This window comes from Callithrix jacchus, chromosome 5 (genome assembly GCF_049354715.1).
Source record: "Callithrix jacchus isolate 240 chromosome 5, calJac240_pri, whole genome shotgun sequence".
Taxonomy (NCBI): domain Eukaryota; kingdom Metazoa; phylum Chordata; class Mammalia; order Primates; family Cebidae; genus Callithrix; species Callithrix jacchus.
Window position 1 is genome coordinate 6,175,364 of NC_133506.1, and position 69,010 is coordinate 6,244,373.

At 52.9% G+C, this 69,010-nt stretch overlaps 3 protein-coding genes and 1 pseudogene across 5 annotated transcripts in view; 1 reads left to right on the forward strand and 3 right to left on the reverse strand.

The window, feature by feature from the left end:
* Positions 1-4,312: 4,312 nt before the first annotated feature.
* On the reverse strand, positions 4,313-24,941 carry BPIFB3 (BPI fold containing family B member 3). 2 transcript variants are annotated; one of them, XM_002747279.4, is made up of 16 exons: positions 24,870-24,941; positions 23,318-23,443; positions 22,190-22,346; positions 19,716-19,820; positions 19,166-19,306; positions 17,578-17,641; positions 15,761-15,821; positions 13,677-13,768; positions 13,380-13,559; positions 11,349-11,402; positions 9,277-9,447; positions 8,314-8,381; positions 6,862-6,904; positions 5,975-6,038; positions 5,351-5,427; positions 4,313-4,584 (listed from the first exon to the last, which is right to left on the reverse strand). In XM_002747279.4, exons 2-16 carry the CDS (start codon positions 23,439-23,441, stop codon positions 4,555-4,557), a joined length of 1,431 nt encoding a protein of 476 aa, XP_002747325.2. In that variant the 5' UTR covers positions 23,442-23,443; positions 24,870-24,941; the 3' UTR covers positions 4,313-4,554. The 2 variants fall into 2 exon arrangements, with proteins under 2 accessions (XP_002747325.2, XP_078231587.1); XM_078375461.1 differs by lacking the exon at positions 24,870-24,941 and having other exon boundaries at positions 23,318-23,469.
* Positions 24,942-30,013: 5,072 nt separating this feature from the next.
* LOC118154040 (pseudouridine-5'-phosphatase pseudogene) lies at positions 30,014-30,941 on the forward strand (annotated as a pseudogene).
* A 2,613-nt stretch (positions 30,942-33,554) lies between these two features.
* On the reverse strand, positions 33,555-47,583 carry BPIFB6 (BPI fold containing family B member 6). 2 transcript variants are annotated; one of them, XM_078375462.1, is made up of 17 exons: positions 47,538-47,583; positions 46,782-46,876; positions 45,502-45,609; positions 44,156-44,255; positions 43,097-43,201; positions 42,456-42,605; positions 42,224-42,287; positions 41,711-41,771; positions 40,871-40,962; positions 39,850-40,026; positions 38,652-38,705; positions 38,105-38,278; positions 37,295-37,362; positions 35,744-35,789; positions 34,898-34,961; positions 34,430-34,506; positions 33,555-33,782 (listed from the first exon to the last, which is right to left on the reverse strand). In XM_078375462.1, the coding sequence occupies exons 3-17, from the start codon at positions 45,599-45,601 to the stop codon at positions 33,750-33,752; spliced, it is 1,365 nt and encodes a 454-aa protein (XP_078231588.1). In that variant the 5' UTR covers positions 45,602-45,609; positions 46,782-46,876; positions 47,538-47,583; the 3' UTR covers positions 33,555-33,749. The 2 variants fall into 2 exon arrangements, with proteins under 2 accessions (XP_078231588.1, XP_035153986.3); XM_035298095.3 differs by lacking the exon at positions 46,782-46,876.
* A 6,151-nt stretch (positions 47,584-53,734) lies between these two features.
* BPIFB2 (BPI fold containing family B member 2) overlaps positions 53,735-69,010 on the reverse strand; it is an 18,754-nt gene continuing 3,478 nt past the window's right edge. The window contains exons 4-16 of the mRNA XM_035298096.3: positions 67,636-67,740; positions 66,616-66,762; positions 65,149-65,209; positions 63,291-63,351; positions 59,409-59,500; positions 58,930-59,115; positions 58,651-58,704; positions 58,038-58,208; positions 57,386-57,453; positions 57,224-57,269; positions 56,464-56,527; positions 55,672-55,748; positions 53,735-54,093 (exon numbers count right to left, since the gene is read on the reverse strand). Of these exons, the coding sequence (XP_035153987.3) occupies positions 54,052-54,093; positions 55,672-55,748; positions 56,464-56,527; positions 57,224-57,269; positions 57,386-57,453; positions 58,038-58,208; positions 58,651-58,704; positions 58,930-59,115; positions 59,409-59,500; positions 63,291-63,351; positions 65,149-65,209; positions 66,616-66,762; positions 67,636-67,740 (1,174 nt within the window). The 3' untranslated portion in view covers positions 53,735-54,051. The remainder of the gene's footprint in view (positions 54,094-55,671; positions 55,749-56,463; positions 56,528-57,223; positions 57,270-57,385; positions 57,454-58,037; positions 58,209-58,650; positions 58,705-58,929; positions 59,116-59,408; positions 59,501-63,290; positions 63,352-65,148; positions 65,210-66,615; positions 66,763-67,635; positions 67,741-69,010) is intronic.

Consider the following 69,010-nt stretch of genomic DNA (forward strand, 5'->3'; position numbering starts at 1 on the left):
TGGACTGAGTGCTCCCTGAGGCCTCCTTGCTTCCCGTCCACCGTCCCAATCCAGGTCTACCTCTATGTTTAATCAATGCCACCTCCTCCCTACTCCAACCCTCCCTGTCTGCAAATTCTGAGAGACACGGGAACATTTCTCTCTCCACCAATGCCTGCTCTCAAGTCAAACTGGGAATAAATGTGTTTTGTCCACAACTCCCCAAGGAGATGCCCCCTCCTTCCTCCCTGGAGGCAATGGAGGCTCTGAAAGTAGGAATCATTAAGTCCTGCCAAGCTTAGCCGATGTCACCCCTCACTTCTTCTGTGCCACTGGGCCAGCCCCACCTAGGGACTCAGTTTCCCCGTCTACAGTGGGTGCGTTGATTGAATCGTTAAGAGCACAGGCTCTGGAGCTGGCTGCTGGGCTTGACCTCTGCCGGCAGCTCTCTGTTTCCTTGGTTGTACAATGGTGATTGGAACCATCCTGAACTGCAAAGCTCTGAGAACAGGCCTTGCGTGCAGTCGGGCTCAGTGGGTGGTGCCTGTAACCTTATCCTGGGTCCCACGAGACAGCAGGTCTGGGAGGGTCAGGAGGGGCATGAGGAAGTAGCTTCAGCCCAGACCACCTCATTGCCTCCTGTGGGGGCTGGAGGGGTTCCTAGAATAGGGAATGGGGACTCCAAGAGTTACACACTCCTGCCTTCCCACATCCATCTGCCCTTTCAGCATCCACAATCACTTCTTCCTGGCCTCCATCTGGCCACCTGCAAAATGGGCGTGCTCACACTTTCCCAGGAGGGTTTTGAGAATTACATAGGAAATGTGTTGACTGTCTCTGGAGCCTCAGACCTCTGTAAACAGTTAGTTTCCCTTGATGAAAGCAGACACTGAATAGCGGTAAGTTCTGCCCAGCCTGCTAGGAGCATAAACTTGCGGCAGTGACTTACTTTCTCTGTGCCCCAGCGTGTACCCCTGTATAATGGGAAACTAGAAAAGACATTTCAAAATGATGCCACTCATCTGAGAATCAGCTCCTGGGTCTTCCCTGTTTAAAGTCTGTGTGGTTCCCCATTGCCTGGCACTTAGTAAGTGTGATAAAAATGTTTGTGATACAAATAAATAACCTTTTTAAATGAAATGCCGCACCCAGAGTGCCTCTCCCCACCCGAGAGAGGAACCGATGCACACTGTAAACTGTAGAGGGCAGTGCACACATGAAGGTGGTGCCATTCACCCAAGGCTCTGTGCCTTTCCTCAGTCCTAAGGCCAGCCTGTCCCCTGGGTCCCTCCTGGCCACCCTGGGAGGATTAGGGCAGCCCTGGCACCGGGGAGATCCCCTAGGATTAGCGTCCAAAAGGCACCTTTGTCTGGAGCTGGAGGGCCCTGGCAGGGGATGGCTAGAAGGACATCCAGTTTCCTTGGGAGGTGACTCACCTCAAAGGTGACTCAGCCACACAGGGGGCCATGTGGGAGGGAGGGGGTCACACTGGGGCTGCTGAGATTAGAAAACAGATCCAGACCTACCACCAACCCTCCACTCTGCCCTTGCTCCCTGCCATAAACTGTCAGCCCTCTAGGGCTGCAGGGGGCTCCCTTCAGTCCTGCTTGATCCCTCACCCTGAGGGTGGAATTCAGAGCCTGGGCTCCAGAGGTGGGGTGGGTACTAGGCTCAAATCCCAACCTTGTCACTACCTAGCTGTGCGGCCTTGCACATACCACTTAACTTCTCTATGCCTCAGTTTCCTCAACTGAATAATGGAGGTGAAGACAGTTTCTAGAAAGTAGGGCTGATTCAGGAACTGATGACGTGACCTCGCTAAAGCACTCAGAACGGTGCCTGGCACTTAGTAAGCATACAATCAATGCAGCAAGTACTTTCTGACATAGCAGTGAAAGCCCAGACTTTGGAATTCGAGTCAGAGGGATCTGGTGCAAATCCTGCTTCTGCCACTTGGAAGCTGGCTGATTCCATTTCTCTGAGCTTCAGCTTTTCTATACGTAGAACAGGATGATCATACCCACCCATTAGGGGCTGTGACATTAAGTGCATTAAGTGGTGTTAAGCATCTGACGTAGCGTCCAGCACAAAGTAAGTGCTTAACAGAGGTTAACTCTCTCACCTCACTCTCTGCAGCTGCAGAACTTACTACGATGAAGCAGACACTGGCCTTGACCTTGAGGAGCTCCTCGGCAAGTGGGAGAGTGAGGCTGAGGCAGTGACTAGTGTGGGCTGTCCAATACGGGGCCTGCAGTAGTGCTGCAGGGCCAGAGGCCCCGTGTCTGAAGGACGGCATGGGATGGCAGACACACTTGGAGGAGGGGGAATGTTCCAGGAAGAGGAAGTAGCCATGCCAAGGCCTCTGGCTGCACATTATTACTGGTTTTCCAGGTGCCAGGCACTCTTCTCCGAACTCTACAAGGTTTTTCTGGTTTAACCCTCAGATGACCCATGAGTGAATACTCTAATATTCCCACTTCACAGATGAGGAACCCGAGGCACAGAGACAGCTCTACCCCCTCTGCATGCTCATGGAGGAATCAGCTGAGGCCAGGTCACAGGCAGCATTGAATGCCAAGCCTTGGAGCTTGGATGCTTTCCTGTTGGCACCGAGAATCCAGCCACTGTGGGGCTGTCAGTGACAGTGAGAGACAGTCAGAGGAGGTCAAGGATGGGCAAGAGGGGGATGGGATGGAAGAGAGAAGGGTGGAAGTCAAAGAAGGGTGCTCCTTGTGAGAACTGAGGAGGGACAGCTGAGGCTGTGGGTGGAGAGGAGATAGAATAATGTAACTATGGTATAATAATGTAACAAGAGCTAACTGGAACTGGGGGCTTCTTATGGATGGGTCACCAGCCTGAGTGCTGGTTTAACCCTCAAAGCCACAGTGGAACATCCTCAAGTTACTGATGAAGAAACTGAGGCTCAAAGAGATTAAATGACATGCATGAGGTTGCATGGCTAACCAGAAGCCAGGGTGGGATATGAACACAGGCAGCTAACTCAAGCCACTCATTTAACCATGATGGGAATCAGTAGCACTGGAAGTGTCTGGAAATTGGACACAGGAAGATAAACCTGAACATGTCACCAGGCACCGGACCTGGCATGTAGCAGGCACCAATAAATGTAGGGTGGATGAATGAAAAGAAAGGAGGAGAAAAATGACAGGAGGTGGGGAGGAGGAAGGGAAGGAAGGAAGGAGGGAAGATGGATGCATGAGTGGATGGATGGATGGATGGATGGATGGATGAGAGAATGGATGGATGTGTGGGTAGATAGAATAATGGATGGGTGGAAAGTTGGATGAAAGGGTGGATGATAAATGGACGGACAAGTAGATGGATGGATAGTGGAGCAGTTGGATTGAAAGGTAAATGGATGGATGGGATGCTGAATGAAAAGGGTTGGATGGATGGATGGATGGATGGATGGATGGATGGATGGATGGATGGGTGGATGGATGGATGGATGGATGGATGGATGGATGGATGGATGGGTGGATGGATGGATGGATGAATGGGTGGACTGATTAGAGGCTGGCTGGCTGGCTGGTTGGCTGAACGGTTGAGTGGGGGACAAAGCTTCAGATGAGCTCCAAGTCTTCCCTGCCTATTGCCTAGCCTCAAATCCTCTGAGACAGTTTTCCAAGTTTGGTTGGCACTTCTTCACCCAGGCCATCCATAAATGCCAACTTGGGGCCATTTTTCACCAAAGAGGCCCATCTTGAACAGTGGGGAGAAGCCCAGAACCTAGAGGCAGGACCCCCAGTCTCTCATCCCCACTCTGCCACTGTATGGCCTGGGGCCAGCCAAGCCCTGCTCTTGAGTCTCCGCATCTGCACCAAGAGCATCTGGCACAGCTCTATTCTGAGCTATGTCCACGTCTGATGGTCAGTCAACAGGGACCCCCCACACCACAGGGCAAGAATAAGTCTCACTCATCCTTGCTTCCGGGGGTGCTAGTGCCTTTTCTCCCTGGAAAGCTCCTATTCTCCCTTCAAAATTCAGCTCAGATGTCACTTCTGATAAGTATCCCAAAGTCAGAGACAGAGAAAAATGCAGAATCACAGAGACAGAGTGAAAAATAGAAGTATTTAGAGAAAGGGAGAGAGAGAGCATGCGCACTGGAGGGAATGGGGCAGGGACACAGAGAAAGGCAGAACAGGACACAGAGGCTGTTCAGGCCAACATGGTCAGTTTGGGACTCAAAGCTACAATGACGAAGCCCTAAGTCCCCTCATCTCCTAGAAGCTCCTGCCTGGAGCTAAGGAGGGCATTGGAGGCAAAAGCCAAGGCAGGTCCTCTGTGATTGCGGAATAAACCAGTCAGGAGGTACGGAGATAGAGGAGTCATTTATTGAAAGCTGAGGGCTTGCCACTGAGGACCCAGAGCTCTCTCGGAGGCAGTTCTATGATTAGCCAGGAAGTTCCCATCCCAAACTGGGAGTGGTGCTGCAGGGCCAGAGGGCATTTATACTGTCACCAACGCCGGCTAGAGACTGGGAGGGAAATTGAGGCAGAGTGGACAGGTGGTCTCTAGAAGTCAACAGGGAGAGCTGGTGGACATGTCTCAGCCTCAGGCTGCCACGGTCAGCACAACAGCATTCTGTAAGGAACAACCACTCTTGGTTAGGACTCTGAGCCTCTGCAATGCCTGATCCCTGCAGCCGTCCTTACCCCCTGCCCTGTACCTGGAACACAGAAGGCACTCATTAAAAGAATGAATGAATGATGAAGAAATGACATCCAGTATGAAACAGGCTCTGACTTGAGGACTTAAGAGACTCAAGTTCAAGTGCTATTCTGCTATTAATTTACTGTGTGACCGTGTGCCAGAAATCTGACCTACTTCAGCCTTAGTCCTCATCTGAGAAATGGGTACAGAACCCTCTGCTCTGCCCACCTCCCAGAGCTGTTCCACCACCCAAAGTTGTGCTGGTTTGAGAAGGATTGTGAGACCTTATCAATATTCCGCAAGAAAAGCTGTCATGATCTGTTGGTCATATCTTCTGCAGGCACGGGATAAGGGAGATATAGCATATGTATTTGTTGCTGTTGGACCAGGGAACTGTGAGTGAATCCTAGGTTCCATGCTAGAGGCCAGACATGTGTCTGAATCCAACAGGAAAGAACTCTGTGACTGATTGACAATGTCTGCTGTGGGCAAGTAATGGAGGAGTAGTAACACACATGTCATATATTTGCCATTCCTAAGTTATGTAATTTGCAATTCACTGAGAAATTTAGAAAGTGGGTCAGGGACAGAGCAGAGGATGAAGCAAAGCTTTCCCCTCACGCCTTCAAGTTTCAAGCAGGGCTTTCTAGAGACAAGCTTAAGGCCCATCTGGGCCACATCTGCATGGAAGACTCACCTCTATGATCACCAGAACTGAACTGGCAAAATTGACATTAAGAATCTTAGGCAGAGGAATTCCAACATCTAGGGCCACTGTGAAAAGAGAATCATTGGAAACAAAGGTATGTTGGTGGGGAGGTCTTGGACCCTAAGGACCACTGGACCCTGCTGACCCTATTCCACCACTTTCACTAGCCAGCCTGTTCTCTTCACAGGGAGTCAGCTTCTTATTGGCAAACTCCCATTCATCCTTCTACACCCAAACAAAAATGTTTCTATTCTGTATTGTGTCAGTGGTACTCCTGTGTCAGTCCTCCTAAAGGCTTCAACAATCCCTTACACACTCTGGGTCATCTACATTCTAATCATTTGTTTATACGATTATTTCCTACTAGACTGTGGGAGCTTAATGCAGGACTGAGGTCAGATCAGCTCTTGACGCCCACAGGCTGGCATGACGTAGGTGCTAATCAATGTTATTTAAATGGAAAAATTGGTGCCTCTATTTCTGCATCTTGCAAATGAGGATTGACCTCTCTCTGGCCTCAGTGTCCCCATCAGAACCATGGACAGAGGCAACAGACTAGACAATCTCAAATTCAGACACTCCATGTGTCCAAAAGAGCAAAGGCTGCCATACCGTTAAGCTTTGGTGCATACACTGCCCGGACCACATGGCTGAGCCATTCTTCTAAAGGCGATTCCTACAACAGAGCGCACGGGGTGGTGGGGGAGGTTCTCAGGGGTGCGGCTTTGCAGGCAGCAGCACCCCTTTCCCAGGGAGAGAAACCCCGGGCCCAGCTGCCTCAGCCTCCCACCAAGCCTTTAGAACACAGCTCCCAGCAGGCATAGGGCACTTGGCTGTCCACCAGTGACCCCAAAAGAGATTCTGTGATTTAGGCTGACTTTACCCCAGGCCCCACGGGTTTGGAAGAAATGCCTTCCTGTAAGAGTCTGTGAGGCCTGGAGGAGGGCAGTGCCTAAGAAAGAGGAAAGGAAATGCACCCAGCTCCAATCTGTGAGCTCTGACCTTAGATTCCTGTCAGTTTAGGGACCCTGAGAATGTTCTAGAACCTGAGCCCATGGTGGGATTCCAGAACCTCAGAACTCTCTGAGAAGCAGGATCCTCAGGGCTCTGTGAGCTCTGAAATGGAACTTTCTGAGTTTGGGAAACTTGTTACTTGGGTGAAGTTCCAGAATGATGAACCCTTGTGAGGGTCTAGATGTCCACAGCTTTGTGAGGTTCCAAGACCGTGGAAGATCATGCCATTCACTTTCCTAAGATGATCACTGTTTCTCTCTCTCTCTCAATCTCTCTCTCTCTCAATCTCTCTCTCTCTCTCTCTCTCACACACACACACACACACACACGTACGTGCCCTGATATTTGCCCACTCTGGCTTATTGGAGCAGAGTCTAATCCTGAGGTCAGCTCAGCCATATGGCCCATGACTCATGGCCACCCTCTTTCACCCCACATGTGAAGATTCTCATCACCGCTAAGCTCCTCACCCTCCAGGAACTTACGTCAAAGGCGTGAGTAAAAGAGGAGGCCACTTTGACACTGAGCCTGGTGGAGAGAAGAGACATGCTGGGGGCCCCAGCTACCCCCAACCTGTCCCACGCCCCAGCCTGCCCCACAATAGCCCTCAGGATCAGGAAACAGGGTTACAGGCCCGACTCTGCCTCCAGCCTTGACTCAGGGACTGCTTTCCTACCTGTAAAATGGACCCAAAGGGACCTTACTTCCCTTCTGAGGCATCATGACCACCACCACCTCTGACTCCATGGCCTTGGCACCTTCGCTGACTCCCAGCTATTTGACCCTGGGCAGGTGGCTGAAACATTCAGAGGAGTGACCCTCCCCCAGACTGAGCACTGGACACAGCGTGCCACACTGAGCATACAGCAGGTGCTCACTCAAGGCAGCAACCCACTGCTGGATCAAATCTGGCCCAAGGGCAGATTCAGGGCCAAAGCCTGGGCAAGCATCTCTACCTCCTGAAAGGCTGAGGTGTGACCTGCCATCAGGAAGTGGAGGTGCACCCAGGCAGCAGGCAAGCCCTCTGTTAAGATTAGCAATGGGGCAACAGTGGAAGGCAGGGGGGCAGGAGTAGCCTGAGGAGCTTGTGGGGGTGCCGAGATGGGGTCACAGGAGCACTGGGTGCCTGTGGTGCAGGACGGCAGGTCCCAGCCATCTCCAGTAAAGCCCTTGCTGCCAGGGGAGGGACAGCACTGTGCCTGGAGAGCCAAGTCCCAGACTACAGGCCTGCTCCAGGGTCAGCCCACCATGTGAGCCTGGGCCAGCACAGTGCTCTGCAAACTGTAAAGTGCTGTGCATGTAGATGGAAGGACTGTCATCAACACCTCATCTTAGTCATTATGATTATCATGATGGATGCCTAGTTAGCAGGGGGCTGGGGAGAGTGAAGTAACAAGTCTGCATGAGTAATAACACACTTGAGTGGGGCTCCCGCTCAAGGCCGGTTGTTTCTTGGTTAGCCTCTGGGGCTGCTAGCTCAGGAGTTTGGACTCCAAATCCTGGCGGCAGGTTTATCTCCCAGAGACAGGTTTTCAGCAGTAAAGGGGTGCTGTGGCGGAACCCCATTCTGGAGCCTGCTGCTCTGAGCCCCCGGCTCCTTGTCTAGAACATGGGCTAAGACTGTCTCCTCCCTCGCAGGTCCTGAAGGAAGAGGTTTCTGGGGAAACCCCTGGAACTTGGTATTTCCACCCACCCGCGAAACTGCCAAATCACACTTCTGGTCTCATGCATTCAGAATCCTCCCCAGGGCCACAGGCTCTGTGTCCCCCGTCCCCTGCCTGCCCTCCACTGCACTTCCTCCCCTCCCACTGCTGCTCTGCATTCTCCCTCCAGACTTTCTTGGTTGATGCTTAAGAAACAGGAGGCAGATCCTGTCAGCCCCTAATTCTTGTTCCTAAAGACATGAACAAGATCCTGTCCCCAGATTCCCAAGTTACCGTTCCAGGGACAGGGAGATATGCAACTTGGTAGCCGAGGGAGCCAGCTGGGCACGCAGAGTCATAACCTGCACGGGCAAAGCAGGCAGAGGTCACTCCCAGTCAGCAGAAGGAGCTTGAGGATGGGTTTGCCTCCTCTGACAGGTGAATCTCTTCCATCTGTTCCCTCCACTGACCCTTACTGAGGCCCTACTGTGTGTCAGGGTCTGTGCTGGGGTCTGGGGAGGTGATTTGAAGGTCAGCAGAGAATGACAGTATTAAAATTGAGAGCAATTGGCATTGAAGGAGAGGGAGCTCTAGGGCTGCAGGAGCTTGAAGAGCCCTCAAGCCAGCCTGCAGTGCGGTGAAGGAAGGCTTCCCCAGTGAGGTGACAGCTGAATCTTGAAAGCTGAGGAGTGAGTGGAGGGAAATGGCACTCCAGGTGGTGGACCCGGCACGGACAAACCTGGGAGGTAGGATCGGGTAGGCTTGAGTAGCTGAGGCTTAGGGGGCCAGGACAGGCGAGACAAGGATGGGGCAGGAGGGCAGTGAGTGTCAGGTCAGGTATTTGACCATAGGGAGCCAGGGCAGAGGGTCAGGGGAGGGGCCTGCTGCGGTCCAGATGTGTAAGAGGTAGGATGGAGGAAGCCGACTGGAGGAGGAGGGTCAGAGGAAGCTGGAGGGGCGTCAGGGAGAGAGCTAGGCAGATAGAAGCTGGCGAGTCAAGGAGCAATGCCTGAGGTCCCCAGGAAGCAACATGGGCAGGCCAGTCAGGAAGCAGACGTGACAGGAGGGGCCAGGCAGGAGCCAAGGCAGGGCTCGGGGCTCAGCCCAGATGATGACAATGGTTGAGGGTGCTTCCCATGCTGGGCTATGTGGGGTTCCCACCCTGCAATCAGGAGGAATGCACCTCCACGGTCCTGGAGCTGGTCAGCCCATCTGGAACTCCAATCCCGGGCCCTCACCCACCCCTTGACCACTCACCCCATCCAGCTCAAAGAGGGATTCAGGGGTCCCCTGAGGGACACTGAATAGCACGTGGATGCTGGCTAGGATGGAGACCAAGGCCTTCTTGTCGTGGAGCGTGACCATGGGAGCTTCCTTCACTCGCAGGGAGAGCAGGAGGTGCTGGTGCGGGGGCAGCTTCCCCAGGGCCTGGAGAGATGCAGGGGCGGAGCTTAGATGCCCAGCTACGATCAGTCAGTCAGTCAGCATACACTCACTGAGCACCTGCCAGGCACCAGGCCATGTGCTAGGCAATGAAGTACAGCCTGAACTACACAGGCCTGGTCTCAGCCCCCACAAGGCTGATGCTCAGGTGTGAGACACCCACCCACGAAACTGCCAAATCACACTTCCTGTCTCATGCATTCAGAATCCTCCCCAGGGCCACAGGCTCTGTGTACCCCGTCCCCTGCCTGCCCTCCACTGCACCTCCTCCCCTCCCACTGCTGCTCTGTATTCTCCCTCCAGACTCACCAGCCATGTGGCTGCTCCTCCAGCTGCCAGGGATGCTCCTGGAAGGCCCCAGGGCCTTTGTACCTGCTGCTCCCTCTGCCTGGAAATATCTTCCCAGAGAACTGCAAAGTTCCCTCACTACCTCCTTCACTCAAATGTGACCTCCTCAGTGAGGCCTTGCAGAGCAGCCTGTCTAAAAGCCCCAGCCAGCGCTCCTAAGCCACCTTCGCCCCTCCATTCTCTTCCACCTCCTGACACTGTTTCCGTTCTTGTTTATTTCTGCAGTGTGTCACCTCACCAGAGCGGCAACCCCTCCAGTGCAGAAGCTTCTGTGTCCCTTCTGTGCCCGCCCTTTGTCCCTTTGTGCATCCCCAGCTGCAAGGACATCTTTGTTCCACTGCGGGGCCTGTTACACGGTAGGTGCTCAGCGGATATGAGCCGGCTGCCTAAATGAGTACACAGTCAGGGAATTCTGTCTCATAATTTCGACGTCATGGAATTAAAGAAATGACAGAAGCTTGGAACACATCATTATGTCCTTTGGGACACTCCCCTGCTGGAATTTGAGTCTAGAATCCCCAAGCGACAGGATCATCAGGACCAGGAATCACCTGATTCCACCCTCACATGCCACAGAATCTGAAGCCACATGGGGCTCTGAAGCCGCGAGGCCACAAATGAAGACTGAAGGATTCGGCCTCCAGAGACAAGAGCAGCCTCCCCGTGCTGGAGGGGCAGGCTCAGCTTGCTGGGTCGGGACACCCCTGCCTCAGTTATCTCTGCTGGCCCCATGTCCCTCTCCACTTCTGCTCTCTGGAGGTTCTTCTGAATGTCTGACTCCATTGGAATCCCTTCCATGAGACTCCTATGCCCTTTAGCCAAGGGGCTCTGGAAAGCCGAGGCCCCCATTTCATTCATCAAGGCTGCTCTGACTCACCGCCTTCAAGGACTCACAGAGTTTGTCCTCTGTGCCCCCAAACTCAGCTGCCACTTCCGCTCTCTCTGGTGAGAGCCCAGGCCCCCACGCCTCTTTCCAACCTTTATCAGAATCTGCTGTTAGGTTAAGGATCTTGCAGTAGATGTTTTACTTCAGGACAAATTCAGATTCTCACAGCTGGAAAGTGGCCGGACCAGCCTCAGCTGAAGGATGGAAAAGCTGAGGCCAGGCCTTGAAGTCATGCACTCATGTCCGCTAGTCAGACCTCCCTGACCCCCTGCCTTTTCTTTCCTCTCCAAGACCAGTGCCCTGAGTCTTTTCTCTGGGGACACTGAAGGCTAAGGTCAAGATGAAGTAAGGCAGTTGGAGGAAGGGAGCTCTATAACCTGAAAAGAAATCTGTCCTTGTGTGCTAGAGAAACCATTTCCAAAGGGTAAATGCCCAGTTGACTTCCGGGGCAGTCAAACCCTAATCCTTCACTCTCTAAGCAAAATCTGCTCTCAGGAAAGGATACTGTGTTAGTCATTCACACTTTAGTGTAAATTTGGACTCAACTATTCAATTGCAGTTGCCTGCAGAGCTGTATTGAGAAAGATTCTGAAGTCCATTCCTGGTTGTCAGGAAAGAGCTCCAATGATCAAAATCCATGAGAGTCACTCACCTCAGGGAGCAAAGCTGCCAGGTCTGTAGTTGTCAGTGGGACATTGCTGGGAACCTGGACCCCCAATGGAAGAGAGGGTTGGTGAACACAGAGACAGAACAGGAATTCCTCAGCACACACAGCGCAGTTTTGTTCACCATTCTTCCCCCCACCCTGCCAATTTCATACACATATCACTATGAACACCCAAGTTTGTTCTCAGCTAGCAATTACTGAGCACTTACTGCATGCCAGGCAGATGCTAGGGGCTTTGTAGGCCTTTGCTCATTTCACCTTTAAAACAGCTCACAGAGATGGGTGCCACCATTGCCCCATTTGACAGATGGAGGCACTGAGGCTCTTGCCAAGGGTCACACAATTGGTAAGTGGTGACACCAGGATTTGAACCCGGGCAGGCTAACTTCAGTACCTTTTACTCACTCTGCCAGGGCTCATAATATGAAGGCCCAGAGATCTGACCCCAGACTTTTTTGCCTTCGACCCAAACAGTATTTTCAAAAACTATGAATTTGTTTCTAGTATTTATGAATCAGGAAGTAGTATGTCAATTTTTCAGCTTCTGACTAAAAAGTTTGAAAATCTAGTCACCCTGAGCCTGTACCCTCTCCCCTTGTGGTGACTGAGTAGCAACTGCCTGAGAAGTAGGGCACAGGGTCCCCAGTTCACGAGCCTCTCATCAGGCTGCTAACTGATGATGGCCCAGCCTCCGGGGGCCCTGATGTTTGAGATCCCCCAAACTACACATGGCCACTTCTCAGAACTGCCCTGGTCACACAAGATAAGCATGCACATAGCACCAGGATGAGGCCTCTGACATTCCTCTCTTGCCATGATGCTCATATGCACACGCCCAATGCCCCATACAGACACCCACGTCCACAGGCCGCTCAGACACGCACGTTCTTATACTCAGTGTCTCTGCCTGGCTATGACTGCTCCCATCCCCCAGCTGGAAGAACCCTTCCTCCCAGTTCAGGATCCTGTTCCAGCCTCCCAGAGGCCTTCAGAGTGCTGTCTGGGCCCCACTTGCAAGAAGTTCGTGACCAACCCCTGCTTCTTGGGCCTGAGCGATAGGTGGGGAGCCCAGGCTGAGACCAAGATAAATGCCTCTGGGTGGGGCTTCTGGGGTCGGGGTTTTCCAGGATGTGAGAGGGGCCAGAATGGGCAGAATAAAAGTTGGGAGGTACTAGAAGCTTCAGAACAAGGTGGCTTGGTACAATCCCCCCATAGTTTTCCTTCCTTCCTTCCTTCCTTCCTTCCTTCCTTCCTTCCTTCCTTCCTTCCTTCCTTCCTTCCTTCCTTCCTTCCTTCCTTCCTCTCTCTCTTTCTCTCTCTGTTTCTTTCTTTCTTTCTTTTTGAGACAAGGTCTCGCTCTGTGGCCCAGGCTGGAGTGCAGTGGCACAATCACAGCTCACTTCAGCTTTGACCTGGTCTCACGTGATCCTCCCACCTCAGCTTCCCAAGTAACTGGGACCACAGGCATGCACCATCATGCCTGGCTAATATTTGTATTTTTTTGTAGAGATGGGGTGTATCCTGGGCTCAAGTGATCCTCCCACATCAGCCTCCCAAAGTGCTGGTATTACAGGAGTGAACCACCCTTCCTAGTTTTCTTTTCTGCCATTCAAATCTGCTCTTGAGAAAGCAGTGGAAATGTTAGCAGTTGACACTTTAGTGTGAAATTGGGCTTAGACTCTAGAAAGGCTCATCCGATGCAGGGATGGAAAGTGGGCTTCATTCCATATGCCAGTCCTAACTAATTGAAAGTGACCTCCTGGAGTGCCAAGTTGAGAAGGATTCAGAGGTCCCAGCCTGGTTTAATCAGGTAGAGGACCACAATTGATTAGCAATGCCTCCCCCAAGTACGGGAGTGGACAACAGCAGAGTACATGCTCTAAACTTATTCAACTCCCTTTTATTATAGAGAAGACGGCTCAGCAAGGCTGATCAGTGCCCAAATCAGCACTAGCAATGCCAGGGCACGGCAGGGCAGGGAGCCTTCATCCCAGCTCCCCCAGGCGCCACACTCACCAGCTCAGGGGTGATGTCCATGTTGAGGGCGCCGTTGGTCTGCAGGAGTCCAAACACGGTGTTGAAGGGGTACAGTGGCACTACTACCTGGGATGTGTGGTCCTCCTTGGGGGGCACCTTGACTGGGGCCAGGGGCTTGGGGAAGTCAATGATGTCACCAGCTACACTCTTCACGACAGGCTACAGGGGCAGGAAACAGGTCCGAGGAGGGTCTTGAGGTGTTCATCCACCTGCCTTGACCTGGCAGCCTCTATCTAGCCACCCCCAGCCACAGGAGAGGCCCCTCTGGTCACTCACATTGATGTCCAGTTCTATGTACTGGTCGGAGATGAGAGGCAGTGTGGCCAGAGAGAATTCCAGGGACCCGAGAGCCCCAAGGGGCACCAGGCCTGCATAGGAAAAGGAGGGGTGACAGCAACCCCATAAGTCCGGTTCCCAATCATTATAGCCCCTATTTCCATGTATTGAGTGCCTGCTGAATGCCTGGCACTCCACTAGGCATTCGCTTGGCCGCTACTGTCATCCCCATTTTATGGATGTGGAAATTGAGGCTGAGACAGGGGAAGTCACCAGAACAAGGCCGCACAATCACAGCATTCAAAACCAGGATTCCCATTCTCCAGAGCTGGTGCCACTAGCACACTGCTGCCCTGCCTCTCTTACATAACACCACATATAGAGACACACCAACCCAAGTTTCTGTTCTTTTCCTGGTTGTGCCTTTTTGTATTTTCCCAAACCCATTTTATGAACACGAAAGACACCCATGTCTCTATAAGGCGCAGAGAGATGGGGTCTGCTGTGGCTGGGGGGCCGTAAGGCACAGAGAGACGGGGGTCTGCTGTGGCTGGGGGGCTGTAAGGCACAGAGAGATGGGGGTCTGCCGTGGCTGGGGGGCTGTAAGGCACAGAGAGATGGGGGTCTGCCGTGGCTGGGGGGCTGTAAGGCACAGAGAGATGGGGGTCTGCCGTGGCTGGGGGGCTGTAAGGCACAGAGAGATGGGGGTCTGCCGTGGCTGGGGGGCTGTAAGGCACAGAGAGATGGGGGTCTGCCGTGGCTGGGGGGCTGTAAGGCACAGAGAGATGGGGGTCTGCCGTGGCTGGGGGGCTGTAAGGCACAGAGAGATGGGGGTCTGCCGTGGCTGGGGGGCTGTAAGGCACAGAGAGATGGGGGTCTGCCGTGGCTGGGGGGCTGTAAGGCACAGAGAGATGGGGGTCTGCCGTGGCTGGGGGGCTGTAAGGCACAGAGAGATGGGGTCTGCCGTGGCTGGGGGGCTGTAAGGCACAGAGAGATGGGGTCTGCCGTGGCTGGGGGGCTGTAAGGCACAGAGAGATGGGGTCTGCCGTGGCTGGGGGGCTGTAAGGCACAGAGAGATGGGGTCTGCCGTGGCTGGGGGGCTGTAAGGCACAGAGAGATGGGGTCTGCCGTGGCTGGGGGGCTGTAAGGCACAGAGAGATGGGGTCTGCTGTGGCTGGGGGGCCTTGGTTTCCTTACTTGAGCTCTCTGGGCCTTGGTCAGCTAGTCTGATCAGGTAATAATCACCTCTTCCCTGTAGAAAGTAGAAAAGTTCCTCTTCAAAGTTTCCTTTCTTGTTAAAGAATAATCGTAACAAATGTTAAAAATAATCATCTCTTTTACAGATTAACTTTCTTCGAAGCCTTCTTGCTTTTTTACTAGTGACTCTTTGTTAAGCCCTGTCCTGGGTAGCAGTTGGATATGAAGGAGTAAGTACATTCTCTGTCCTTGTGCTTTAACAAAGATATTTATGTTATTACTTTTCTAAGTCCTTTCGAAAGCAATTTCCTATAGCCCCTTCCTTATTTGGACTTCCTTTTTGTTCTCCATTGCTTTTACCTATGCAAAAAAGTTTTAAGTTGTTAGCCAATCAAGTTTTAGTTAGAATGTGAGGGTCTGGCTGCAACCAATGGAGGTCAGACACAGCAGTGAAGCCGACCCCAGATTCATAAGACATGCTTTTCCTTTGTTCGTTGTACTCTCATAGCAAGATAGCTAACAGGAGCACCCTTTCTGCAGAGAGTAAAACTACCTTGCTGAAAGATCCTTTGTCTCAGTACTGATTTTTCTTTGTAGCACCGAGCATGTGTTTCCAACATTCCCTGTTTCTGACAGTGCCAAGTGCACCCTAGGTACTCAATAAATGCTGGTCTGCAGCTCCCAACATGGAGAGAACTGATGGCTCTGGGTCTGCTTGCCCCACCAGGTGGCCTCAGCCCAGGCCTCCTCCGTGAGGCTCCTCAAAGCCTGTCAGTGTGAGGAGGAACTGGAAGACCCTGGGATCCTGCCCCTTCTGGCTCCCCTTAGTACCCTACCCCACTGGGGTCATGCAAGGAGGGGGAGAAGGGCATTGAACCCCAACTTACCCAGCATAGCCCCCAGCAGCTCATTCACAACGCTCAGCACACTGTCCACCACGGGGCACAGCTGTGTCGGGGAGACGAATGTTAGAGTACAAAAAAGAGCTTGCTTCGGGGACAGCTGCGTACCCTTTAAACGCTTTATGGTGCTATGTGGTGCCGGGGACCAAGGCAAGGCAGAAGGCGGAAACGGGACACACAGGTGGGAGGCAGGGGAGGGGCTGGAGCTTGAGGTGTCAGGTTTGAGGGGGCCCACAAGCTAGCTTCCCTTGGTTACAAGAGCCCCACTAGAAAATCCCCAAAGGTGGCTGGGTACCTGGGGAGACACATTCCAGAGGCTGATCTGGGCATGTGGACAGGGCCTTCCCCCAAGGAGGCAGAAGCGGCTTTGGTTCCCCACAAAGTCACAGGCCATCCCTTGCCACCCCCGGTGGGCACTGGAAGCCTAGGGTCAAGACCCCACGGAGGGGCACCTCCTCTCCTCCCAGAGAGTCAGGCCTGGACCTGGGCTGTCCATCCAGCACATCCCCACCTGTTCTCTCCTAACCCCATGCTATGAGAACAGGGAGCAAGTGGTTCCACTTTGAGAATCCGAGTCTGGGACTCACAGAACCCGAGTCCCATAACTCACTGGAGCGGAAATCTCAGAGAGGATCCACTCCAGCCCCTTCATTCTCCAGCTGATACCAGAGAAGAAGGCGACCTGTCCCAGGTCACAGCTGTTTGCAGAGAGACAAAAGAGGGCTGTTGCGTGTCAAGTGAGGGGCTTCTAGGGTCAGGCAAGTCATAGAAATGAGAGGAGGAGACCAGAGGGGCTGTGCTGGGGGTGGAGAAAGCAAACCCCCGGGGGCACCAGCTGGGAGGGACAGAGGTACTTCCCTCTTGCAGGAGGAGGTATCAGGCGGCAGGGGGATTAATTGCACAACCGAAGCCAGGAATCTGGACAGTTCCGAGGATTCAGTCTCTGAATGCTGGCGACGAAGGCTCATTTCAAAAACCTCTTTGTGTCACACAAAACTACCTGCTGGCCAATTGCCCTAGAGGCTAAGTTAGGGGCTGCAATTGAGATGCGCCCTCATCCCCTGGTGGAAAGCTGCCTGACGCAGTCCTGCCTAGGGGCCCCTCCTCCTGCTAAGCCTCTTTTTCAAATTGGCTTCCTCAAGCCCAGGGCAGTTTTGCCAACCCTACACTCCCATTCCTCTGACGCTCCCACCCACGTTCACAAGAATGTACAAGGGAGAGCCATCCAGGCCGTGGGGTCAGGAGGCCTGACTGCCCTTTGCTGTCTGTGTGGCCCTCCCCTCTCCCTCAGTGACATGGGGCTTGGGCCAGAGCAGCTCTCAAGTGTGGAAGCCAGGATGGTCGGGGCAGGCCGTGGAGAGGCATCCTTTAATCTTAATGTGTTGAATTATGAGGTATGAATAGATGTACATGTTTTCCTAGACATTTTTGCTGTGCACAGGGCTCAGTTTAAAACCATTAAATGATCATTTAAAGGAAAGCATAAAGTCGGTACTAATACAAATGGCAGAAACAGAGCAGGGGTAAGAAGGAGCCTCCGATTTGGGAGCAGGGGACCCAGGCTGCCTGGAACCGCTCACTCAGGCTTGAGCGTCTGAAAGGATTTTGTCAGCTGTCCCCAGAGCAGCAGGCACGCCCAGTAGGCCCAGTAGGCCCATCAGCCAGCCGGGAAGGGATTACCTGGTGGGCGTGTAAGGGAAGTACAACCTAATCCCGCCTGGCGCCCAACTTTATCCAAAACCCGGGAGGGAAAGAGGCCCGGGCCAGGGGAGGGCATGCTGGCCCATGGCCCCCGCACTCACCAGTCCCGGAAGCACCTTGAAGAGTGTCTGTTCCACGACCCCGAAGAGCGGTGTGGGCAGCAGCCTGAGCAGAGAGACACATGTGAGTGCCGCTGCTAGGCGGGACAGTTCCACCTGGATGACAGGGCCGGTAGGGGGCTCTGGGGGCTCTGATTCCTCCTGTCTCTTCTCTTAGGGGTGGAATTGGCTGGGGCTTTGGAGATCTGAGTTAAATCCTGGCTCTACATCCCCAGGGTACCCAAGGGGACAGCTTCATTTTCTCCAACTGTACAATGCCCACCTTAGAGAGTTACAGCTGTCCAGGTGATATGGGAGTGTGTGTGTGGCCGGTGTACAATCCATGCTCGATAAGTGTCTGTCTCCTTTGTCCCCCCAACATTTGTAGATAAGAGATATTTAGGCCCAGAACAATGGTTGTTATTGGGCCCCATGAGTAGAGGTTCAACAAGTATTTCTTAGGTGAATAAATGAAGAATGAATGAATGAATGATAGGCTGAGGATGCATGCGTGCAGATGGGCTGAGGTCTCCTCGGAGAACATGGGGGTGCAGAGTGGCAACCACAGAGCCCCAACCACAAGACACCAACACCATACTGGGCTCCACTCCTCCCCAGGGCCCTTCATCCGCGAGGAACAGGATGAAACCGCTGGAATTTAAGGAGCCCAAAGCCCTTGCATGGAATCCCGTTCTTAGGGCCCTCCTGGAGACAGGGGCAAGCCGGTCACCCCATTCCTAGGAGCTAACACGGAGCTGCCTGATGACACCTCCACTGCTCAGAGTTACCCAACAAAGATGGGGCAGGGGCTGGGATTGGGCCTGGAAGATGGAAACGGAAAGGGAGACACAACTGGGTAGCAGCCAGGGGCAGGCTCAGAGTGCTGGCAGAGGCCTTGGACCCAGCCAAAGAGCAGCCCTTCTCCATCCCTGCTAGATCTGTGCATGTGACCCTGGGCGAGGAGACCTCTGGGCCTCCATGGTCCCATGAAAGTGATGATTCAGAGGCCAGGCATGGTACTCATGCCTGCAATCCCAGCACTTTGGGAGGCCGAGGAGGGAGGATCACTTGAGGTCAGGAGTTCAAGACCAGCTTGGCCAACATGGTGAAACCCCGTCTCTACTAAAAATACAAATATTAGCATGGTGGTGGGTGCCTGTAATACCAGCTACAGGGGAGGTGGAGGCAGGAGAATTGCTTGAATCTGGGAGGTGGAGTTTGCAGTGAGCCGAGATCATACACTTGAGGTCAGGAGTGCCACCTGGACAGCCCCTGGGGAGAGACCGAGGTCACAGCACCTTCCAAATCATCAAATCCAGGTGAGGGCACTAGAGCCCAGAATGGGCAGTGGGTCTCCATGAGGTCCAGGAGTGGGGGACTGCAAGCTGTGGACTGAGCCGGGGTCCCTGTGGCGAGGAGGAGGGCTCAGTCTGTCAGTCTGCACGGCGGGCTGAACCCAGTGGGGAAGGTGGGAGTGGGATGAATTCAGGCCCACGCAGCTGGCAACTCCAGGAAGACCTGGGAGACACTCAGATGTGTGCGAAATGATCCCGAGCAGGTCAGGGTTGCGGGCTGGAGCCTGCAGACTCACCCAGAGAACAGGCTGATATGGCCCAGGAGTGTGCTGCAGCGCTTGAGGGTAAGGATGGGCGTGCCCCTCGAGCTCATGCCCAGCGCCACCCGTGATGACACGTTCACCTCCGCCACCAGCTGCAGGAGGCCCCCAAGGGGGCTGCAAGAAAGGACCAGGCGGTCAGCCCCACCCACCAGGGTCGGATGGGTCCTGAGCAGAGGCGGGTGGGGTGGCCCTGCAAGTGGCCTAGGCCCCGTGTCCTCTTCTCAGCCTCTGCCTCCCTGTCTCATTTTGCACTTCCCAGCATCCTCTTCCCCCGCCCTCTCCGGTGAACCTGGGCAGTGGGGTCCGGGACTGGAGAAAGAGCCAAATGGAAGTCCCTGGGGAAGGGTAACGGCATGGAATCCAGGGGGAAACAGTAGGATTGGGAGTCCCTTAGGAAGGAAGTAGGGTGAAGGGAAATGGGGGTCCAGAGGGGTGGGCGTGGGGGCACAGCAGGGTAGGAGTCTCCAGCAGGGCAGGGGTGGGATTCGAGGCAGGACGCTAGAGGTCCCCAGGGCACACTTACCCAGAGCAATGCATGCCCACTTTGGTGTGCAGGTTTAGCTGCACCCCAAACCCCGGAAGCAGCTTCAGCGACACCTTCGGCAGCGTGAGCTCCTCAATCTTCAGACTGGGATGGGAGTCAGGGAGAGGGCTGCTCACTCCCACACATCCCCAGTGCCTGCACCCTCCCAGACCAGGAGGTGTCTAAAGTGGCTCTTGGTGGTGTCTCCATCTCACCTCAAACCCACAGAGCCAACTGCGAGCCCTTGGCTTCGCTGCTAATACTTCACCTCTCTGGGCCTCAGTTTGCTTATCTGTAAAGTGGGGCCATACTAGTTCCTACCTCACAGGGGTGCTGCAAAGACAAGTGAGACAATTCCAGTGCAGAACTTGGTACAGTGTGTGCTCAACAAATGTCCTATCATCATCACCCCTGGAGGCTAGAGGAATTAAACTTTTTCACCACCCTAACCCCACAGTCTCAGCCCTGGTTTGGTTTCTGGCCGTAATGTTACCCCCTGCTACACCCCGCACACTCACACAAATGCAGCCCAGGTGGGTTCTCAAACACGGCTCTGCACAAGTCATTACTCTCAGTCCTCTGGGTCTTTGCCCAGGCCAGTCCCTCTGTCTGGAACCCCCTTCCCTTGCCCCTCCTTCCACTCTGCGTCCTTCTTCAGCTTGCTGACTCCTCCCAGTTCACATCCACTCCTCCAAGAAGCCTTCCATCCCGTATTTCTGCCTTGGGCAGATGCCCTCTAATCGGCTGTCCCACCCTGCCTGGGCCACCTCCATCACTGCCCTGAGCTCATGGGACCTTTGCTGTCAGGTTCTACCACCTATGAGGGGCTCTTCAAGGCACGGACAATGCCAGGTTCATGTCTGAGACTCCAGCCTCACTGAGAAGGGGGATTTCACAGTGGACGGAGAGCGAAGATGGTGTTAATAATAACAGTAGTATCTATCCAGCACTCACTGCGTGCCCGGCTCTGTTTCAGCTGCTTGCCGCAGATTAACTCACTGTCCTGGCAACCGCCCCGTGAGCAGCTGCTAATGCTGCAGCTGGTTAAAGGCAGATGGTTCAAACTCCAGCTCTGCCACTAACCGACTGGATGGCCTTGGGCAAGTCACAGTGCTGCTCTGTGCCTCAGTTTCCCCATCTGTAAAATAGGGACCTTGACGACACCGACCACAGAATGACACATGGTGAACCTCGAGCAGCAGCAGCATTTACCAGCCCGCCTTTCAGACATCATGTTCTGTTTTGGGAAGTGAACACCCATCTGCCCTTCTGCTCCCGGCACCCCATTGCCTCCTGTCCGGTGACTCTGCTCCACATGCTGGGCTTCGGCCTTTTCTGGGCCCTGTCATTTGACCTTCCCCTAATTTGCCTGCCAGCCATAGACTGGTTTCCGCTGGACCGGGCCAGGCAGTATGGGCTGTGATGAAACACACAGACACATTCTCCTCTCCTCCCCTGGCTGGGTGTGCTTGGGCGGGTCACTTCACTGCCAGGAGCCTCTGTCTCCTCACATGTAAATGCAGTTCATAATAGTCCTACCTCTGGGCTCAGTGAGATAATTCATTTCCAATGCACAGGCCAGACACACAGAAAACCCTGAAGAGGTGGTCATTGAGTTAATACACATTAGCTATAATGTGATGCTCTTCATTCATCCATTCAAAACTATTTTTTGAGGCCAGGCACAGTGGCTCATGCCTGTAATCCCAGCACTTTGGGAGACTGAGGCAGGCAGATCACCTAAGGTCAGGAGTTCCAGACCACCCTGGCCAATATGATGTAACCCTGTCTCTACTAAAACTGCAAAATTTAGCCCAGCATGGTGGTGGGTGCCCATAATCCCAGCTAATCGGGAGGCTGAGGCAGGAGAATCGCTTAAACCCAGGAGGCAGAGGTTGCGGTGAGCCGAGATCACACCACTGCACTCCAGCCTGGGCGACAGAGAGAGAGACTGTCTCAAAACAACAAACAAACAAACAATACTTTTAAGCATCCACTGTGTCCCTATTTATGATCCTGGGGACACAGCAGCGAACAAGCCAAACAAAAATCTTACCCCTCCTGGGGTTTATAATCTAGCAAATGAGAAAAAAACAAACCTGTGAAAGGTATGGTGGGGATGAGAAAAGGCTAATCAGGGCAGACCTCTTTTGAACGGACGCCCAGGAGAGGTGAGAGAGGGAGCCATGCAGATAGCTAGATTAGCCCGGAGAAGCTAAGCAGCTCGCCCAGGTCACACAGTGAGTAACTGTTGAGAGCGCTCGGCCGCAGTGGCGTGCCCCGCCCTTGTCCTGCCAGGCGCGCAGCACAGTCATCATTTTTAGACCTGGGTCACCAGCCTCCCACACCGCCCTCTCTGCCTGTCAGACAAATTAAAAGGAGCCAACCTCTCCTCCATTCCCAGACCCAGAGCCAAGTCTTCCTGTGGGCATGCAGCCGGCAGGCAGTCAAAAGGCCCCCGGGGGGGGACTCACCCAGAGAGCTTCTCCACAACACCAAAAATCCCTCCGTGGCCCAGCAAGCCGCCTCCTCCAAGCAGCCCTCCTGAGCCCAGGAGGCCCTGGTTCACGGCTGTGACAGATCCCAGCACATTCTGCAGAATGGGCCCCCCAACCAGTGAGTTCTGGATGGCTGCAGAGAGAGTGGAAGCAGGGAGGTACTAGAAACTCCAATCATCCCCAGGACCTTGGCAGCTGCCTCCTTCCTCTGAGATTGAGTAGCCTTCTTTTTCAAAATGGAATTAACCCAGAGGTTACACTCAAATGGTGGAACCCACTAAGCCATAACAGCCTCTGAGTCCTCCCGCAGGGCCTGTGCCACCCTCCCTGGCTGGCACACATGGGAGGTAAGCGGTAAGCATTTGTAGAATGAATGAGCAAATCTCATGACAATCCCTTCATTTTGCCAGGGGGGAAATCTAAGGCTCAGAGAGGGGCAGAGACTTGCCCAAAGTCACACAGCAAATTGGGTTGGGGCCTATAGTGTAACTCGGGCTCCCGATCTGTAGCACTGAAAGGGAAGGCAAAGAAGGGGGAGCTTGTAGCCACCAGGCTCGATCCAGCTGGAGGAGATGGCCCCTGCTTCTCTCTTGGGCATTCCAGGCCTGACTCAGCAGACTGTGCAAAGAGCAGGATGGAGGAACGGCCCTGCGGAAGTAAGGGCAGGCCAGGGGGCCTCCCTGAAGCATTTCCTGTGCATGACCATCTACTCCATCCCTGAGACTGTCACCACGAGCCACTGGACTCCGTAGTACCAAATGCCAAGTGGAGTTCTCCTACCCTAGTGGTGTGAGACAATGGCCTAGCTAGTACCCTCTTCTTGACCTCCTCAACCTCACCCTGTCCCTGTCCCTGAGCCACACGCAGTCCCCACACAGCCTCAGCCCTTATCACCCAATCCACCTCCCAGGAGAGGGAATTCATCACCCATTCAGGCCTGCGAGGGAACCTGCTCTTGCACAGCTGCTCCCAGGTAACGTGCTCTCTAAGCAGCCGGGATTCACAGCCTGCTCTTATCTGCTCTTAAAGCAGACACTCCAAGCCTGTAGATTGAGTCGTTGACATTGCAGCGGCCCCCTCACAGACTGCCCACCTGGGGCTCACCTTTGCCGAGCTCATCCTTGTCAATCCGAGCGAGCGTGCCCACCGTCTCTAGCAGCCCCTGGCATGGAGTCGCCAGGCCCCAGAGCAGAAGCAGGGACCACAGGCCCAGCATTGCTGGCTGCATACCTATAAGGGGCAGAAGCAGGGACTCTGAGACGCTCCTCCTGCCCAAGCCTTTTCCCTCTCTGTCCCCATCACCACCCTTCCCCCTCCCTGCCCACCTGGCACAGCCCAAATCCAGCTTCACTCCCAGGAAAGCCTTCTCCTCCCAAATGCAAGCAGGGCTAACATGCAGGTGGCGCAGAGCGGCTGCCAATGAGCTCGTCTCCAAGGCTCTTTCCAAGCCTCTCCCTCATCGGGTTTCATTTCTCAGATGGGAAAACTGAGACTGAAAGGGGCAGGGGACTAGACCGATGCCACAGAACTAGTCAGACACAGTCAGAATTCATGCCTGAGTGCATCTGACTTAAAAGTCGTAGTCCTCAGTGGCCCAGTGAGCCTGGCCGGGTGTCCGAAATGACAGCTGTGGACAGAGGGGCTTCCCAGTCCAGGACAGCAGGATGGGAGCTCTGTTTCCAGGACCTGCCTCCTACTGGCTCATGAAGCTGTTTCAGAAGGTCTAGTTGACTGGGGACACCCAACACTTAGACAACGTGTCCTGTCTTTCTCCTTCCCCCACCCCCCCCAAATCTTGTTGAAAAGGGAATGGGTGGCAGGTGGGGGCATGGCTAATCTGCTAAGTTCAGGGAGTGGGATTTTTCTTTAAGGAGTTTCCTATTTGCCCACCCAGTCACATATCCATCTGTGCCCACCCGTCACTTCTGCTTAAACCCTTCACTGGCTCTCCACTGCCCTGGGGCAGAATCCAAGCTTCTTGCCATTACCCACAGAATCCCTGCCTGCCTCTTTGACCTCCTTGACCTTCAACAGACCAGGCCCCTTCCCACCCCAGGGCCTTTGCACAGGCGGTTCCTTGTTAGGAAGGCTCCTCCCTGCTTCTTTGCATGGGTGACTCCTTATCATTCAGGTTCCGGATTAGCCTTCCTTCCCTGGAGAGGCCTCCCTCCTTCGCTTTATCTAAAGAAATCCATCTGTCACTAAACATCACCCGGGATATTTGCTCCAAGGTGCTGATCTCCATTTGCATCTGTTCGTCTTTCTCATTTCTCTTCCCTGTAAGCTCCAGGAAGGCAGGGACCATGTCTAGGGTCTCTGCGCGTGGTTGTGTGACAGGAGAGGTGTCTGCTCTGGGAGCAGGGAATAAATTCACTCACCAAGAGAAAGATGGGCCCCTCTGGAACCCCCTGCCTAGGGTCATCCTATGGACTGGGAGCCCCAGCCCACCCTCCTGCTGTGAATGTACACAAGCCTTGGTTCGTCTCTGGGTCCCACATCTGTAACACGGTTTTCTGTTCGTCCACCTTCTCGGTACCCTCAGTGTCCTCCTAGGGCAAGTTCTTTCTGTGCCCGTCATCCATACGGGAGGGTGGAAGGTGGCGGGGTCAATGTCTGGGCGTCAGGACGAGCCCAGGGCTGCCTAAGGCTGCCTTACCCTTGCTCCTGCAGCTCCACAAGGGATGGGTGGGGGCTCCCAGCCTCCTGTCGGTTCCTCCACCCACCCAAGCCGAGGGGTGGCCCTTATATGCCACACAGCGCTGTGGACACAAAGGGGCCACTGCCGCCAGAAACCCGTCAATATGTCATGTCAGAAGCAAATTGCGGTTTTCCCCGCAGGCCTGGGCTAAGCCTTCCTTCTTGGAGAAAAGTAAGGGGACTGGGGTCAGTGCCCAGGAGTGGGAGTGAAGGTGTGGGGGCTGCGCAGACTGCCACCTCCCTCAGAGCCAGCGGTGAGAGGTGGGGCCCTGCCATCCACCCATTCAGCCACCTACTCGGCTCCCTACAAGGCTCACAAGAGCCACACCTATGGCACAGAATCCCCCTTGCCTCCCCTGCCCCTTCCCCAGTGAAGGCCTAGGGAGGAAAGGAGGGGAAGATTTAAAGCTGCTGGGTCTCCTATGCTCCCCCACCCCACCCCAGGCCTCACTTGGAGAGGGCTATGGACCTGGAGACAGGGACTCTGGGCAGGCTTGGGGGAGGGGCAACAACTCCACTCCCACCTCCCAGGGCTCAGTATCCACAGAATTCCAGAGCTTTGTCCGTCCCCTTTCTGAGGCTGGTCCAGATGACAGTGACGAGAAATGCGTCCATTCATTCGCTCCACCCCAGGCATTTGTGAGGCACCCACCATCTGCGGGATGCTGGGGAGATCGCAGTAAATGAAAGAGACAAAGTCCCCTGCCCCGAAGGAGCTGACCCGTGGAAATACAGTGCAATTGAAAACTTTCTAGTAGCCACATTTTTTGAAAGGTAAAAAGAAACAGGTGAAATTAATTATAATATTCTAGTTTATTTACCCCTACCAAATATTCTCATTTAACATATAACCAACAGAAAATTATGAATAGGGTGATTTACTTTCTTTTTCTTATTCTACGTTTTCAAAATCTGCTTACAGCACACCAGGATTTGCACTTGTCACATTTTAAGCAATCGCTTTGTGTGGCTATTGGCTGTCTTATTGGACAGCACAGCTCTTCAAGAGACAAATAAGCACATAATACAGTAAGTCAGGGCTGGGTGCAGTGGCTCACGCCGTAATCCCATCACCTTGGGAGGCTGAGGCAGGCAGACCACCTGAGGTCAGGAGTTCGAGACCAACCTGGCCAACATGGTGAAACCCCTACTAAAAATACAAAAATTAGCCAGGCGTGGTGGTGAAAGCCTGTAATCCCAGCTACTCAGGAGGCTGAGGCAGGAGAATCACTTGCACCTGGGGGGCAGGGGAGCCGAGATCGTGCCACTGTACTCCAGCCTGGGCAACAGAGCGAGACTCTGTCTCAAAAAAAGGAAAACACTAAGTCGGAAGCTAACGACAAAAATAAAGCAGGGAAGGGGCTCAGGAGCGTGGGGAGTGGGTACCGTTTTCAATAGGGTGGTCAGGGGTGACTTTAGACCAAAGGAGAAGAGGGGAGGAGTCAAACGGCTGTCTGGGAAGGGGCTGCTGACCAGAGGGACCCCCACACAGAGGCCTAGGGGGTGTTCCAGGAACAGCAGGGGGGCAGTGTGCTTGGGAGTGAGAGACTTGGGGCCAACGATGTGTGATGAGGCCCTGGAAGCCACTGTATGGATTTATACACTTTGGCTTTCATTTGCAACTCTTCTGACGGCACCAGCTCAGGCATCCCTTCCTCCAGGAAGCCTTCATGAGCCCCAAGCTGCGTGAGGTATCACCTCTGAGCTCCCACAGTCCCCTGGGATTTCCCCTCTCGGAATCTGCGACATGCCATGCTGTCGCTGTCTGCGGCTCTGTGAGTCTGTGGGTCTGTCTCCTGCCCAGAGCCCTGAACCTCTGCCTGCTGAGCTGGGGAAGAAGGATGGCATGTACCTGGTTTGCCTCGATCATCTCCAAAGCCCTCACCACACAATGTTCATTCTGATGACTCTGGGCCCTGGGCCAGCTCACTCAATCATACCACACGTTGTTTAAAATAAACTTTTTATTGAAATCTAAAATACATCCAAAAAAAGGGCACAGATCGCAAGCATACAATGTGATGAATTTTTACAAATGGAGCCCTCTCAAAGCCCTCTTTGTGTCCATCCCCTCCAAGTCACTGCCTGCCCGGGGGTGACCACTGTCCTGACCGCTAACCCAGTGCCGTCCAGCGTGGTCCTGGGGGTCACTAAGTGCAATTGCCGTGTGCTCTATGTGTGCGGCTTCCTCGGCCCCAGTGTGTGAGACAGTGACTGCTTCTTCCTGCTGTGTGCTACTCCACTGTGCGAATCCCCACAGTTTGTTCATTCGTTCTCCTGACCAGAGGCTCCTGCGTTTTCCAGGTGTTGGCTATTATGAATGAAGCTGCTGTGAACACTCTGGTTTTTCTTTTTTGAGACAGAGTCTTGCTCTGTCACCCAGGCCAGATTGCAATGGCGTGATAGCTCACTGCAATCTCCACCTCCTGTGCTCAAGTGATTCTCTGCCTCAGCCTCCTGAGTAGCTGGAATTACAGGTACATGCCACCACACTGGGGTAATTTTTTATTTTAGTAGAGATGGCGTTTTGCTATGTTGGCCAGACTGGTCTCAAACTCCTGACCTCAAGTGATCCTCACACCTCAGCCTCTCAAAGTGCTGGGATTATAGGTGTGAGCCACCCTGCCCAGACATGTGTTTTTATTCTTCATTTCTTTTGGGTAAATAGCAAGGAGTGGAATTGCTGGAGCACAGCAGGCATGTGCATGTTTAGCTGTTCTCACTATGGCCACAGTTCCCCCAGGCATCATGCCATTGCACATGGTCACTGCTGCCCCACAGCCTCGTCCAGACTGGGTATCCCCAGTGTTTTTAAGGCATTTGTTTGAAGAAAGAGGAAAGAAAGCTAACACTAGCATTTATTGAGCACATATGGTGTACCAGGCACCTGCTGTATGGGAGCACCTCTAGTCACAAAGATTCAGTGAGGTCAGTGCCGTTATTATTTCCTCTTCTTACACTCAAGGAGCCAAGGCTCAGCAAGGGTAAGCAGCTTGCCGGATGTCACACAGGAGTCCAGCCACACCGTCTACCACTCATCATCTTAACAACTGCCCAGCCTAGCCTCCTGGAAGAGAGAAAAATGCTACCTAGTTTCTGGCCTGCCTTGTCTCACCTCCTCCTTCCTGATTCCCCACTCCACAAGGGACTCTGATGCCCCAATAAGCTCCCCAGGCATTCCCATATCCTCTCATTCACCAAAGCCAGGTCAGAAATTAAGCCTGCCCACAGGAAGGGATTCATTAAAATATATATCTCTGGGCCTTGCCTTTGGCAACACTGACTCCACAGATGAGGGCCTGGGGGACGTTTAACAAGCTCCCAAGGCAATGTGATGTGAAGCCCTTTTGAGAGCCCTGGTGAGGGTTATGGGGAGCCACGGAAAGGATTAGAGCAGGGGAGGGACTTGATAAGAAGAAATACCTCTGGGCATTAGTTCCTAGAGTGAAGGCTCTGGAGCCAAAATTCCTGGGTCCAAATTCTGACTCTGTCACTCACGACTGAGTGACTTAATTCACAGAGCCACAGTTCTACAAAATGGGCTCATATTAAAGGTGGCCACCCTCACCTAATTGGTATGGCCATGAGGACAGGTATCCTGGAAATGAACTTTAGGGCATCAAGGGAGGGGAGCCAAGGGTGCAGCTGGTGGTAAGAGATCTGGGAGGCCTCTCCAAGCTACTTGAGCTGGGAGTGGGCTGGGAAGGGAGAAGACAAGGTAGAAAAACGCTACCTAGTTTCTGGCCTGCCCCGTATGAACACAGGTGCGACATTGTGTCATCTTCATTTTCCCAGGGTGAGGCTGTCTGGCAGGTCCCTGGGGGTCAATAGCTGTGAGCCCAGGATCTGTTCCCTTCTCACTCTATGGTGTTGAGCCTCAGTTTCTTGAAAGAAGGACACTGCATTCCACTGCGGAGTGTGGTGTAATGTGAAGGAGCGAGGAAGAGACTTGGACTCAGAAGACAGGATTCAAGCCCAGCTCCATGTGTGCCACGTGCCCTCGGGCAGGTCGCTTCATCTCTCTGGGCCTCCACTTCCTTATCTGGGTTGGAGGAGTCTGGGAGGTGAGTACTGCCCAGCAGACCTCCTATCACTGCCTCCCCAGCAAGTGGGGTCATGGAATAGGGCTCCCTTGCCAGTCCAGCCCGCATTTTCTGCTCAGGGTAAATCTGAAGGAACTGACCACTCAAAGACTGTTGAAGTCAGATTAGCAATCAGAGCATCCAACCCCTTCCTCATTGTAAAAATGAGTAAAAAACTGGGGTTCAGAGAGGAGCTGTGGCTTGTTCAAGGCCTGGCAAGAAGCCAGGCCTTCAAACCCTAACAGCTGGTGCCTTGGCTTCCCCATCAGCACACTGGACCTGGAGAGGGTGGCAGCAAGGCTTTAGGTAGCCGTAAGTGTGCCGTGGGAACATCCAAGGGTGGAGTTGGGGACAGAGGTGTCTCTGGCATGCCCAGGGCCAGGCATCAGTAGCCCATAGATTACCCTGGCGTCTGAACCTGCCAGGCCTCCCTCAAAGCTGCCATTGTCCCAGAGCTGGGGAGGCAATGAGTGACGGGATTAGAGTTCATAGGGACAAGGGGAAGGCCCTGGCATCCGGGACAAAGCAATAGGGGCCCTCCTCCTCTGTGGCATGGGCCTGGGCCAGTTTGGGACAGGGCATATCTGCCAGGGCCCCATGGCTTGGGGAGCACTGGCCTGATCAGGCCTCTGGCCACACCACTCACAGACACGTGTGTGCCCAGACACAGACCCACTCACACAGATGCCCCCAAATCCCCACATCCAGAGTCTCACCCCAGGGAGACAGGCATTCACACACACACACACACACACACACACACACACCCCAACAGACAGACACACATAGATATCACCTCCATAATTTCCAGGGCTGAGGCACCAGCTGATCACAGGAGGCCCCTTATACATCTTTTCCCCCCAAAGTTATAGATTTTTTTTAAAAGACATTCTAGCAAGTGACGCTGATTTGTGGGAGTCCACTTAGAAGTCCTTTGTGGGGGACCCATAGTGCGCATGCGCGTGCACGTGCGCGGGGTGGGCGGGTGCGTGAGTACCCTCTGGTTGCCACTACGCAGGCCAAGGCAGAGGCATCATGGCAGCACCCCTGTGGTCCGCCACAATCCTCCCTTTGGACGTGGACAGCCTGCTTCTCGATACTGAACGGGTCCATTCAGTGATGTTTCAAGACAGATGTGATAGCTATGAAAAGAAATACTCCTGGGATGTGAAGCCCGAGGTCATGGGTAAGAGGGCATTGGAGGCGGTTCAGGAGCTCGCGGGCATCTTGCACTGTCCTAATGTCCAAGGAGGAGCTGGTGGAAGAAAGCCAAGCCAGGCTGAGGGACGTGTTCCCCACTGCAGCGCTCAGGCCAGGGGCTGAGAAACTCATCCTCCACCTGCGGAAACACAACATCCCCTTTGCCGTGGCCACCAACTCAGAGTCCGCATCCTTTGAGGTGGAGACTAGCAGGCACAAGGAACTCTTCGGCCTGTTCCATCACATCGTGCTGGGAGACGACCCCAAAGTGAAGAGCTGCAAACCCGATACTGCAGTATTCCTGGCTTGTGCAAGAGGTTTTCTCCACCTCCTCCTGTGGAGGAGTGCCTTGTCTTCGAAGATGGGCCCAACGTGGTGGTGGCAGCCCTGGCCGCCAGGATGCAGGTGGTCATGGTTCCAAATGGAAACTTGAGCCGAGACCTGACCAGAAAGGCCACCCTGGTGCTAAGTTCCCTGCAGGACTTCCAGCCCCAGCTGTTTTGTCTGCACCCCTATGAGTGAGAGGGAGTCCCATGGTGGTGCTGCCAGACCACTCTCGTGGTCCACAGTGCTGGGGGAAAGGTAAAGGAAGTCAACGACTCCCAAACTGCCACCTGAACCACTGGTGATTTTAGCCTCCTGAAGTTCCCCTTTTCATCCTGTGTTGCCTTGACCCACTCTCTAAAGTGTTGATAAAATGTAACTTGACAGTTGAGAGAAAACACAGTAGAGACAGCCTGGAACAAAGATCGAACCTGAATTATCATCTGAAAAATCAATTGGATGTAGCATATGATAAAGGGAATGTACGTACATACAGATATATTAATATGCATGTAGGCATTATATATATATGTAAACATATACCTTTCCTAAGACAAAATAAAATTATATTTGTGTTTGTTTCTTTTTTATTTTAGTTTTTCTGGACACTAGCCAGGAAATGTAAACTATCCATATATGTATACACGTGTGTGTGTGTGTGTGTGTGTGTGTACACACATATATAAATGAATATATCTGTAGATATTCATCATACACAGACATTCCTATTGTGTACTGCCTCACTCGCCTTGGTGTTGTTGTTAACATTTGATAGCACTGATAAAGTGAGATGGTTGTTCTCTCTGATTTACAAATAAACCTGCGTGGGAAAGCCATGTTTCTGATGAGCACTAGGAAATAATTTCCTTACTAGCTAGCATTATATTCTTCTTGTGACCTCAAAATATCTCTGGATGTTTGCTCATGGCCTGACTCTGAGCTGTGTCGTCGATAGTGTGTTTTTGCTCATGGCCTGACTCTGAGCTGTATCGTCGATAGTGTGTTTTTGCTCATGGCCTGACTCTGAGCTGTATCGTCGATAGTGTGTTTTTGCTCATGGCCTGACTCTGAGCTGTGTCGTCGATAGTGTGTTTTTGCTCATGGCCTGACTCTGAGCTGTGTCGTCGATAGTGTGTTTTTGCTCATGGCCTGACTCTGAGCTGTGTCGTCGATAGTGTGTTTTTGCTCATGGCCTGACTCTGAGCTGTGTCGTCGATAGTGTGTTTTTGCTCATGGCCTGACTCTGAGCTGTGTCGTCGATAGTGTGTTTTTGCTCATGGCCTGACTCTGAGCTGTGTCGTCGATAGTGTGTTTTTGCTCATGGCCTGACTCTGAGCTGTGTCGTCGATAGTGTGTTTTTGCTCATGGCCTGACTCTGAGCTGTGTCGTCGATAGTGTGTGTTTGCTCATGGCCTGACTCTGAGCTGTGTCGTCGATAGTGTGTTTTTGCTCATGGCCTGACTCTGAGCTGTGTCGTCGATAGTGTGTGTTTGCTCATGGCCTGACTCTGAGCTGTGTCGTCGATAGTGTGTGTTTGCTCATGGCCTGACTCTGAGCTGTGTCGTCGATAGTGTGTGTTTGCTCATGGCCTGACTCTGAGCTGTGTCGTCGATAGTGTGTGTTTGAGCTACTTGAGCTACTCTTCAATTCTGGAAGCTGTATATGAACCATAGGAGCGCATGTGAAGGGCAGAACAAGCCTCTGGCAAGTTCGCTTCCGCATTCCTGATGGCCTGTGTCTGTGTCTGCACTTTGAATTCTCCTTTAAACCAGTTTCAACATCTTACAGTTTCCTTCACAAACTGATTTAATCTTTTGACATATTTTTTTAAAGAAGAATACATTTAAGATGTATTTTAACTTGACTACATGTAAACATAATTTACATTAAAAAAAAAAGGAGTCCATTTAAAGAGTAGCATCAGTGTGAATCCCAGGAGGCAATGGGGCAGATATGGCAAATGTCAGGAAGCTGATCCTCACATGAATGAAAGACATAGAAACACCCTCGGCACAGACTGTCTGCAAGTGAACATGGGAAGACACGCAGACACACGCAGACACGGACGGACACGAGGGTCCTTTCACACACAGACCTCCACACTTGGCCCTACATCTGCACAGACCCTCCCGCCAGCTCACCTGACCCACAGGCCCTTTATACACTGATCCATGCACTGGTTCAGGACCACACAATTACCTACCCACACGCCAACACAGAAACACTTGTGCACATCTCTCTGACTCAAAAACCCACCTGTGGCTAACATTTATTGAGCACTTACTGTGTGCCAGGCACCATACTAAGCACCTTTTATGATTTAACTCATGTGATCCTCACAACGACTGCTGAGGTTGGTACCAAGGTTGGTACTGCCATTGTTCTCATTTTACAGGTGAGGAAACCAAGGCTCAGACTGGTGATGTGACATGCCCAGGACACATAGCAACGAGGAGGCGGAGGCAGGATTCAAACCCAGGCAAGTTGGCCTCGCAGGCTGAATTCCCATCCCAGCTCTACCTCCTGACTTGCCAGCTGGCCTCAAGACAGTCATTCCACCTCTCTAAGCCTCAGTCTCCTCATCCATGAAATGGGGACAACCCCCACCTCCCTCAACTACTGTGAGGATTAAAGAAGGTGACCCAGGGAAGGCTCCTGGGGTAACAGGCTCCAGGCGAACAGAGCAATCCTCAAGCTGCCAAGATTTGGCACATAGCTAAGGTGGGAAGAGCTTTGCCACTTGCTAAACTATGTGACCTTGGACAAGGGAGTTGGCCTCCCTGTGCCTCAATTCCCTCATCTGTAAGGTGGGAATGACACTTGCCCTCCACCCATAGAGTTCTTGTGTAGATTAAATGAGATGGTACAAGTAAAGCCATGGGCATGGAGCAGGTACTCGATATGTGCTAAGAACTCCCCCATGCTGTGACCAGCTGTCCTCCAGCTCACAAGCTAGTCAGAGACCCCAAACCCCACCAAAGGGGAAGAAAAGCCACACACAGCTTTGTTACTTAAAAAAAAACAAAGAGACCAAAGCATCAGATGTTTGCAAGAGCCTTTTTCCTGTTTATTGGCAAGTCTCCAGCCCAGGCCTGACCCATTCACTCCTTGTCAAAGGAAGCAGCCACCACCGGTAGAGGCCAGGCCCACCTGGCTCCAATCACGGGGGCTCCTCCATAGGATGCAGGCGGTTGGCGGTGTGCAGGCAACTGCCAGGTAAGACCTGCCAATGGTCACTCCAGCTTCAAGTCCAGCATCAGGGCATTCTGGCAGGAGGCAAAGGGATAGGGGAGCAATGACCAGGGACCACCCAGGCACAGGGATGGGATGGAAGTGGGGACCTTGCCAGGAAATGGAAACCAGCGTGGTGTTTAAGCAAAGGTTGAAGTAGACTTGCCTTATGATCCTGGGGTGGTCCCTCCACCTCTCTAAGCCTCAATTTTCTCAACTGTCAAGTGAGGACAAGCACACCCACTTCCCAGCGCAGAGAGATCAGGTAAGAAAAATGTACATTTACCACTCCAAGCTCAAAGGCTGGCATGCCATACCAGATAATATTTATTGAGCACTTACTGCATGCGTTTAGGTAAATGATCTCAAGGAAGCATAACAACAGCTCTATGAGGACAATGTCTGTATGATCACCTCCATTTAAGCACAGAAAAATGGAGACACAGAGAGAGGTGGAGTAGTTGGCCCAAGGTGGCAGAACAAGAGAGTAGCGGAGTTCAAGTATCCTTCTGTGGGATCCCTGGCCAAAGAGGGCTCTAGATTGCGAGGGGCAGGATTATCCTGATGGCCACCTGCCCTCCCAGGCGCTACCCTACTCCAGTTTGAGAGAGGTAGGCTCTTGCTGGTCACTCATTGGCTGATCGTGTTGATTGACATAACCTCCCCCAGCCCCTCCTCTCACCTCCACTATGTCCAGCTCAGCCAGGTTATAATTCATAGCCAGAAAGTCCGGGAGTGGGAATCCAACTTGGAGCACATCTGAGAAATACAGTAAGAGTCATCTCAGCCTGACTGCTGTGCAGTTGATTAAGGAGTGGCTGCCTGGATAGGGATAGTGGGAAATAGTGCAGTGATTGATTCATGATGCCTGCCAGCTGTACGGGCAAAGAGCTAATAATTCTGATTTGCCAGGTCAAGATGTGGGGTTATGATGTGGGGTCAAGTGTGAGAGCTCAAACTGTGGGAGAGGCATTTGTCTCCAGACAGGTGAACTACATTCACTTCAAAGATTCAGCAGTTATCTTCCACTCCCTTTTAGCCTCCCCCATCTGGGGTGAGTGATAGGGCTTTGGGACCACCCAGGTGGCATCCCTTCTTGTTTAAAGTGCTTCTTGGCACCAGTAAAACCAAAGCCTGTTGGAGCCCTCACCATTGACAACTGGGATGTAGGCTTCTTCGAGATAGTCAGTGATGAAGCCAGTTAAGTCCTTCTCCTGGAGAGAGAAAGAAAGAGAAAACATCTGCATTCATTCAGTGCAACACCATTCAACAGATCTTTTTGGCCCTCTCTGGCTAGGCCTGGGGGTCACAGAAGTGAATAATAGACATCAATTAGTTTGTCCAGCTGGCATCAAAACTGGGCCTGGCCTTGGCTCCGGACTGTAGACCTACACCCTTCACCTCTGCTTAATCCCGATGACATGTGGGGCTTTGGGTCATGGTGCAGGAATGGGAAAACTCAGGAGAGAGGAGGTGGCTCTGCGGACCCCACTCCTGATCCTACAGAAACTCAGAAGCTTTGATGAGTCGCTCACTTACCACCTCTCTATAGCTGAGTTTTCCCATCTTTGAACGCGAAATATAATTGCACCTGCTCCCAGGGTTTCCATGGGGATGAAGAGTTTAGATAAAGCACATGATCACAGAGTAAGTGGCGGTGCTGGCACCTCCTAGGGTCAGTTTCCGGGTTGGACCCTGAGGCTACAGAGACTAATAAGATTAAAGCTTGGCCAACCAAGGCCAGCCCAGGCTGCCACTGTTCACAATAATGTTTTTAAAACCAATCCCGGGAGATGTCCAGCTTCTATCGAGAAAAGGAAACAGGGATTCAGAGAGGCTGAGGGACTTTCCCAAGCTCACAAGGCAAGTCAGGAGCACCAGGCCTCACAGTGGCCTTGCTCTGTTTATCTGCCTCCATTTCAGGGACTTGGCCCTGCAGTCCCAAGGGAGAATAAGCCCAGTCTTGTCCTCACGCAGGAGTACTTGGGACACTTACATTGAAGCTGCCAATCGATGAGGACTTCCGGGACAAGCTCAGTACTCTGTGGGCAAGGGGGAGCAAGCCAGGTGGGGAGGGAAACAGTGGTCAGAGCCAGTGGCCCTGGCCCTGGAGAAGGGGGTCCCAAGCACCCCAACACCTCCCTGATACAGGATTCCCATCTACAGCCTTCAGACCAGGTGCTCCTGAGTCTGCTACCTATGATGGGACACTTACCACCTTTCGTTATAGCACGTGATTTCTCCAAGCTCAAACCACTAGACTCTCCTGTGCCTCCTCTCCCTGGTCCTGACTCTCCCCTCTGGGACCCCCCCTTCGTGTCTATTGCTCCTGCCCAAGGCCAGCTATGCGGAGGTTTACAGCCCAACTGGGCAGTCTCAGATCCTTGCAGGACACAGATCAGGAGCCCTTCCCCTGGCCCCCTCCCCTGCACTGGCTCCATGAGGCACTAACATATGTCGGCACCAGAGCAGACCATGCGATGGCCATCTGCTGGCTCTACCTGTCTAATCTCTATTCCTGTAACAAATCCTCAATTTTCCACTCTCATGCCAAGCCATTCAGATGGGCTGAACCCAAAGTCCCTCAGGTGAGTCTGTGACCCAGGCCCAGCCAATCAGAGCATTTCATCTCTCAGTCAAGTGACTGGCTTAGAGTTGGTCCTGTGACCCAAACTACATCCATGCCTCAGTGATTTTGTCAGAACCACTGGACAAGACGATTCTCTTGTCGAGGTCACTCTGCCACCCTGAGGGGAGAAACTGCCTGAGAATTTAGCCAACAAAGTGGATAGCAAAGTTGAGAGGAAGAAGGAGATAGACTCTCAAGGATTTCATTTGTGTGCCTGGATCCAACCACACCTGAAGGCAGAACAATCCCTGAAGTTTTCAATTATATGAACCAAAGATTCCCTTTGGGGCTTAAGTCAGTTAAAGTTGGAATTCTCTCTCTTGCAACTGAAAGAATACTGACATAATTAATCTCGATGTGATTAATTATTAAGGCAAGTACAAGAATTAACAGTGACCGAATGTTAAGCTAAGATGTTTGCAGTACTCTCCTCCCAAGGTGTAAGAATGAAATCGGATCATTAATATAATGTATGCAGCTGGTGCCTCACATACAGAGAGAGCTCCATAAATGAAAGTTAGCTGCTATTAGTATAAAGAAAGGCTTTGTAGAGGAGGTGGCATTTGAGCCGGACCATGACTCTCTCTTGGGTGACATTTGAATGGCATGGGTAAAGGCTTATTTATGGTAAAGGGGGCATGGGCCCATGAGCAGATTCACTGTGAAAGAGCCTAGGCGAAGAGTGAGGGTAGAGGTGGAAGAACTTGAGAAGGGCCTTGACGGCCAGGCTAAGATTTGAGAAAAGATTATGCAGACAATGGGGAGTCATTGAGGGTTCCAGAGCAGGAAGAGTAACTAGAGCAGCCCGGCAGTGTGGACTGTGCTGGGTGGATCAGCCTGGTAGTGTAGGGTGTGCTGGAGCAGGAGGCCAAATGTGAAGGGATAGAGGGATGCCAGCATGGGACAGCAGGCTCCTACCTGTCCAAAGAGGTGGTCATCTGTAGCCGGTTCTCATGCACTGAGTACTGGACTTTCAGATTGAAGTGCTGGCACAGTGGGGAGGAAGCAGGGAGAAGGCAGTGAGTTCCCCACCATCAGGACTGGCAAAGCCAGAGACTACCACCCTCCCAACACCACCACCACTGCCAAGACAAAGCAGGGGATCCTCTCTCTGCCCATCCTCACGAACTGAACCCAGCCATCTCCCACTGCCCCAGCCCAGGCTTCTCATCCCTCCTTGTCCTGAGCCAGGGCGGCACCCCCCAAAATACCTGGCACCACCAGTTGGTCCCTGCACACATCATATGATTGATCCAGGCCTTTGCACATGCTGGAACCTCTGCCTGGGGTGTCCTCTGTCCCCAGTCTTCCTGGTAAGACTCTCTGTCCCCAACCCTTCTCTGGCAAGCTCCTGCTCAACCTTCAAAACATAGCTCAGCTATCGCCTCCTCTTGGAAGCCCTTTGTGATTTCCCCAAACTGGATTTGGGATCTTCCTAGGCACCCATAGTCCCATCCGTGAACCCTTCCCTGCCTTTGTAGTTGCTGAAGAATGTTGGAGGGAGAGAAAAGGGAGGAAAGAGAGAGAAAAGGGAGGAAAGAGAAAGAAAGGACTAAGCCACTTTCTGGCCGTTCAGAGGTTCAATGGCAGAGCCAAGGATCAGACATAGTCAAGATTAACTGAGAACCCTCTGACCCATGACTTGGCTGTCAACTACAACATCCCCTCCTCCAGCCTTGAATACCCACGAGGTGGGGAATAAAATGGGGAAGGGAACAATTTCCTCACCACTTCTAGGCGAAAGAGGGACGTTGTAGTCTTGCCCCGTCGCCGAGCCACGAACATCTCTAGGGTCCCGTGGAGGTGTAGCAGGCTCTTGCCTGTCTTCATGGTGATCTTGGGAGGTTTATTTATCCTGATCTGGGCCATCAAGGACTTTGATTTGGGATAAGCCACAGCCATCTATGGAAACCAAAGCACTTCACTCAGGGCCAGTCCTTAGGCTAGTGGCTTCAGTTGAAATAAGGGGTCCCTCAAGATGTAGGTAATTTCTACATTGGACACAGCTTTGTATTTTCTTTCTTTTATTTCCTGCATCTATTAGGAAATAAAATTTGGGTATTCTCTACTGGACATAGAAAGTAGAATCCAATGCACGAAAGTAGAGCTGTTTCCTATGCTGGACCCAAGAAGTGCTTTAAGAAGAAGGCAAGGTGTTTCAATGTTGGACAAGGAACATGTGTCATGAAAAGCTGCCTCCCACGTCCCACTGCTTTGACTGGAGGACAATAGGGCAGGACAGGGTGCAGTGGTGTTGGGGAGATATGGCACTCACTTCAGGAATGAAGCCAGCCAGCGTCTCAGTGGTTTGTGGGGGCAGCTCACCAATCTACAAAATAAAAGTGAAGGTCAAGGTTGCTGGAGCCCCCCCGGCCCATCCTAACAGACATCTCCACTGCCTTGATAAGGTGTACCCTTTGAGGCTCCCTTCATCACACACTTTCCACTCTGGGTTTCACTAGATAACCTGCTTTCTGAGTAGCCCAGGTGATGACTTACACCTTTCAATACGCATAGCTCTTAACACAAGGTCAAATGCTGAGAAAATGTTGTTGATGAAAAAGCAGAATGACAGATGGGAGAATGGGTAGATGTGGTGGGGAAGGGGATGGGTAGACAGGCATATTTGGAGATGGTTAGATAGACGGATGGGAAAATGGATAAACAGATGGGGAGTTGGGTGGGAGGATGATGAATGAATGGATAGGTAGGCAGAAATCTAGGGAAGGATACATGGATGAGTGATGTGTGGATGGAAAGATGGGTTAGTGTTTGAATGAAAGGAATGGTAAATCGGAAGATGGGTGGATGGGAAGATGGTGGAGTAGAATGATAAATGGTTGGGAAAATAGATGAATGGACTGATGGGTGGGAGGATGGGTGGGAAGGTACATGGATGAATGGTGAACAGACGGTTGGGATGATGAATGGATAGATCAGTGTGGAATGAATGGACATTGGATGGATGGACAGATGGATAGATGGATGGATGGCTGAATGAGTGGATGAGTATGAGGATGGAAAGTTGGGTGGATGTAGTGTTTGAGTGGTGAATGGCAGGTGCATACATTCATTCATTTAACAGTATCAGACTTAGTAGGTGTTATGTGGATGATATGAAGGGTTGGACGGATGCTACTGGAAGGATAGAACCTATGATAAATACGTGACAGCTAGAAAGATGGGTAGGTGGGTGATGCTTGGATAAAAGGAAGGTGTATGGATGGCCAAGACATTAGTGATGTTGGTTGATAAATGGTTGGCTGTATGGACAGATGGATGTAAGGGTGACTTACATGGACAGAGGGATGGTGGGTAGTGAGATGAACTGATGAGAGAAACTCAAATGAGTCCTGCATCTTTCAGTCCTAGTGTTGCCCACAACTCCAGGATAATTTTCATAATAGAAAAACTAGGCAGGGACTGCACTGTAATGGACAGAGGCAGATGGGATGGGGAACTGGACAGCTCACCGTCGTATTCTGGATATTCACATGGAAAGACTTCTGCAGAAGGGCAAGCTCTGAGGAGAGGAGGGCGGCTGAGAGCAGCAGCTGTGACGAGCCTTCGGCATAACCCTCAGGGAACGCGAAGGTCTCCGCGGCACCAGCAAGCTTGATGGTTTTGCCCTTTTGCTGCTGCACCACAGGCTGTGGGACGGTGAGAGGGAGACACTCAGCCTTGGCTTGAGGGATGGTGTCAAGGGGTGTCTCAGTCCTCCGCAAATGGGGATCCAGCCAAACCCAAAGTCAGCAAATCATGAAATGTTATCAACAGAACTACAATGAGCCACAGTGGGCCAATGCTTCCAGTGTACAGGTGGGTAGACTGAGGCCTGGGAGGATAAGGGAGTCGGTCACTCAACCACTGGCACTTTCTTCCGGCCCTGCTTTGGTAGCCTCAGCTGCTCTAAGTGGCTGGAGCCCTCATTTATTCAGAACGTGATTTCTGCTTTGTTCTCAAGCGAAAGCATCAGGCAGAAATTGACATGGGGCCTGTAAGAACTCTGCTGGAGGAAGGCCTCACAGGGAGGTGACGTCTTAGCATTTTACTTTGCATTCCTGGAAGCTGCATCTCACGTCTTCACCTGGAGCTCTGGAGATCTGGGTGACGGCCCAACTCTGACACCAACTCACCGCAGGACCCTAGCCCAGCCCTCCCCTCCGCCTAGGCCTCAGTGTTCCTATCTATGTGATGGCAGGGTACAACTGGGTGAGCCACTCATTGGGAGAAGCAAACAGCCTAGCGGGGAACATGAGTGTGAAGTCAGCAGCCCCAGAAGGCAGCTGGGGCACTGAAGGTTCGTGTTTAGAGCGGAAAGAGGGAGAGGTCCAGGGTCCACAAACACCCTCATGGTGGGCCTGGCCTCCAGGACTTGAGGGGCCTTCCTCCCTCCAGAGCCCTAGTCCAGCCACCTGTCCAGGCAGAAGCAGCACCCACCGCCCTGACCAGTGATCCTGAGACCTCAGCACCTGGGTGGCCCTCGGCACTTACACTGAAGTCCACTTGGATGTAGCTGGCTGTGGTGGTCGGTGTGAATGTCAGGACATATTTGATGGTGCCCATCTGGCCCACAGGCATGGGGTCTGTGTGAAGAGGAGGTTCCACTCAAAGAGGCACCAACCCTGGGAGCAGCCCAGAGAAGCTGGCACCAGCCAGCTGCCACCTGCACCCGGCGCTCCATGTGACCCAAGCACCTCCAGGCCTCTGTAACTTCATCTGTAGAATGGAAGCCATGGTGCCTGGCCTGGAAAGTCACATGATACAGCACACAACACAGAGCTTGCGAGTTCACCAAGGGCTGTCACTGCTTGGACCTTACAACAGACTGGCACGTTCAGGATTACCAGCTCTATTTCATAGATGAATAAACTGAGGCTGAGAAGAGTGAAGTGACTCTTCCCAGGCCAAGCTGCTCAGGACATGAATGAGTTTTCTTCAGTCCCAGTCACTGAGGTTTCCTCTCTCCCACACTGGGACCCCAAAATGATGGAAGCATCTATCCCCTCAGTAAAGGAGATTCAGGTATTACCACCATCAGGATTACTAATCAGGCACAAGGCTTGTGGATGAGTGAAAAAGGGCTGCCGTCCTTGGAGTCTTGTGGGGTTTGGGATGCAATGTTGGATAGGGACATGAGAGAAAAGGAACCCAGATTCCCTGGGGACTTCAGGTTTCCCATGTGGACAGTGGGGAGATGAACATCATGACCTCAAACCTCCTTCAGTCCCAAGGCTGGGCAGGAAGTAGGCACTAGGATGGGCGATGGGACATTGAAGTCCATCTTTCCTAATGTCCCTAGGTAGGGCAGGGTGTGGCTAGAGCTATACTCACCACTGAGGTTTGTCCACTTCCTGTTCACATACTCCAAGACTGCATCGATGGCGGGACACATCTGGAAGCAGAGAAGGCACTGAGCTGAGAGGGTTCCTGCATCAAAAGCCTCCACACAGCTGAATGCTACCCCGTAGGGAATCCCAAGAGCCCCGGTGAGACAAGGACTGGTGGGAAAACTGAGGTCCCAAGTCAATGGCAGAGCTTGGAAGAGAGTCCAGATCTGTTGCCAAAATCAGTCTGCAAACATTAGCAGGGACTCTTTCCCTGGGACTGGACATCAAAGCAGGATTGGCAAGCTGTGTATGCAGGCTGTCACTGCCTCCTCCCCTGCTCATGGCAGACATCACTAGATGATTGTGGCACTTTCTTCCACTGAGCCAGCCACAGTCTCAGAACTCTTCCCAGCCACTAACAGCCAATCAGGGTCAGCACCCAATAGAAATGCATTTGCCAGCCCTAGTCTCAGCAGTCCCAGCAACGAGGAGTGGAGGCTTTCTCCGGGCCACTCACCAGCCCAGGGAGGACCTTGTGCAGGGTGCTGTCCAGGAACTTGTTGACCACCTTGGGCAGCATGCTAGATGGACACAGGCACCGAGGATAGGTGAATAGGTGTACCAGTGCAGGAATTTAGGCACAGGACATAAAGAGACACGGTTAAGGAGGTTCCATGGGCTTGGAAGTGATCTGCTGGGGCGTATAGGAACATGGACTGGCCTTCCTCCCCAGCCACAGAGCCCCTCACTTGCTAGGCAGGTTGGTCTTCACATTGACCAGGATGACCTCACAGCCCTCACTCTTGAACACGGGGAGGCCTGTCTCCTCATCCTGCAGAAGCCGGTTGGTGGCTGTGATGTTCAGGGTCACGATGATCTCCATGTTCCCTCCCATGAAGCTGGAGGACAGAGCAGGCAGGCACCATGGGCATCTCTGCCACGGTGTTCAATCTCCCTGTCTTCTCTTTGCTCACAGTCTCAGCAGCTGAGACGGGGAAAGGATAGGAGACCACCCCCACAAGACAGAAAAGGGACAGGACCTGCCCCAGGTCACACAACCAGCTTTTCTCCCTCCTTCCTTGTTCTGGTGAACTCCTACCCATCCTTCAAATTCATCCTTCAAAAAGGTTTTGGGGAGGCTTAGCTGTCATTGCCTCCCCAAAACCTTTTCTGACCATCCCCTACCACTGCCTGATGCTTCCTCTGTCCTAGGCCAGTCACTCAGTCTGACTGTGCTTAGGTCTGGTTCCTCACAAAGGTAGAAAGCCAGTCTACATCCTCCCAGATTACAACACTCAGATGGTACACAGTAGGCACTCAATAAATGCGCATGTAAGGATGAGACAGGAAGGCCATTCTCCTCCCCCTGCCCCTCCCCTGCCACACTCACCTCTTGCCAGTGATGGTCATGCCTGTGGACACACATTGGAAGATGCCCACTCCAGGTACAAAGTCCAGGGTGATGATGGGCAGCTGGACATCCTTCACCTTCAAACTGGGAGGGGCATGCGGCCACAGCAATGAGATCTGAGCAGGCAAAGACCTGGGACCTCCACCCACTTCTCTACCACCTTACTGGGAGGCCTTTGGCTAACCCCAGCCCCCATCCCATATCACAGGGGTCAGCCTGCCTTATGGGGCCATTATAAAATGCAAACAAAAGGCTGGACATGAGTCAATTTGTACATAGAAAGCACTCATTATATGGGAGGTGGGACACATGGCTGACTGTGAGACCATTTCCTTATGTGAGCCTCAATTTCTCCATCAATAAAATGGGAGGTTTGCTTAGATCAGGGTTTCTCAAAAGTGGCACCATCCACATTTTGGGCAGGATAATTCTTTGTCATGAGGCTGAGCATTCCCTGAGCTCCCACAACTTGTGACAACCAAAAATGTCTCTGGACATTGCCAAAAATCCTCTTGGAGGCAAAATCAGCCCTGGTTGAGAACCACTAGTTGAGATCAGGATAACAAACGACACGTGGCACACATACCCCCACTCGCCCATCCCGAGCTCTTGGCAGACATTGCTAGTTGATCACAGTCCTAGTTCCTGCTAAGTGCAGATAGTGCCTCCCAAGTGCATGGTCTCAGGCAGCCCCTACTGATCAACCCCCTGTGGCACTTGCAGAGGAACCAGTTTCCTCCTGTCATTAGATGATTTTGATGCCTTTCCAGCTCTACCATTTGAGGATGTTTTCATTTAATTTCACGTACATTCAGTGAGCTCGTGTTGCATACAGGGAGTTGAAATTTGACTTTCCAACCTCATTTCCTCCTCACAATGACCCAAAACTGTCCCCAGTGAATGGCTGAGAAAGTCCAGGCCCAGGCAGGAGCAGTGACCTACTCAAGGCCATTACCTGGCCTCCTCAGGTCTTGGGCGCAGCACTCCCCACCACCGTCTGCCCTAACCACCACCCTCCAGCTCCCCTTCCCGACTCACTTGGTGATGCCCTTGATAGGTTTCATTCCCGGCTGTTTCTTGCCTGCCTCAGCTGCCATCTTCTCTAGGATATGACTCTCATCCATGGCACTCTGGACCTCTGGAGTGGACACATTTAGTTGGAGAGATTAGCCCTGGGCCAATCTCTCAGGCATCCCAGGCCACTCACAGTCACTGTGCCCCACCCTGGGCTGGATGATGGCAGAGATCCAGAGATGCATCCCATAGTACCCAAGCCCAGTGGGGGAAGACAGAGTCACCAGCAGTGACAGTAACAAGCTGTAGGAGCCACACGAGGGTTTAGGCAGGAAGGGAAGAGCTGGGGAAGGCTTCCAGGAGGAGATGACAGACAGATCAGCTGGTCCTTGAAGGGGGAATAATAATTTTCAGCAGGAAGCAAAGAGATAAAAGGTATCCGTCTGGGCAGAGGCCACAGCAAGTGCAAAGGTGGGTGGAAGAGAAAGGGGCACAGTGGGAGAAGAAGATAGAGTCAGCATGGCTGGAGGGTGAGGACAGACACGACAGAGAAACTAGAGCAGTTTGCAGGGGGCATATAGTGAAGCTCTTGAACCCTGGGTACTGAGTTTATCTTGTGGACCAGCCACTCCCAAGCCTGGGTGATTAGGGTCTCCTCTGGGGACTTGAATGCAGATTCTGAGCCCAAAGCAGAGAATTTCTGATTCCCCAAACCTAGAGGCCCCAACTCCAAATAGCACCTTGCCAAAGACACCTCCATTATGGTCACAAGCTAATTCCCAGGGAGGGGACAAACGCTGAGGTGGTAGAATAGTCATTAGGCTTTTGCACTGGATGTGACTCCATTTCCCTTGTGCTAGTGGAGCCTGGGGTGGAGGTGGAAAATACATTTTACTAAGGTCTCCTCCGAGAGATTTTAACTCACATGTTATCTGATCCTGCTAGGGACACACTGGTCACCCTATTTTACATTTCTTTACATTTTACCTTTACAGATGAGCAAACAGCAACACAGAGAGAGCAAGTAACTTGCCTGAGGTCACACAGCAAGTTGTTGCTGGGATTTGACCCTTGTCTGTCCCTCCCACAGCCCACTTGTGGCTAAACACCCCTGCCGTCAGAGTCAAGGAAAGGCTCCAAGGGAGCGGGATTTCCAGCTCTGCCTCTAACTTGCAGAGGGAGCATGGGAAAATCATCCCTGGTCCTTGGCCTCTCCCCTCTGTAAAGTTGGAGAATAATAATAATACATTGCTCATAAGTTTACTCTGAGGCTCACAGGATGTTCCAGGATGTGCAACCATGAGCAGCAACTACCTACCACCTACCCCAAGCACCACCTCCCAGCCCCACGCCCGGGCCCACAAGCTCACCGTGGTTCATGATGTCCATGCCCAGCCGCAGCAGGGCCCCAGGCTCGGCTTGCGTGCAGGTCAGCAGGCTGCAGAGTGCCAGGCCCAGGATCCGCAGCATGGCACCACCTGTGCCGAGGGGCCTGAATTGGGTGCAGCCCACCAGACCCCAGTTCCCCTGGGGAATCTCCTGTCTCAGAGCAGATCAAGCCCCCTGGATGTTGCTGGGGCTCCAGAAGCCTTTGAACTCCAGCCAGTTCAACAAACATGAGCACTGCCCTCTCCCAAGGGATTGAGGAACCCCCAGATTAAACACAGGGCCTCTGGAGCCACACCCCAGGTAGCTCGGTTCCCTCTGTAAGCCTGATTCCTCGTGGGCATGATGTGTTCTAACCAGCCTGCAAGATGGGGCTGGAGGAAAGTTCAGCTGCGCTTTTTCATGGGTTCAAGTGTGGCTCAATGCTGAAGCCACAGAGGGAATTCCAGCCCTTCCCTGACTCAGGGTGCTCCCACTGCATTGTGGGAGTAGAGAGCCCTGTGTTCCCACCTTGACCCTACAGACACTGGCCCTCCCCAACTCCTCCAGCTCATCCCACTTCCATGTGGAACTCAGAAAGCTCAACTCTGAGCCCTGAATGGCCCCTTGAGACATCGCCTCACCAACAGAGAAACTGAGGCACAGATATTAAGTCCCATAGCCAGTGAACAGTGAACTGAGCAAGGACCTCCCACCCAGATCCTTCCAGGTTCCCAGGAAAGCCCTACCCCACCCCTGGGCCTGTAGAAATCCCTCCCTCCTACTTTTCAAGACCTGAAACTCTCCCAACCAGGGCCAAGTGTATATTTCAGTTTTGAGCTTTGGCTGAAAAGAATGAAGGCAGGGCCCATGAGGGCTGAGTCTGTGAGGACTCCACATCCCTCTCCAGCTCCATTACCTTCCTCTACCGGGAATCCTTCCTCTACTCAGGGGTCAGGTTACAAGTGGCTCAGAATAACACGTGGCTTTGTGAGCGTCTCTGGGACAAATGGTTAATGCTAGGGTTTTGTTTCTAAATGTGCTTTTCCTAAGTTGTCCCTCCTTTTTAGAATGCCTTCCCTCTATCCGTCCTCAGCAGACTGACACAAGAACAGAAAACCAGACACCGCATGTTCTCACTCATAAGTGAGTGTTGAACAATGAGAACACATGGACACAGGGAGGGGAACGTCACACACTGGGGCCTGCTGGGGGCTGTGGGGACTAGGGGAGGGAGAGCAGGGGCTGTGGGGGGATTGGAAAGGGCTAACATTAGGAGAAATACCTAACGTAGATGACGGGGTGATGGACGCAGCAAATCACCATAGCACGTGTATACCTATGTAACAAACCTGCACTTTCTGCACATGTACCCCAGAACTGAAAGTATAATAAAAAAGAAAGAAAAACAAAATAAAAGAATGCCTTCCCTCTATCCACCTATCACCAACTCAGCCCCCAAGTGCTCATTTCAGCCCTTGCCTCCTCTACCAGAAGCCTCCCTCAACCCCAACTGCCCCTAGCCTCAAAGATCACAGATGGGACCTGACTGCAAATAATCCACCCTACTGTGATGAGTGCTTCCTGCTACCCCCAACCACCCCCATCCTCTGCTCATTGTTTTCCCCACCAGAAGTCCCTTCTTCCCTCTCTCTGCCTGGCACATACTCCTAGATGCCCTCCCACTCCTGGGTACCCAGCTCAGCTCTGAGATCCTACAAAGCAGAGCCGGAGGTTTCCCTCCTTGGTCTCCCCTCAACCTCAGATGGAGCCCAAGGAGGTCCACTGGACCTGCTGCCTACTTGATCTTTCCTAAGTCCTACAGCGTCGGCAAACTGCAAGGCCCAGTGGTCACCTATGAGGTGGGGAGCACTAGTTGGGGGTCAGGACATGGATGCAAGCCGTGGCCCTGCCACCCATTTGCTGTGTGACCTCAGGCAATTCTCTTCCCCTCTCTGGGCCTTAGTTTCTCATCTGTAAAATGACAAAGCTGGATAAGACACTCTCTGGGGAGAGTTCCACAGGTGGGGGCTGTCCTTACCTTGCTGAGCTCAGGGAAGTTCTGCAGATGACTGACCCCCGTCTCCTGACCCTGAGCTGAGGAAGCCCTTATATTCGGGAGCCTGATTAGTGGCTTGGAATAATAAAGGGCTTAATAAGGCCCAGATAATCATCTAGAGGCTTGAAGAACAGGAGCCCCATTGCTTACGTGAAATTTTAGTCTGTTCCAACATAAATAGCACAGAAGACAAGAGTGGCTGGGAATCCTGGTGGCCTCATAGGGGCGGGCGCCAGGGACAGGATGTGGCTGCCCAAGCAGCCATCAGTTCTCACACTGTCCCTCTCCTAGACCCAGCACCTCCCATTAAGTCTGGACACACAGAGAACATGCATTTGTTTCTTCAAGAAACACATGCTGAGCACCTACTGTGTGCCAGACCTATGCAGGGCTCTGGGGTATCTCAGTGAACAGGCAGTTAGGGTTCCTGCCCTAAGAGAGTTCCTGGAAGCCAAAGCGGGAGGCAGGCACTGTGCAGGTCAACAACCACAAGGCCTATCGTGCCTGAGGGAGGCCAGGGTGATGGAGGCCACTAAACCAGGAAGACGGGACAGAGATGGAAGAACAGTGTGAGCATCGGAACCCGGAGACCTGTGAGCAAGAGATGCTGGAGCTGATCCCAGGGAGGGAGCATAGCTGGCTCTGCAGGACAGAGGCAAGGTGTTTCAGGCAGGGGCCGGCAAGCACACAAGGCTTAGGAGATGCTGGCTGAGTCCACTGGGGCATTTGTCCCCCAAGGTTCACTCACAGGGGGCACAAGGAGCTAATGGCCAAGTGGGGTGTCTTCAAAGGGACCTCCTGAAGATGCTACGATGCAGTACCAGGTCGGTGGGGGGGGGGGTGCTTTCTCTTAAGGTCCAAACCTGGGAGAAGTGAAGACAGGGTGACCTCAGAGGTACAGGATGAACCGGCCACTGACCTGGGACCGGCCTTGGGGTTGCCAGCCTCTGTTCTGCCCACCATGAGCTCCTTGGGGAGGCTCGGCTTGGGCGCCCCTTGAGGGCTTCTGTACTTGAGGAACAGTCTTAGGAGGCTGCTGGGGGCCTGGGGTTTCCTCACTCACTCCACATGAATTCTACAGGCCTAAGAAGACGGAGGAAGCCGCCGTGCTCAGGTGCACATGGGACAACTGAGGCCAGAGGGGAGCGAGGCCTGCCTGAGGTCACAGGCTGTGGCAGAAGCCAGGTTGTGACAGGGCGAGAGCAGGACCCAGGGCAGCCAGACGGTCTCTACCCTGAGCTGCAGGACCCAGGTCCACAGACAGCATCGTCTTATCTCTGCTGACCCGCCCCGACAGACAGACAGGCAGCCCCCACATCCTCTTACCGCCCACAAATTGGCCCCTCGTGCCTCTCACTGCAGTCACCTGGCCCTCCCTCCTCCCGCCAGGGCCATCTGGGTCTGAGGGAGTGGATTTGGGGTGGAGAGCAGAGAAGACATGGGGTGGGGGAAACAGGAGAAACCCCTCGAATGCTGCCCTCACAAGCTGTGTGACCTTGGGCGGCTTCCTCAACCTTTCTGGGCCACTTTTCTTTAATCCTCTGTATGACGGATGAGGGGGCAGAACTCTATGCTGCTGACAGTAACAGTAGGACCCATTTACTGTGCCTTCCCCGGTGCCAGGCATCACGCTAAGTGTTTATTTACACTCACCCATTTAATCCTCAGAACTACCCAGCAAGGCAGGCGAGGCAGCAATGTTCTCCATTTTATAGCTAGAGAAACTAAGGCTCAGAGAGGCCAAGTCAGTTGCCCAAGGTCATACAGCAAGTGAATGGCACAGCTGGGGGCTGAATGTGGATCCAAGGGCTCCAGAGCCCAGGCCAACACGTGCCAAGGTGTGCCCAACAGGGCCCCTCTCTTCTCTCAGGCCCCAGAATCACCCCACCTTGTTTCTTACAACACCCTCCATGAGCCCTGCTGTAAACTTGGCCATGCTTCCAGTGGCAGCTGAGGCTCCTTCCTCCAGGGAGGCTTCCCTAGCCTCCTTTCCTCTCCCGACCTCTCAGACATTGCAGACTGGACCAGTCCTAAAGCTTGGTGACATCTTTTCCCTTCCCCACTGAACCTCCAGAGACCCAACACAGGGGACTCCAAGTCTAGCAGCCCCCACCTGCCTATGAGGACGGGGCTCTCCACCTTGGCCTGCCCAGGGCTTAGGGCTGAGGCAAGCCTGGGTCAGAGCTCCAGCATATATGTGTACAAACAGCTCACTCACCACACATTTATTATGCACTTGTTGTGTGCTGGGCTCTGGGAGGGGTGAGGGAGGTGCAGTGGGGCAGGAAGCCACAGCCATGGTGTGCAATCAAAGGGCATCAGCATGATCAGGGAGGAGGGGTTTCGAGACTGAAACAGGGCAGGCAGGTCACTCCATGCTGTGGCCAGGAGAGACTGCATCTGCGCTGCTGCGGTAAAGGCATTCCGTGTTGGGCAAAGAGGAAATATGCAGGGTGGACATTCAGGGCAAGGAGTGGGCCATGCGAGTGGGCAAGTGAGAGATTTGCAAAGGTGCCTGACCTGGGAAACATGGGCCTTTTCTCCTCTGCCCCACTGTGTCAGTTAGCAATTTATTACTGCCTCTGGGCTCCGAAAGCACTCCTCAGTGTATGTTCCATGATAAGCAATGGACTTGTTTAAGCATTTCTCCCTTAAAGTGAGCAGGACGTCAGCCTTCCTTCGGAGGGGGCAGTGAGGAGGAAGAGGCTTCCTGCAATTTCCAGTGTGGGTTGGGGTTGGCTGTGTGAGTGTGTGCAGCTGGAGCCTGTCACAGCCATGGGGCCAGAGCTCAACTGCTCTGCAAACTTGCAGACTCAGCCTGGGGCCAGCCCTTCCAAACAGAAATCAGAGCTACTCCGCATGTCCCTACCCATATGGCCCAACCCCCCTGAGGGCCTCTTGCCCATGCCGGTGCCCAGACTCCTCCGTAAGTAGCCCCACGTCACCTCTCTCCGGTCACCTGTAGCCCAGAGAGCCACACCCTGAGCTGCTCCATGTGCAAGCCACACCCCAGCGCTCCCTGCTTTCATCCTCCCACGCTGCTTGCACACTAGCTCCCAAGGTCTTAGTTGCCTATCGTTTGCCCAGCAACTCTAGGCCAGCTCACGCCGTCTCCAACCTGGCCACACCAGCTATCCAGTAGGCTGAGCAATGCCTTCCCCAATGAGGCCCAAAGCCCTTCCGAGTTTGTCTTTCCTTGGGTACTCTCCCTCAGCCTAGAGGACCCTATAGGGTTTCCTTATGTCTTGCAGTCACTCATCATAGTTAATAACTCTTCATATTAAACTTCTCCTGTTTGCGCTATGTGGTTTCTATCTTCTAACTAGACTCAGACTGCTGCACCCATCTGTCCCCCTCAGCAGCCAGAGCCCAGCAGGCACCTGATTAAATGACCAAACGGTGTCCCTTAGTAATAGGGCAACTCTCTTTGGACAGACCACCCGCTTTCTTCTGGGCAGGGAGCTTGATTCAGGCATTTTCATCCCCCCTTCTCCTAAAATAATATATATTATTGAAATAGGCACATCATGGGTACAAACAAAGCCTGGCTGGTTGAAAAAATGATTGAATAAGTGGGTAATGGGTGGATAGATGAATGGAGGGATGCATGGATGAACAAATTGATGGTTATATGCACTGATGCATAGTAGGTGGATAGATCGATGGATTGATAACGGATGACAAATGGATGGATGGTTACATGTATTGATTTGTGGGTGGATGAGTGGATGAACAAATGGATGGATGGCTATATGGACTGATGGATGGGTGGGTGGATTGATGGATGGATGGTTATATGGACTGATGAGTGAGTGGATGCGTAGATGGGTGGGTGGGTAGGTGGGTGGGTGGATGGATGGTTATATGGACTGATGAGTGAGTGGATGGGTAGATGGGTGGGTGGGTGGGTGGATGGATGGATGGATGGATGGTTATATGGACTGATGAGTGGATGGGTAGATGGGTGGGTGGGTGGGTGGGTGGATGGATGGTTATATGGACTGATGAGTGAGTGGATGGGTAGACGGGTGAGTGGGTGGGTGGATGGATGGATGGATGGATGGTTATATGGACTGATGAGTGAGTGGATGGGTAGATGGGTGGGTGGGTAGGTGGGTGGGTTGGATGGATGGTTATATGGACTGATGAGTGAGTGGATGGGTAGATGGGTGGGTGGGTAGGTGGGTGGGTGGATGGATGGTTATATGGACTGATGAGTGAGTGGATGGGTAGATGGGTGGGTGGGCGGGTGGATGGATGGATGGATGGATGGTTATATGGACTGATGAGTGAGTGGATGGGTAGATGGGTGGGTGGGTGGGTGGGTGGGTGGATGGATGGATGGATGGATGGTTATATGGACTGATGAGTGAGTGGATGGGTAGATGGGTGGGTGGGTAGGTGGGTGGGTGGATGGATGGTTATATGGACTGATGAGTGGATGGGTAGATGGGTGGGTGGGTGGGTGGATGGATGGGTGGATGAATGGTTATATGGACTGATGAGTGAGTAGATGGGTAGACGGGTGAGTGGGTAGGTGGGTGGGTGGATGGATGGTTATATGGACTGATGAGTGAGTAGATGGGTAGACGGGTGGGTGGGTGGGCGGAGGGTGGGTCACTGGACTGACATATTGAGCCCATGGTCTTTTCCTGGGTTATTAACTTCCTTTATGGACTATGGCTATGTTGTAAGCTTTTCGTCTCTCCCATATTCCAGACCATGCTGAGCGCCTGAGTCTCCCTCCCTCACTTCTAGAGCTGAGCCTATTTTAACTCTAAATAAACGTAGGATTAATGAATTAATTAACCAAATAACCAAATGAAATACAAGCCACATTGTCCTGAGCAGAATTGTAGGGGCAGATTTTCCAACCTGCCCCTTGCCACTGTCTCAGTGCCACCCGCAACCTGTGTCCAGTTCCTTCAGTCTCTCACACTGGAAACTTTAGGAATAAACCTGAATCCTCACAGGAAGAGTGGCTAGGATCACACTGTACCAAAAGTTTTGCTTACTGGTGGTAAAAATTCAGGCACCTTTTACTCCCCAAAGGAAATAAAAACAGAACATAAATCCCATATATGTAGGCCGGAAGGAATCCTATCTCTAAGAGATTAGCTTCTCAGGGGAAGAAAATCACATGGCTTTGACTTGCCGGCATTTACATCCCTCGGTGTTCCCTAGGTCATCCTCTCCTGTGTGATTCACTGGGTGTGAAGAGCTTTCAGAGGGACATGGGGTTAGACGTGTTCAGTGTGACCAGAAGGGCAGAGGCCTGGGAAGCAGGTGATACCTCTTTAGAACAAAAAACTTGCAGCTGGGTGCAGTGGCTCACACCTGTAATCCCAGCACTTTGACAGGCTGAGGCAGGTGGATCACAAAGTCAGCAGTTCAAGACCAGCCTGGCCAATATGGTGAAACCCTGTCTCTACTAAAAATACAAAAAAAATGAGCTGGGCATGGTGGCATGCACCTGTAATCCTAGCTACTCGGGAGGCTGAGGCAGGAGAATCACTTGAATTGCAGGAGGCGGAGATTGCGGTGAGCTGAGATCGCACCATTGCACTCCAGCCTGGGCGACAGAGCAAGATTCCATCTCAAAAACAACAACAACAACGAAAAGATAGAGAAGCTGCCTAGAAGGGCAATGAACTCCCCATCACCTGAAGTTTGTGACTCAGTGACAAGGTCCAGCTCTGGGAGCTGGAGAACAGGAGAGGGAACGAGACATCTTATGTCTGGACTATAGGAAGGTTGTGTTACCATCCAGCTCTGAGACTCTGTGCATTCCGGTCCTCAGTGGGCCTTAGCCCCCACATCCATGAAATGGAACTCCATTCTCTCTGCCTGCCTGATTCATGGGGCTCCTATAAGGTTCTAGTTACAAGATGGGGCAAGCTGCCAGGCAGAGGGCACGGTGCGCAAAGTGCCACCATGGTTCTCTAACTTCAGGCTCATCCATGCGGCTCTCCAGCGTCTTCTTTCAAAATAGGAGCTCCCCCAGGCAAAGAGGTGATAGAGTCAACAGATGTCAACAGAGATGTCATCAACAGAGATGTGGTTACATCGTCGTCTTCTCCCAGGCAGTGCTGGTGGCTCCAGGGACAGACAGAACCCGGAGACTGTATGTAGGGAACTGGCCTTAGGTATGCAAAGAGTCTGCCAGGCTTGGCTGGAAGTTGCAGCTCAAGAGAAGTTGTTTAATGCAAGAGGGGAGGTCTAAACAGCCTGGAGGAGCAGTTTGCTCCCCCTGGGGGTGGGGCAGGGGAAGGAGTAGGGAGGTGAGGGAAGAGGGAGAAGAGGAGGAGGAAGGGATAGGGCAGAAGTGAGGGAGGGAGACCCAGGCACTCAGGGACGACGAAACAGCCCAGCTGGGCAGTTCTGCTTGTTGGTGATGACTAAGCATGGTTTTGCCTCAGTTTCCCCAGTGGCTTGAGATAAGAAGTTCCCCTGAGCATCGAGTTGGCCCACTCTCAAGCCTCCCAGTGGTCCTGCCTCAGCTCTGGTAGAAGAGTTCACTGGATATCACCACGTAGCCCTGAAGGGCAAAGGAAACCATGGACCAGGTCAGAAGAGGCACAAGCATTGGCAGAACCGCCGCCCCTTCAGCCTGGCTCTGAGTTCTGCTCTGCCATTCTTGACACAGGTTGTGAGGAGAGTTCTTTGCCTCTCAGGGCATCGGTTTCCCAATCTGTCACCTGGGGTTAGTTACAGCATCCACCTCACAAGGCCGCTGTGAGGATGCAGGGAGACCCCCGAGAAAGGCACTGGTTGCTGCTCCAATGGCGGATACCACTGATGCTTTATGAATGGGAGCTCAGAACCATGGAGCATGTTTTCCAAGTCCAAGTCTCTCCTGCAGAGCCAGGCACCTCCCCCCGCACCTTGGCTCCACGACACGACACTACACTACACTACACTGCAGGAGCATTCTGGAGGGCTGCTGATCATTCATTCATTCACTCATTCACGCATGCATTCATTCATTCAATAAATCTTCATCAAGCCTCTACTACAAGCCAAGCTCTGTGGCAGGTGCTGGGGAGCCAGCAGAGAACAAGCCAGACCCAGTTCCTGCCCCGATGTAGTGCGTAGTCTAGGGCTATGTGGTCCAAGAAGGCAGCCACAATTAGCGACTATGGCTAATTAATTAGTCCTATGGCTAATTAAATTGAAATTCATTAAAATGAAATCAAATAAAAAATTCAGGTCTACAGTTGCACTGGCCACACTTCAGGGCTAAGGCCACGTGTACCTGTGGCTGGTCGTGGCTGCTGCTTTGGACAGTCCAAATTTTCATCCTTCCAGAAAGTTCCACTGGACATCGCTGACTAGGGACTTTTCACCTCTGACCCAGTGGCTGGGTCAAGGGCCAAGGTGCATCAGCCACCAACTGTGCCTGCTCTGGGGAGTCTTAGGGAAATTCTCACATAGCTCTGCTCCTCTGTGTACCAATTGTTCCTTCTCATGGGGGTGGATCCCCCAAGTGCCTTGAGACAGTAGTTATTAAGGGACATGGTTATCCTCACTGGAATTACATCAGCAGGTCACACTCATGAGGTATGAACAGCACGTGAGACATTGGGCTTGAGACACCTGGGCTCAGCTTTCTGTCTTATGTATGTCTTGCTAAGTGAATTTCCTTTTATATCCCAGGTGAAGAAGACAGCAGCTGTAAGATCTCACCCTGGGCAGTGAGGTGATTGAATCTCACCCTGGGCCCACAATTTCAGATCCAGGGAAAGCAATTTTAGAAAGTTCAGGAAGTTCCCTACTCCCACTCAGCCTGCACAGTTTGTCTACAAAGCAGAAGCCCCACTGTCACCTGCCCCAGATACCAAAGGGGTCGTGCCCATCCCAGGGCACAGAATCAAGGGGCAAATGAAGGCTCTAATTCCCTGACTGTGGCCTGGTGTGACATTTGATGAGGACTAAAGGCAGGGTGAAACCTTCCACCCAGCATCTCTTGGCATCCTGGACTTTTCATTTCATTGCAGTTAAGGATCACAGCATAGTCTTGGCAGCAGCAGCCGGGGCAGAGAGAGCGGTGACCCCTACCCTCACTCAGTCCCTCTGAGTGAAGGAGACCCCTCTGGTCACACCCAAAGGCTCTCACCTCATAGACAAAGATCTCAGGGGTGACGTAGTGGAGGTTGACCACGCCGGGGAGGGCAATCCCCATGCCCAAGAGAGCTACAGGTGGGAAAGAAGAAATGATCATCACCTGAAGCCAGCCTGTGCCACAGCCCTCATGCACATCATGGCACTGAGTCCTCGCAGGCACCTGGGAGACAGATGCCATTGTTGTTGTTGTTGTTATTATTGTTTTGAGCAGAGTCGCTCTGTCACCCAGGCTGGAGTGCAGTGGTGTGATCTTGGCTCACTGCAACTTCTGCCTGGTTCAACTGATTCTCCTGCCTCAGGCTCCAAAGTAGCTGAGATTACAGTCATGCGCCACCATGCCTGGCTAATTTTTGTATTTTTAGTAGAGATAGGGTTTCACCATATTGGTCAGGCTGGCCTTGAACTCTTGACCTCGTGATCTACCCACCTTGGCCTCCCAAAGTGCTGGGACTACAGGTGTGAAGCACTGCACCTGGCCGAAAGATGTCATTATTATTATACCCATTTTATAGAAGGGGAAGCTAGGGCTCAGAGAGAAAAAGGCACTTGGTGAAGATCACACAGCTGCTACACAGATGTATGCCAAGTGGCACACACCCATGGGCTTCTGGCTCCAGGGGCTTCCTCTCAACTCTCAGCCTGGGAGGTAGGAAGGGAGCTTGGATTGAGCACTGAGCAGATGTAGGGTATGGAGGGGGCCAGAGGGGCCCTGTTGGAGCACTGAGCAGATGTAGGGTATGGAGGGGGCCAGAGGGGCCCTGTTGGGGTGGCGGGCAGAGCTTACCATTGAGATGGTCCAGCAGGGGCTTCTCAAACACGATGCCCACCAGTGCCCGCACCTGATCTGTCTGCAGCCACGGTGCCAGGGAGATGGGCCCGTCCCAGCCGAGGGGCCGTGAGGGATGGACAGTAAGACACATACATAAACACACACAGAGACAGACAGACAACGGATAGATGGCAGAGGGTGAGGTAGAGGGAGCAGGCCAGGTCACCCATATCCTGGGTTCAAGTGGGGCCCAGCGACACCCCCAGGGCTGGCTTAGCCTTCGCAGAATCACAGCCAGCAGCAGTGCTCACCGGAGGGGAGGCTGAGGGACAAGCACTGACTTGTGGACACTCACGCACTGTGTGATCAACAGGTGGACTGGCCAGTAGACTGCCTGACACAGATGACCGACAGACAGACTGGCAGCTGGGTAGAAGGAGGCATGTTGACAGCATGCCAGCTGACAAGTAGATGTATGGTGGCTTATGACCCAATCATGTCACCTGGCTAAAGGGACAGCTCACATTCTTTGTCCAACTGATCAATGGACTCTTGGGCTGAGGGCTGGGTAACAAGTCATTGATTGCCAGGCAGAGTATCAGGCAGATGGAGTGACTGGCCACTGTCCCGAAGCAGCCCGGGGAAGCCTGACTTTAGCGGCTATAGAGAGACACGTAGGCACACAGCTCCACACACATACACAGACACACCTTCCCCAGCCTCAACGTGTGCCTCCCCCGGGGGGGTTCTCTAGAGGCCCCAGCCCCACACTCACATCAATGAAGCCCATGTTGGAGGAGGCCACCGTGAGTTGGACATCCCTGAAAGAGAAGCAGGAGAATTCAGGACAGGGTCTGACCCAGGGACCAGCAGTGGTGGTGGACCCATTGCACAGAAGAACACACTAAGGCTGCTGGGTCCAGGTGGCCTCGCTTACCCCAGCACAGATGTGGTCCCCTGAAACTTCACCTTGGATACAGAGAGCTGGAGGCTCAAGTTCACTACCTGGGCACATGGGGACAGCAGGGTCAGAGGGCACAGAGCCACAAGGGGACCACCGGCTACCCAGCCTCCCTTACATCCCCCCACTCATTCCAGCAGCAGGTGTCTGTGGAGCCCCTGCTATGCCCCAGGCCCCATGCTGAGCACTGGAACAACACAATGTGAACAAGGCACACCAGGCCCCTGCCCTGGGAACGAGCCACCAGCAGAGGGAAAGGGGAACCATGACCACAGTAACAGATGTCATCCTTTCAGAGAGTGTCAGGGGCCAAAAAGGCAGAGAGGAGGTGCAGAGAAGGCTGACGGGGACCCTGTCACTGAGGGCAGGCCAGGGAGGCTGCAACATTTAAGCTGAGACCTGGACGAGGAGGGGGAGCTGGCCATGCCAAGAACCAGGGTGGCCGAGTCCTAGGCAGAGGGCTCAGCACATGCAAAGGTCCTGGGGCGAGAGTGTCCTGACATGTTCAAGGAACAGCAAAGACACTAATGTGAGTAGAGCAAAGATGCAGGGACAGTGCAGCCGGGAGGGAGGTCTCTGTGACAGCTGCCCACCTTCTGGCCAGCCCCACCGGGCCCACTGCACTCACCACATCCAGGGAGAAGAGAGACTGGAAGGCCGAGTTGGAGGCTGCAGCCAGGACCTCCACGAAGGGCTGCAGCCGCAGGGTGGCATTGTTGGTGTGGAGCGTGGCCACAGGTGTGGCACCCAGCCGCACCTTGAGCACCACGGGCATGGGCTCGGGGAACTGGCGGGCCACCTGGGGAGGCAGAGGCGGAGGAGGCCCTGCTGGGGCAGCAGCTGGTAGGCTCTTTGGCCAGTCACTCCTCAAATGCTGATCAGGCCACCAAGGTACTATATGTGACTGGGGACCTCCAGCCCCCCCACCCCAGGCCGCTGGACCAGACGAGGGGGCTGGGTCTCCCTGAGGCAGCGACCCTGAGCTTGGTCTTGAAGGATAAGGGAAAGGAAAGAGAAAGTCATTCCAGGCAGCAGACACTGCTCAGGCGAAGGCACCGAGAGACAGCGAGTGTGACGTCTGGGCCGAAGTTGGCGCCTCCCCAAGATGGAAGAGGAGTAGGTTTAAGGACAGATGCTGAAGTTCACTTGGGACAGATAAGAGCCAGCAGAGCCCACGGCACAGAGAACCCCCACCTCAGCCCCCTGTCTCAGTCCCTGGAACGATCAGAAGTATCACCGACCTCTGGGATGAGCCGGCCCAGCACAGAGGTGTTCAGCGGGTTGTCATCCGACCTCTGAAATCAGCCCCCCAGCCCACAACAGCTTTTAGAAAGGGCAGCTGCTCCCTAGATAGATCACCACTTCTCCCCTTGAGGAATCACTCCCAATAGACCCCGTTTAACCCTTCCAACAGCCACCCTGTGGCTCTAGCTCCAGCAGTACCACCACCCACCATTTGGCCTCTTGTTGGGTGTCTCCCTAGGCTGGGCCACAGGGACCTCTTGCCCCTCGGGCCTCACCAGCTGCCCTGTGATGTCCAGGTTGAGGGCCCCAGACTTCTGCAGCAGCAGGAGCGCAGAGTCCAACAGATGCTGGGAGAGGCCCACGGTGGCCATGGCGCCCTCGGTGCCCACGTGCCTTGGCAACACAAAAGGGGTGGCATCTGTGGGCAGGATGATGGGCTTGCCCAGCAGGAAGAGAACAGCCTGTAGGAGTGGGAGCGGGGAGAGGGAGAAAAGTGGCAGGGCCTCAGCAGGGAGGTGGCTCCATGGCAGAACCTGGGCTCCTAAATGCCACTCCCCACACCCCAGCCCCGCAAGATGCTTCATGTCTGGCTCACACCTTCATCCGTGTGCCATGCTCCCGGCTGGGGTGCTGTTCCAGCTCCTCCTCTCCTTTCCTACTCCCCCGCTCCTTTAGGAACCTTGTGGGGCACCAAGTACTCCAAGGGCAGCAGCCCCCGCTCCCCGCCAGCTCTGGGAGGGCCAGAGGCACTTACATTGACATCCAGGGAAATGAAGTCACTGGTGACAGTGGGCACGCTGACCATGGAGTAGTGTATCTGCGACTCAGGACCCACGGGGTTGAGGCCTTCATGAGATCAGGATGGAGAAGAAAATGTGGCATATTTAGCACAGCTCACCAACGTTTCATCTATCCAGAAAAGTGGATTGTCTGATTACCCTGATTCACCAAAGCAGGCCACAAAACAAAAGAGGCAGGGCAAGCCTCCGAGCAAGCAAAGGTAAGTGGCAAAGTGGACACAGCCAGGATTGAGATACAGCCTGCTGACTTCTAGTTTAGACACAATTCTAACAGGTATGGTTTCTGCATTGCCCTTTGCTGGGAGACTAGTGACCCCAAGCTAGAAGGAAAGAGAAGGGCCCAGTCCAGGCACAAATATTCCCTGACGAAGGTGAGAAGGAACCCCAGAAAAAGAAGAGACTCTCACTTATCAAGATCTAGACATTTGAATTCCAGCATCTCATTCAATCCTCCTTGCGATCCTGTAGGGTTATTTTGCACACACGCACACACAGTCTGGTGAGGTTGTCTTGTTCAGGAATGCAGTACCTGGTCAGCCAGACCCCAAAGCTATGCTCCCTGCACCTCATCACACTGCCTCCTATAGGAACTCCAGTGGCACACCCCACTGGGGACAGTTAGTACAAGATCACAGAAGTCCAGCTTACCTACAGATCTTCCTAGCAGCCTTCAGGGAGGCACAGCTCAGAGCTCAACTCCTCTGAGCCTCAGAATACTCTTGCTGGGAAGTTTCAAGGACGAGTCCAGGAGTGGAGGCTCATGTCTGTAATCCCAGCACTTTGGGAGGCCGAGGCAGGTGAATCACAAGGTCAGGAGTTCAAGACCAGCCTGGCCAATATGGTGAAACCCTGTCTCTACTAAAAATACAAATAAAATTAGCTGGGTGTGGTGGCGCACACCTGTTACTCGGTAGGCTGAGGTAGAAGTATCACTTGAACCAGGAGCAGAGGTTGCAGTGAGCGAAGATCACGCCACTGCACTCCAACCTGGGCAACAGAGCGAGACACCACCTCAAAAAAAAAAAAAAAAGAATAGCCAGGTGTGGCGGCTCATGTCTGTAATGCTAGCACTTTGGGAGGCTGAGGTGGGTGGATCACCTGAGGTCAGGAGTTTGAGACCAGCCTGGACAACATGATGAAACCCCTTCTCTACTAAAAATATAAAAATTAGCCAGGCATGGTGGCACGCACCTGTAATCCCAGCTACTCGGGAGGCTGAGGCAGAAGGACCTCTTGAACCCAGGAGGCAGAGGTTGAAGTGAACCGAGATCATACCACTGCACTCCAGCCTGGGTAACAGAGCAAGACTCCATCTCAAAAAAAAAAAAAAAGAAAGAAAGAAAAGAAAACATGAAAAAGGTAGAAAAAATATAGCCCAGAATCTCAATTTTCTCTTTCAATATTTTCTTGCACAGAGATAAACATTTTTTCTTTCTTTCTCTCTCTAAGTCTGGAGTGGAGCCACAAAGCACTGTGTCCTCTCTTTCTCTTTTGATTTTGTTATTATTTAGAGACAGAGTCGGGCACTGTCACCCAGGCTGGAGTGCAGTGGCGCACAATTATGGCTCACTGCAACTCTTGAACTCCCGGACTCAAGTGATTCTCCCACCTCAGCTTCCTGAGTAGCTACAGTTACAGGCGCATGCCACCATGCCTGGCTAATTTTTAAGGTTTTGTTTTGTAGAGCTAGAGGTCTTGCTATGTTGCCGGAAGAAGTGGAATATACGGGCCGGAGCCTCAGGGTTAGACCCCACAACCCTGAATATGGTGGGGGCAGGGGAAGGATGCCAGTCCAACCCAGAAGACACAAGGTGGAGAGCTGAGGTGTGGGAGGAAACCTAGGGGAACATGGGGCCCTGAAACCTCCAGGCAGGAGAGGAAGGAACCACAAACTGAGATCATCTCCTGACACACACACAGACTCACACACACACAGAGACACACACACATACACATACACACACAGACTCTCACACTGACTCACACACACACACATATACACACACACAGAGACACACACATACATGCACAGACACACAGATACACACACAGACTCTCACACTGACTCACACACACACAGACTCACACATGCCTATGTACACAAACACAGACACATGCACACAGACACATGCACATAGATGCACATACAGACACGCACAAGACACACACAGATATACACAAACACACACACAGATATACATAGACACAGAGACACACACACAGAAACACACACACACACACACACACACACACACACCCCATTCATGGCAAGAACCCAGAAGTGCCCAGCCCTCAGGGATGGAGTCTTTCCCCCAGACACATCCTGCAGGAAGAGATGTCAGCAGCGCCTGGTGTGCATGGCTGGCCTGCAGTTGACACCCTAGGTCTCCTCATCCTGCCCTCTTGCTCACCTCCCTCAATCCTACAGACAGTGCACAGCCCTGAGCCTGATGCCCGGAGAGTCTGAGGCTGCAAGAAGGGACAAGATAGCATCCCCTTGGGTCGCCATCCACCCTCCTGGAGCTGCTTCGAGAACCCTATCTGTCTTCTTTTTTCCATCCAACCCAAGAAACAAAGTCCAGCGCTTTATTCAATAAATGCTGCTTGCGCCCTGGGCACAGGACTGTACTCAGCAACTTATGTGAATTGTCACATTTAATTCTCACAGCCACCCTAAGAGGGAGGGTCTATGATTGTCCTCATTTTACAGAGGAGGAAACTGAGGCCCAGCAAGGCTGAGGGACACAACCTGGGCTGCACAGCTGGGAACCCAGGCTGGCAGGCTCCACATCACAGCTCTTCGACTTGGCACAGCGGATCCTCCTGTACTGATTTCGTGTTCTCCTTTCAATCAACTTTCTTTTCAAAAACTTAACTGCAAACCAGAACCTTCTATCGCTATCAAGAATCAGAACCCACCACGAATATTTATGAAATTCCCAGTCCAGGCCAGGTGCGGTGGCTCACACCTGTAATCCCAGCACTTTGGGAGACCCAGGCAGGTGGATCACCTGAGGCCAGGAGTTCAAGACCAGCTTGGCCAACATGTCGAAAACCCGTCTCTACTAAAAATATAAAATATTAGCAGGGCAGACACCTGTTGTCTCAGCTACTCAGGAGGCTGAGGCAGGAGAATCACTTGAACCCAGGAGGCAGAGGCCGCAGTGAGCTGAGACTGTACCATTGCACTCCCGCCTAGGGGAGCAAGACTCTGTCTCAAAAAAAAAAAAAAATCCCAGTCCAAGGCGGCGGTCATGTATCTTTTCTAATGCAGCCATTAGAAATGCACAACCATTAGACTAAAGAAGGTGCATACTTGTAGCCACCAAACATTCTACATGAAGCCCTGGTCCCCGAGCAAGTGACAGACCACCTCTAATGACTTCCATGCCCGTCCCTGCCCCTGCCTCTCTGGGATGGCGCAGAGAGACTTCCAGGGGTTCCATGAACACAACGGCAAGGTCCCTTCCAACTGTGAGAATCTGCTTTCTAGAATCCCATGATTCTGAAAATGTGAATGGTTTTACATTCAAAGTGTCAATGGTCCTTGGATTCTCCCATGTTAAGACTCATGATCTGAAAACTGTATTTTGTTTTTCAGATCTTTTGATCTAAGATACGCAGATTCTAGAATAAAAGACTTGGTTCTAGAATTTGGAGATTCCCAGATTCCAAATTCCGCAGTTTGGAAGTAATGACACTGTTTTGGGAGCCCACAATTCAGTTACCCTACAACTGACCCTCCTAGAGATTGACTGTGATCCAGAGTGTAGGGTCTTAGGGGCTCCAGAGGATGCCAGAGGCCCCGGCCCGCTCCCTTGGCTCCCAGATCTTACCAATTAAAGTGCCCAGGTGGACATTGAGGTCCTGCACCAGGTTGGAGACGCTCAGGCACAGCTATGGCAAGACAGAGAGGAGGCTGCGGTTAGGACAGCCCTCAGGCTGAGGGGGCAGGGCTGGGGGCAGTCTAGGGGCCTCCCAACTCATACACCACACCTGGAACCCCTTCCTCCACCAGCCAGTGGGCATCTCCTGGGACCCGTTCCAGGCACTGAAGAAACAGGAGAAGAGCTCAAAGGCGGGTGGCAGTGTGAGCATGGGTCCCCAGCCACTGAAGAAAGAACAGGGGCTGTGGAGCCTGACAGAGGTGGTCACAGCTGGGCCTGAGCAACTGAGGGCAGGGAGTCTGCCGCAGCAGGGCTCCGAGGACCAGCTGGTGAGAGGGTGCTACCCATGCGGGGACAGGCAGTGATCAGCAAGCCAGACCAGGCTGAACTTCAGATGCCAGGCCAGGAAGCTGCAGAGATTCACCCAGGCACCATGGGCAGCCAGAGAAGGGTATTATGCTGGGATCAGTATGATAGAAGATGGGGGCAGAGGAAGACCACAAGGCCAGGGGCACTCACTGCCTTAACCAGGCAAGAGCTGGCAAGACTGGGCTGGGCAAGGTCACGAGGAAGAGGAGAGGGCGGGTCTTCTCTCCTGCAGTGTTGCCTGCAGCCCCTTGCCCAGAAGAGGCTGGCTATGAGGGCAGCAGGGGCATGATGGGGAGAAGAGGCTGGACTAACGGGCAAGGTCATGCCGTCCACTTGGGTATCCCACAGGAATCTCAAGAGGAGCTGCACCGCCTTCGCCTCTCAAGCCTCAGTTTTCTCATCTGTAAGATGGAAAGCTGCAGTCCCCCTCTGGGGGGTGTGAGTGGCATGTAGCAGGTGGATTTGGTCCCCACTGCTGCCCCTAATGCAGTACTGGGTTAGGATGGGATAGAACAGTGGGGAATGAGTTCCCCCTGGGCAGTGGGACCCTGGCCCCCAGCTACCATCTCTCACCAAGTCAGCTCCTTGCAGACAAGGACAAGAGCTAAAATAGCAATAATAGGCCAGGTGTGGTGGCTCATGCCTGTAATCCCAGCACTTTGGGAGGCCGAGGCAGGTGGATAGCGAGGTCAGGAGTTCAAGACCAGCCTGGACGGGGTGAAACCCCATCCCTACTAAAAATGCAAAAATTAGCCGGGCGTGGTGGCACACACGTGTAATTCCAGCTACTAGGGAGGCTGAGGCAGGAGAATCACTTGAAACCAGGAGGTGGAGGTTGCAGTGAGCTGAGATCACACCACTGCACTCTAGCCTGGGTGACAGAGCAAGACTCTTTCTCCAAAAAAAAAAAAACAATAATAATAGCAGTACCTACTACTCTGCCAACCACTGTTCCAAACTCTTCTGAAATGTTAATGCATTTCATGCCTGTAACTGCCTCACAGAGGAGGAGCTTTGTTTCTTTCAGCCCAGAAGTGGAACCAGGAGCGTAGACAAGGCAGAGCTGGAAAGGATCAGCACTCATCAGGCCACCTCTGGCCCCATGCTCACACCCTCATCTACTCACATTTTGTCTTCTTTTCACAAACCACAGGCCCATGAACCCCACTCCACCCTCTAGCATGAAATTGGGCTGCCCCAAGAGAATGAACCTCCCTCCCCTCCAACCCCATAAACTCTGCCCTCATTTGGGTCTCCCCATCTCTCCCCTGGGCCCTGGCGCCACAACCTCTTTCCTGCCTTCATGGGGACCAGGAAGAAGCTTCCATTTAAAAAAAAAAATTCCAAGCAAAGTCCCCTCTGCCTGAAATCTCACCCTTCACCATCCCTACTTGGTGAAGCCACGCCCTCCTTTCTGAGAAATCTGCAAGCCCTTTACCTTGTTACTCAAGACAGCTTTGATGTGCTTCTGCACCAGGACCAGCAGCGCGTGGGAAGTGCTGAGAGAGAAAGAGAAAGAGTTCCTGGGCTCCCAAACACATTAGGTCCCGTCACTCAGCACAGTCACGCATCAACTCCATTCGATGCCCTGTCACCTGCCAGGCACAGTAGTGGCATAATTGGCCCCAGTGATGAGGAAACCGAGTCTCAAAGGAGAGGGTCATTTATCTCAGGTTTGGAAGTGGCCAAGAATGTGATGAGTGAGACAGAGAGGACATTGCAAAAGTCAGACTTGGCCATGACCTTGGCCAGCTGGTTCTGTGGCCACTCTAACCCCAGTGAGGGTGGGTTAGGGGGTAAAGCTGGGATCCTGGGTCTGCTTCCTGCTTTGGGTCCAATTTTCTGTGACATACCTAATAAAGTCCCTTCCTGGCTCTGGGCCTCAGTTTCCCCTCTAAACAACTCAACAGTGCTCCATAGGCACCTATGGTTTCTTGATCTGCAAAATGTCAATCCAAGCCACAGCTCAGCCTCACTGAACCCGCTCTCTGGGGAGGTGAGAGGGTGGCATCTGTGTTTTCAAAGCCTCTGGGCTTCCATTTTCCCTTCAATAACCTGTGAGCCTCCCCCACCTGTGAGGACAGTGAGGGGTCATGAGTCACACATGATGATCACGGGACATAAGTGTGAATGGGTGTGTGCACCCACATGCCTCTTTGGGGGAAAAGCTCAGTCTTGACGCAAACATTGCATTCTTCTAAGCCTCCAGGATGCTCAACACCTCAGCGAGCCCCGCTCACTGTGGGAAGGTGTAGACATCATCTGGGGGATTTGCAAGCCATGGGACTAGTTGGGCTGCCTGGGCTTGAATCTGGCTATACCATTGGTCAGCTGGTGGCCTTAGGCAAGTCACTTAACAACTCTGGGCCTCTGTTTGCCCTCCTGTAAAATTCAGGAAATATTTAACACCTACCTGGTAGGATACCGAAAGGATCAAATGAAATGACCCACAGAAAGGGCCTGGAACAGTGCTCAGCACACAGTAGGTGCTCTGGAGGCAGGAGCTGTCCCCAGCCTTTATGCAGAAGGGAGCAGCCACTTGCGAGAGCTTGAGGGTCCTGACCCCTCCCTGGCTTCCTTCTCCTCATCTCTGCTGGGAGGGGTGGGTCTCCCAGGTCCTAACAGCCAGTCTGATCCACCCAAAATCCCTCTGCAAAGAGTGTGCTCACAGCTAGTGTGTATTGTCAAGTGCTGGGGGGGATGGGAAGGCTCTGGCTGCTCACTTGCTGTGTGACCCAGGCATGCCTCTCCCCATCTCTAAGCCTCAGCATCCTCCATCATAAAAAAGGCATAATAATTGGGGCCCTCTGAGGCCCCTGTGGCCATTGCACCCTGAGTGCGCAGCTCAGGAAACAGCAGCACAGCTTTGGCATCTGGGATGCCTGTGACCCTGCCAGACACCCACCTGTTACTGCCATCAGACTCGCTGGCACGGCCTAAGAATGAGGAGCAGGTAGAGATGCTGACCATGGGGGTCTTGATGGAGCTCTGGGTCACCCGGGTATCAGCCAGCAGTTCCGCAGGCAGCGTCAGCTCCAGGGGCTCTGGGGCGCTGCAGGGAGGCCAGGCCTGAGCTCCAGCAGCACCGCCCAGCAGAGCCCACCATGACTGACAAGAGATCTTGCAAATCCCCCAACCCCTGCCTGCCCACCACTTGGCCTAGGCCGTCCTCCCTCTCAGGGTGAAATAGCCCTACCTGGGGTAGGCCCATAGCCCCTGGCCCCAAGACCCACTGCAACAGTGGGTGTGAGCACTGGCTGTCCGGACCCTCTCACTGTGAGACCCTGGGCCAGCCCCTTGCTGTGCTGAGCCTCAGTTTCCTCTTCTGTAAAATGGACATGAGCTTGGTGGTACCTATTTCACAGGGCTGTGCTGAGTTTTCTGTGAGATAATCATGTGAAAACATCCAGCGCAGAGCCTCGCCCTCAGGAAACACTCATGAAATCAGTCAGGATAAAGGAGCTAGATAAGAGACGCCTCTGACTGCACAGCTCATGGTGGGAAAATACATGCAGTGGCAGACAAGGTCCCAGGTGCACAAAAGTCACTCTGATCGTGATGCTTGTTAAGCATCTCCCCCATGCCTTGCCCTGGGAAAGGGAGGACAGTAATTATCCTCACAGCAATGAACCCGTTCACCGAACCCCTCATCACCACCCTACGGAAGTTCATCCCATTGTACAGACGAGGAAACTGAGGGGCAAACAAGTGAAGTGACTCTGCCCAGTTGCAGAGCTGCTGAGCAGGGTTCTCAGACATTTTCTCACCATCTTGCTCCCCTCCAAGGGTGGGAGAGAGAGCACTGGATAGGGAGTCAAGAGGCCTGGATGAGGGTCCTGGGGGAGTTGCTATCCCTGTCCTCTCACTGTGTCCCTCGGAGCATCCCTGAAACCCTTCTCACCCCCTAACAAGGAGATCCACTCACCGAAAGACCTTGAAAGTAAAATTAGCTGCTGCCTGCAGGCGTACTCCAAAACCAGCAATGAATTTCAGCTGGAGGCGGGGTACGTGGACGTTCAGAATCCGGATCCTGCAGGGTAGTAATCAAGGTGAAGTGTGGTTCCCATTAAACCATGGGGTAAACTCTGGGGTGGGTGCTCTGAGCCATACCCACACGGTGTTATAAAGAAGGGCTTTCTGACAATTAGAACCACGAGGTGAGGGGGAGGTGGTGAGTTCTCCATCACCAGGGAGCATGCAAACCAAGGTTGGCTACAGCTGGTCGGGAGAATATGCAGAGGGAGCCCGCACGGGGCAGGTCTTGGGTTAGATGATTGCTTGGGTTTTTCACAGTTTCTGACACCTGCCTGGAAAGTTGTGAAGGGTGGAAGAGAGAACCTTCAGGAACCACAGAAGGCAGAAAAACCCTCTCTGGTATCCTAGTGAATGACTGCAGCAAGAGAAACTCCCCACTTCAAAGCTGCACTCTCCAGCTAACCTGTGATTTCTTTTACTTCCTAAGTGAAAGTCGTTTCTCCACTGTACAGTTCAGGTCCCCTGGCCAGATGGTTGTTGTACCACCCACCGTTTGTTCCAGGGTCTTACAGTTTTAAATGATTTTTGTTTGTTTGGTTTGGTTTTGAGACAGTTTCACTCTTGTCGCCCAGGCTGGAGTGCAATGGCATGATCTCGGCTTACTGCAACCTCTGTCTCTGGGGTTCAAGAGATCCTCCACCTCAGTCTCCTGAGTAGCTGGGATTACAGGCACCTGCCACCACGCCCAGCTACTTTTTGTATTTTTAGTAGAGATGGAGTTTCACCATGTTGGCCAGGCTGGTCTCCATCTCCTGACCTCGAGTGATCCACTCCCTCGGCCTCCCAAAGCGGTGGGATTGCAGACGTGAGCCGCCACACCCAGCCTTTAAATGTTTTTTAATTAGCTACTACCACTCCAGATTCGATGGAGTCTAGATGTATATCTTCTCTTGGAAGCCCAAAGATCTGACAGTAGTGAGCCTGAGTTCCTACGTGGAAGGTGACTGTTGACCAGCCCAGGGATTGGGGGCTAAGTTTTGGAGGCTCCACCTCCCTGTGCCGTTAGTCTCTGCATTAAGCAGGGTGGGGTGGAGGTAAAGGAGGCTCAGACTCATGTCTAAATGCAATGTCCAGTTTCTGGAAGAAGAAACAGAGGGTCCTGCCAGCCTGGGGACTCAGGAGCCAGTCTTACACCCCTGAGGGCAGAAATTCACTAATTCAGAGGCACCAGGCCCCTGCATTTCCACCTTGAATTGCTCTTTTAAATCATCTTGTGGGCACTCACCTGCGTTTAGTGAAGAGTGCTCCTCTGGTGGACTGGAACA

Coding starts and splice junctions, on each gene's coding strand:
- BPIFB3 (XM_002747279.4), bottom strand. CDS start 23,441: ATGCAGCCAGCAATGCTGGGCCTGTGGTCCCTGCTTCTGCTCTGGGGC. Junction 6,905..8,313: donor ATCTCCCTGTCCCTGGAACG/GTAACTTGGGAA, acceptor TCTCTCCACCAG/GCTCAGTGTCAAAGTGGCCT. Junction 4,585..5,350: donor CAGTTCTGGTGATCATAGAG/GTGAGTCTTCCA, acceptor TGTTCCTTACAG/AATGCTGTTGTGCTGACCGT.
- BPIFB6 (XM_035298095.3), bottom strand. CDS start 45,601: ATGCTGCGGATCCTGGGCCTGGCACTCTGCAGCCTGCTGACCTGCACG. Junction 43,202..44,155: donor CCTATCAAGGGCATCACCAA/GTGAGTCGGGAA, acceptor TGCCCCTCCCAG/TTTGAAGGTGAAGGATGTCC. Junction 40,963..41,710: donor GAAGTGGACAAACCTCAGTG/GTGAGTATAGCT, acceptor CTCTTCACACAG/ACCCCATGCCTGTGGGCCAG.